The sequence below is a fragment of the Sebastes umbrosus genome, chromosome 15 (genome assembly GCF_015220745.1).
Source record: "Sebastes umbrosus isolate fSebUmb1 chromosome 15, fSebUmb1.pri, whole genome shotgun sequence".
In the NCBI taxonomy this organism is placed as follows: domain Eukaryota; kingdom Metazoa; phylum Chordata; class Actinopteri; order Perciformes; family Sebastidae; genus Sebastes; species Sebastes umbrosus.
In genome coordinates this window covers 8796182-8867699 of record NC_051283.1, presented here as the reverse complement: position 1 = coordinate 8867699, position 71518 = coordinate 8796182, and the positions used below count along the sequence as shown (strand labels likewise).

General features: G+C 39.7%; 5 protein-coding genes across 6 annotated transcripts; 2 read left to right on the top strand and 3 right to left on the bottom strand.

Annotated features, from left to right (window-relative positions):
- Positions 1–18295: 18295 nt before the first annotated feature.
- zdhhc18b (zinc finger DHHC-type palmitoyltransferase 18b) lies at positions 18296–35726 on the bottom strand. 2 transcript variants are annotated; one of them, XM_037795512.1, is made up of 9 exons: positions 35053–35726; positions 32254–32414; positions 29323–29472; positions 28983–29120; positions 28506–28557; positions 28301–28403; positions 27865–27974; positions 27346–27448; positions 18296–21802 (listed from the first exon to the last, which is right to left on the bottom strand). In XM_037795512.1, exons 1-9 carry the CDS (start codon positions 35328–35330, stop codon positions 21440–21442), a joined length of 1458 nt encoding a protein of 485 aa, XP_037651440.1. In that variant the 5' UTR covers positions 35331–35726; the 3' UTR covers positions 18296–21439. The 2 variants fall into 2 exon arrangements, with proteins under 2 accessions (XP_037651440.1, XP_037651441.1); XM_037795513.1 differs by lacking the exon at positions 18296–21802 and adding an exon at positions 24864–24920 and having other exon boundaries at positions 35053–35722.
- Positions 35727–38978: 3252 nt separating this feature from the next.
- Positions 38979–45261, top strand: kdf1b (keratinocyte differentiation factor 1b). The gene is made up of 4 exons (XM_037796013.1): positions 38979–39142; positions 40454–41403; positions 41497–41583; positions 42771–45261. Exons 2-4 carry the CDS (start codon positions 40473–40475, stop codon positions 42836–42838), a joined length of 1086 nt encoding a protein of 361 aa, XP_037651941.1. The 5' UTR covers positions 38979–39142; positions 40454–40472; the 3' UTR covers positions 42839–45261.
- Positions 45262–45453: 192 nt separating this feature from the next.
- On the bottom strand, positions 45454–46597 carry nr0b2b (nuclear receptor subfamily 0, group B, member 2b). Its single transcript, XM_037796014.1, has 2 exons — positions 45857–46597; positions 45454–45769 (listed from the first exon to the last, which is right to left on the bottom strand). The coding sequence occupies exons 1-2, from the start codon at positions 46383–46385 to the stop codon at positions 45528–45530; spliced, it is 771 nt and encodes a 256-aa protein (XP_037651942.1). The 5' UTR covers positions 46386–46597; the 3' UTR covers positions 45454–45527.
- Positions 46598–48478: 1881 nt separating this feature from the next.
- nudc (nudC nuclear distribution protein) lies at positions 48479–54999 on the top strand. The gene is made up of 9 exons (XM_037795612.1): positions 48479–48697; positions 49661–49738; positions 49851–50063; positions 50166–50246; positions 50334–50447; positions 51755–51949; positions 52080–52163; positions 52247–52365; positions 54685–54999. Exons 1-9 carry the CDS (start codon positions 48623–48625, stop codon positions 54734–54736), a joined length of 1011 nt encoding a protein of 336 aa, XP_037651540.1. The 5' UTR covers positions 48479–48622; the 3' UTR covers positions 54737–54999.
- An 11487-nt stretch (positions 55000–66486) lies between these two features.
- On the bottom strand, positions 66487–70836 carry tbxta (T-box transcription factor Ta). The gene is made up of 8 exons (XM_037795263.1): positions 70201–70836; positions 69556–69820; positions 68524–68658; positions 68370–68431; positions 68223–68284; positions 67945–68118; positions 67688–67811; positions 66487–67330 (listed from the first exon to the last, which is right to left on the bottom strand). Exons 1-8 carry the CDS (start codon positions 70392–70394, stop codon positions 67078–67080), a joined length of 1269 nt encoding a protein of 422 aa, XP_037651191.1. The 5' UTR covers positions 70395–70836; the 3' UTR covers positions 66487–67077.
- Between the last annotated feature and the right edge of the window lie 682 nt (positions 70837–71518).

Genomic DNA, 71518 nt, shown 5'->3' with positions numbered 1-71518 from the left:
TGTTTTGTCACTATACCAGTCAAAACAATAGCTAGCTAGAAACATTACATGATTTTCAAAATAGCCATTTAACTAAAGCTACTGGGAAATGCTCTGAAGCCATGAACATGGCATGTTCATATTTATAAGTTATCACATTCATTAATTTGTCCTTGGCCCTCGACACTTTTTTTTTTTACATTATGCGTTGTTCTGGTAGTGCTAGCCAGCTCAGCTCTAGAGCACACATTACAAATGTGTGTGCAAACATTTACCCCCAATAACACCGGCCAGGCTCCTACCTTCATTTGGCCTTTGTGCACCAATGGAACAGAGCACCAAGCCATGCCGTGTATGTAGAGGGAGTGGTGGCACATTTTCTGTAATTTTGTGTTGGCAGGTGGCTGTTCATGTAAACAGGACAAATCTATTCACATGTTTTTATCCGTGAGTGGGTAAGGGCCTTTACATTTAACAATAGATTTCACAGAAGTGAGTTGTTAAGATTATAGGTTGTTGCTGGTTGTATGAGGTGTAATCAAAGTAACCAGTTGATCTGGTGTCCATAATTATGGCCATAATTAATTAACAGCCAAGAGGCATTGTTAGGCTCGACCATAGTGTGTTTATATAATAAAGTGGACATAGTCATTGTGTTGTCACCCATTGGTTTGTGGACTGCCGTTTTGAAACCTTGAGTTCGGCATTTTGTTTTTTTGGAACCAGAAGTGACACGAGAGGGTGGAGCTAAGTACAACAGAACGCTGAATAAGGCAACGAAAATGTTCTAATTAAGCTTCACAAACTGATTTATGGTCTATTTGACTCTAAATGGGACGATAATTTACTAAATGAACATCATGCTGTATTGAAGAAGACTAAACTCATATTTACAATGTTTACTGAGGTAATAAATCAAGTGAGAAGTAGGCTCATTTTCTCATAGACTTCTATATAATTGTCTTCCTTTTGCAACCAGAGGAGTCGCCCCCTGCTGGCTGTTAGAAAGAATGCAAGTTTAAGGCACTTCAGCATTAGCTTCACTTTTCAGACCCGGAGGTTGCTCACAGGGCATGACTCGGACATTGCTCCGGCATCTTCTCTCGCTGTAGTTCGGGCGCCAGTAACAATGCAGGGACGATTCACATTTATACCCCGTCACTGACAAGATTTGTCTTGCCTCTAGGCCATCAGAAAGTTTTTGTACAGTGGTGCTTCTCAAGCAGTGTGTGTTTGAGTATTTTACAACGGGTTCGAATGCGGCTCAGCAAATCATAATCAAGGACCGTAACTATCTGTTTTATGATCATGCTTTGACACTGCCGAAATGCAGGATGTAAATAATAAATAAATAAAAATTGATTTGCAAAATATCTAAATATATTGCAAATAATACTACACAACCACACTTGGTTAAAACAATTGACAAATGTAATTCACATTATTTATTAGGACGTTCTTTACTAAGATTTCTGTGAATCACTTATTTTTGAGAGTTGTCAGATCATCTCTTCCTGCTGACATGCAGCATAACATCTTAAATTGGTGGTTGGAGATGGTGAGTGGTTGAATTTGCAGGCCAAAGATAATCAAACCAGAGCACTCCTGCATTTTCTTCTCCGCTCTGTTGCCCTTTCCACAGTTTTGAAGCTATTCTTACGACCTGGCTCGAGTGGCCACAACAAAAGGGAGATATACAACATATGGACATTTAACAAAAGAAGCTTTATTTACGCAAATTAAGCCAAATTAAAATGTTAACCTTATGGAAATCAGTGGTGTGAGTAGTGTGTGTGATGCATGAGTGGATAATGTGTGGGTGAAGGTGTTGTTAAGGTGCAAAACAAAACATAGAAATATACTAAAGCAAAAAAACTAAACTGAGGGGAGAAGCAGAGAGAGTGACAGAGACAGCTGCAGCCGTGGCTTAATTGAACCAGGCCCAGGTGATCCAGATTACACCAATCAGCCAATCAGCCTGCAGCTGCAGGGCGAGGAGAGAGTTTATTTGTTTTAAAGAAAAAATACATCAAAATGTACAAACATTGCAGACATGTACTCAACATAACATTACAGAGAAACAGGGAAATTAATTTAAAGAAAAAATTAATGATAATTTTAAACATTGAATTGGGATAAATAAACTTCAAAAATATATAATTATAAGAAAGAAAAAAAACATACATTGTTCTTTTAAAGGGACTATTTGTAACTTTCAGAATTGCTTGTTAACAGCGACACCTGTGGCCGTTAAGTCAATGAAAGTCAGCGCCGGGCTCGCGCTTGCTCGCTCTAAATAGACATGAACGAGCATCACTCAAAACAGTGAGGCGACACACGTCAGCTAAAACCACAATATCACTCTATATTTCAGCTGCTTGGCAGTAATGTTTGCTGACCAGACGAAGGTCTCTCCATGAATCAATGCTCATCCTAGTGTTGGCTTTTCCTGTTTCTCCGGGGCTGAAGCAGGAAGAGAAACGTTATCGCCTACCGACCGCAGCCGGAGGGAGACACCGGCACCCGGTCGGAGACGATAACGTTTCTCGTTGCGGAGCCCCGTCACTTCACAAGATACAGAAAACCTCTGTTGGTCTGGAGGAGCTGCAGCATTTATTTCTGCACAAACATCCACTACACATTCACTAGATATTCTCAGAGCTAAACTAACTCTTCTGCAGTGTGTAGTGAGCGCGCATGGACGTGAGGTGGAGCGAGAACACGCGCGTTGTGTTAGTGCAGGCAGGCGGAGGAGCAGTCTAGACAGTGTAGCCACACACAAGCACGCATATGCGAGCGCACCTGGGATCCCGACCCGGTAGATTTATACCTGTAAGAAGTTACAAACAGTCCCTTTAAGAGTTCACTATACATTTTGACAGTTTTTTCGCTTTTCTTATAAGTTTGAGAGTTTTGATATATGCTTTAAAGTCACATAAAACTCCAGTAGGAGAGACACAGGTTACTAGTAACCGGTCAAACCTCCAGATGACACCATCACAATACACTCGTTATTTACAGACACAACTGTCCAATCTGAAGGGTATGAAGGTGGCTCTTGGTTGGCCTTTATAAACATTTCTAAATGAGAAAATGTGGGAGTCATGTTTTTTGGTTTATAGTCTCAAGTATACCTTCTGTCTCCATTTTGGTGTTGCTCACACATTACCTCGCCAATTAGTAACTGGTACATACAAGATACAAGCTGCTGTATTATTGCGATGCAACAGTGTTTCTGGTAATTGTTGTGGTAACACAGTACAAAGAAAGAGAGAAGAAAACAAGTATATACACACTCAGCCCGGTCTAATCGAACACTGTCATGACAATGTCAATTTGTAAGGCTTTTTACGATCAATAACAACGCCTTTGTTGCTTTTGGTGCATCATTTGGTGCCATGTAGTCTGTACTGACTGCAGTGTAAATGCATCTGTGTGAAATGCTCACAACAAGTGATCAAGAATAAGTGAGAACGACTGCTTATGGTGGACGGGTCCAACAAAGACGGGACTTTCAACCAGGAGGCTGGTGTTCATGTCCCAAAGTGTAGTTATTTTGAGGTTAGTGTTTTTTCGTACTTATGTTACGTTGTTAATGTACATATTTCATTTCTTTTAAGCCCAATCATGATGTTTTTTTCCTAAACTTAAGTGGATTTGTTGCCCAAACACAGTAACGATGTGGCGTTAAAAACACACGAAAAGCTGGTTCACAAGATTACCATACCATGGGACCTAATTTCGGGAGAAATATGAATGGTAGTGAACGGCGAGAGGCAAATTTTTTTTTGATCACGTTTGAATTGCGTCACGGATCACACATATGATGTTTGTCAATTTAAGACAATTTTGCAAGTCAAGAAAGTTGCAGTTTGTGGTAATATTGCTGAAGTATAAGACTGTGAAAATACATAATTAGGATGACTAAACACCATTCGACTTCGCCTCTCTATGTATCCGCCTTCCCATGAGATCAGGTTGAGACACCAGCTTGCTAGCTTAAGAGGCAGGTGATTGGCTGAAAGGTGAGAGGGCAGTGACGACACCACTGTTATGAAAAGTGCCAGGATGAAATGTGACATTATGTAAAAAAAAAACAATCATTGAGAATGAGGGAATTGAAGTTAAAATGCATCTTATGACATAAAAAGGAACTCCTAACAAACTGTTTGTGAAAACGATTGTTTCTTTTACATATTTTACCTAATTTATTCATGTTATCTTTTTCACATTATTCATTTCGGTAACACTTCATTTTACAGGTCCGCAAATTTCATGGCAATTAGGTGATAATTAGCCTATAAGTAACCCATTTGAAATTATAATAAAGTAATTTTCGATCAATTTTGAGCAGCAATTCCAAAGAAATTTCAAACCAGATTACTCGCTAATTATCACCTAACTACCATGAAATTTGCAGACCTGTAAAATGATGTGTTACCTTCATTTATTCAGTGTTGAACACTTTTGGTTCAAAGTTCAAGGTTTGTTATTTGTTATATGTCAATTCCAGCAAAAGCAGTGGCATTGGCAATGAAAATCTTTGGTCTCAGGTTCCTTTAGGGAGTAGAACGCCTGTTTTTTGACATTAAAATCCAAAGTTCAGACAAGTGAAATAAGTCTGGCTAAAGTTTGGGCAACTAAAACAACCAGGCTATTTATGGGCCTCTGCTTAGGCAACTAAAACAAGATTGGCTAAGGTTAGGGAGAGGCTTTGGTTATGGTGAAACAACAAAACCTAAAGGTATGAATTAAAGCTTGACTCACAGTGCATTCTGGGTTAAAAGTCGTGAATTAAAGGCCGATGCATCTGCCCATCCACCACCTCGACCACAACACCCTTACTGTACTTTCTGTCCTTCTATTTCAGTGTTCCTGTGATTTGACCCGACGCCTACACATCGTCCCTTTGTGGAGGGAAGTTATACTTTTCTCATTTTGTGTGAGAATGAATTTGCATTTTCTTATTTTACTCAACAACATTTCTAGAGGTGATTTTTGAAGTTTTGGTTTATTGGGGTTAAATAGTAGAATTTTAGAGGGTTTAATTTGTTCGCACTTGTCTTCAGCTTTCAGCTCGGCTTGAAACAATTCGCCCTTTTCCTGCGGTATATGTTCTAAGCCACTCTCTCCTAATAGTACAGTATTGTGAACGCTGTGTCCCGCAGTTGCTTTATTTTGACTTGGATGGAGTCAAATATGCGTAAGGAGTGGAGAGCCCTTTGATTATATTTCCCCACTGGATTATTTTTACTCGCACATCACGGCTCATTGACAGAATTGCAGTCCTTTGCTCTATTTTAGGCCTCTTATTTTCTGGTTCTTGGTTGTAGCCTTCATGGACAGCAGCAACAACCTCCCCAGGTCAAAAACAAGCTCAGCAGTGTGTCCCTCTTTCTTCATAGCACATTCAAAAACACTTCTTTTATTTTTCAGCAGTTCACACGACATGTTGTTGATTATCTTCATAAGATGTCAGAGGTGCATACAGAGGTGAATAATGTACAAAATGTCAACAGAACATTAAAAATATATTAAGTAAAGCAATTAAAACAATCCATAAAAGGAAGGAAGAACATTTACGTGCACATTAATATTCCACTATTATTCTGAATAGGACAATATTCAGAATTTGATACGGGTCATGTAAACAGCACAATATGTTTGGATATTCTGAATTAGGTTTTACTCTGTGAAATAATCACGAAATCAATTCGTATGTAATCCACGTAATTGTGAACCGGGAAGTATAAAGAGTGGCGAATGCCATGTGTGGAGGAGGTCGTGGTGGATTGGTGGGACAAAAAACACCCAGGAGACCGATGTTCGTGTCCCGTGTGAAACCAGAAGTCAAAGTTGATTTATTTGTCACGTAACTTCCGTACTAAAGTTACGGCACTTCCGGTGTTATTTTAACTCAAACCGCGATATTTTCCTAGACCTAACTAAGTAGCTTTGTTGCCTAAGCCTAACCAAGTCTATCTTTTCCTAAACCTAACCAAGTAGTTTTATTTTGTAAAGACTGTAGCGGAAATTGACACGTACTTGTTGGACATTCGTAGGAAAAAGCACGAAAAAATACGTTGTTGAACGTCATGCGGAGCGTCACGAAAAAAAAAAGGAATTTCGTGTCTATGTACACGAATCAAATAGATTACATTTTGTCACTATTTCACAAACTGCCGTGAGACTGTTGGATCTTGCGAGAATCCAGCTGCTGTGCAAGGTAACAGAATTACATCCCTTAAGTAGAATTAGTCGTAGTGATAGTAATGTTTTACTATACGTCTAAATTAATTCCAGATTCAAATACTGAACTGCTTTCAACAGAAGACAGCTGGTGATCTTGTGCTGAAAGCTTTTTTTTTTTTTTTTGTGGTTCCGGGAAACTGCAAGCAAATCTCGCCTGTAAAGCAAAATCAATTAATTTGCAGCACGAGTCAAGCGGCTCCATGCGATTTCTCGCCCCGGCTTCATTCAGCAGGGTTTCCCGCTGGCGGACCCCACACAGCGTTAGAGGCTGAGCAGTTGGTGGTGAGGAGGGTGAGGCAACGCCAACCCACACTGTAAAACTGCCCACAGTTTATACTAATTGTACCACAGAAAACCTGACATAGTGATTCTGTCACAGCGTATGGGAGGAGGCGGGGATCAGAAAAAGGAAAGTAAGGTTATCTAGTAGCACCTGGATCTGAAATTCAAATTGAGAAAGCAATTCTTTTTTTTTTCTTTCTCATCTTTTATAGCAGTCTCAGGTTCTTTTCAGCTCCTATGCAGTCAACACATGGCCTCCAGGTGCTCCATCACAATTTCCATCTGCCAGCTGTCAGACAGCCGGCCTCTGAATATCAACCAGTGCAGAAAAAATAAGACTGCAAGACCCAACACTTTTTGGATTCACAGATTGAAGAGAGACAAAAGTCAGTGTGTCGTAGAATTGAGTCAGCAGTGGATTTGTGAACTGAAATCTTCTGAACGCAGTTGAATGTCTCCAGCATCTGTGTTGATGCTTTGGACTTGTGACAAATCAACCATTTCCTTCTGAGAAAGACGGTGTTGACTGGGGGAATTTCAGAATTTGACTCCACCTGTCTGACTCACACACTCTAGTAAATACATACAGCCAGATATCAAGGACAGAAGCACCTGCTGGAGGTGTTGACTGAAAGACGCACTAATCAGTTGTGTCATATATGCTTGAATGAAATGATTACAATTTAAACACCTGACCAAACAGGTGCAACTGGCTCTGCTGGGGTTTAACACAGAGCAGATATGAACATAACAAGCCCAGTCGCCAGAAAAAATGTTAGCAGTGTACATTTCTGTAAACCACAGGATAAGTTGAATGACCACGTTTCTGAACCAAATTTGCGTTTCATAAATGCGTTTCATAGGGGCCTCGTATCACGCTTGCAGAAACGTACAATTCCACATGATTACCGTTGTGGAGCGATTGGTTAGGTTTACGCAACAAAAGTAAAGGTTAGAAAAAATATCATGGTTTGTATAGCAACGTAACAATGCAACGTGACAACGCAACACAACAACACAACCCTCACAGGTACTGCATTTAGCATAAAAAATATGCTCAAGTCATAACATGGCAAACTGCAGCCCAACAGGCAACAACACCTGTCAGTGTGTCAGTTTGCTGACTTGACTATGACTTGCCCCAAACTGCATGTGATTATCATAAAGCGGGCATGTCTGTAAAGGAGAGCCTCGTGGGTACCCATAGAACCCATTTTCATTCACATATCTTGAGGTCAGAGGTCAAGGGACCCCTTTGAAAATGGCCATGACAGTTTTTCTTCACCAACATTTTGCGTTAATTTTGAGTATTATTTAGCCTCCCCCTCGACAAGCTAGTATGACATGGTTGGTACCAACGGATTCCTCAGGTTGATGCCAGTATTTTAGCTCTAAAACTGAGCCTGCTACAAACTAAAAATCACAAGTAGCGTTAATGTATTAAAGAAATTAGTGGTGTTGAAATTAATTTGCGTTAATGCGTTATTATGGCGTTAACTTTGACATCCCTAGTTTCTACTAGAACGTTTACATGCTTTAATGTTCAACAAAACACATTATTTTTCTCATACTCTCTGTTTGAATATACCTGTATTCACCCTCTGTCCGAAAGTCTCCGTTTTAGCGCATGTCTCTTTAAAAAAAACCTCCTGAAAAAGCCCAGTCTGCTCTGATTGGCTTACCAGAAAAATATGGTGCACCTTTGCAAAGGTATAGTTCTCAAGCTGTGGGCGATATATTCTAATGAGCCTGCATGTGACATAGGAAGGGGAGCCAAATCTGAATGGCTTGTTGGATCACATGGGCCCAATCTCAATGTCCCCCAAAAGGCCTTAAACCCTGAACCCTCAGGGACTTGACTGACATCAACTGATAAATGGTTGAGTGTGAAAGGCTGCAAATGGTAATGGTTATGGCTTGAAATGGTATGGGACAGCACTTTGCAGCGACATATTTACCTTGATGACGCCAATAGTGAGTTTTTATTCTATGTTTTTTACTGCCTGATGTGAATGTTGTCCAGTCTCTTGCCTTACGAGAGAAAAGGTAACCTTATTGTGTAAATTCAATATGCCATGTTGAGCACCCATGTGTCGTCCTCTTTGTTTACCTTTTTTATTTTAACGCCTGCGGGCTTCCCCTGGAAATCCTGTGTTTAACGTCACAAAGCTATGATTTGTGAGTAATTCCCCAGAAATGCTGATTTATGGAAAGTGTGCATAAAGGGCTCAAAATGTCTGCGAGAGAGCCCTCAAGCACTTTGATGATTTGACAGCCCTAAATCCTCGCAGACTTTGCTGGAACGTGCCTCAAAGTCTGCGACTGTGGACATTGGGATTAGGCCATGTGATCTAGGCAGTCCACAAAAAACTGACTGAGTTGTCTTATTTTACAGTTTGTAGGTTGGGTAGGCACCCCAGATACCCAAATGTATGTGAAGAAGCACTGCAAAAGTGAGTTTTTTCCTCTTTGAATAAGAATATGCACCATATGAGCACAGTATACATTTAAACAATGAAGGTATGAAAACTAGCTTTTAGGTTTACGACCCTAATTTCAATTTTAGTGGTGCAAATTCTCAAACAAATTTCTAATTCATTAAATAACCTGGAGTTTCTGGAGGGCCTGAGGGTGTAAGGGTCCCTGGAAGTTTCTGAATTTACCTGGTTGGTAATCCAGTCTGGCCCCGAGTCAGTTAGCTACAGTATATCAACAATCTGCATTTTCATTCAGTCAAGTCAGCGTCAGTTGGAGTTGAAGACTACAAATTTGAAAATGAAAAATAATCTGGGGGGATGGAGTTAGAAAGAAGTGAGTTTACCAAATCTCTGTAGCTCTGTAGCATGTCTGCTGCAGGCTAGCAGCCCGAGAAGAGGAATGTGTGGAATATAAAAGAGGACATTTCCGTCTTACTCCAACAAGGGTGGAGTTCAGTGCTTAATCTAATACCATCAGGAATGTGTTTAATATGCTCGTATGTCAAAACAAACAGAAGGAAGTTTGGTTCTTGTGAACTGCCACAGTACAAAAGTGGGCGGCTGTGGCTCAGAGGGTAGAACAGGGGAGACTCGTGGGTACCCATAGAACCCTTTTTCATTCACATATCTTGAGGTCAGAGGACAAGGGACCCCTTTGAAAATGGCCGTGTTAGTTTTTCCTCGCCAAACTTTAGCGTAAGTTTGGAGCGTTATTTAACCTCCTTCATGACAAGCTAGTATAGTATCAATTGATTCCTTAGGTTTTCTTGTTTCATATGATACCAGTATCCCCTCTCTAGCTTTAAAACTAAGCCCACTACAAACTAGAAATCACAAGTTGTGTTAATGCGTTAAAGAAATTGGTGGCGTTAAAACGCGTTATCATGTTAACCTTAACAGCCCTAGGAAAAATACTACTTGTAAGCATTACAGGCTTATTATGATACACAACATTTCCTAATAATAGTGAAATAAAGCTCTAAATGTGTTTTCCCCGCTAATTTCAAGATCTTTTTTTATCTTGAAAGACCTAAAAATGACATCTTCAAGAAATCTTACCAAGCGAATTTTCACTTTTTCCACTGGCATACTTTTTTTACTTAAAAACACCTTGTATATACTGTTTTTTCCAGTGTTGTCCAGTAATAGCGGTCCTTATAGCGGACTTTGTTATATAAAGTTACATTACAAGCGTAAAGTCACACAGGACACAAAAAGCGGTCTCCTGAGTGAGAGTCCTGTGTTTGTTTGACCCATCCACCACCCCTGCCGCCCGCCCGTAGAGGACTTTCTCGCTCGTTATACTCGTCATTATAGCACGTAACTTTCGATAACAGAATGCTATGTAAAAACGTAGAAGTTCAACGTATCCGTGGTTTGCAGAAACGTACACTGTCAACATTTTTCTTGGTGACTGACTGGCTAACAAAGACAGGAAGGGTCCTGCTAACACCAGCTACCTCAAAACCATTTCATATTCCAGTGAACATCTGGGGACCTTGGGTCCAATTGCCTCTCCAATTATATCTTTTGGCTTTTGGGCACCCTATCTTAAAGACATTCATTTCATTATGACTCTCTAAGCTCCTCTTTCAATTCATCTCTTCTGATTGAAATAAGAAAATATGACAGATTGAAATCTGGCTGACTACGAATCACAATACAATAATTTGGCTAAACAAAGTAGCTCAGCTGGCCCGCTCCCTGCCTCTTCTTCCAGCTCTTCCTGAAGCCAGATGGGATGTATAACCCCTGAAACGTGTTCTGGCTCTGCATGGGGTACTCCTTCCAGATGGATGTGTCCAAACTACCTCTACAAGGAGGCATCCAGTTGGCATCCTAATAATCAGATTCTTGAACAACCTGAATTGGCTTCTTTCCACACGAAGGAGCAGCAGGCTCTTCACCTTCACCCCAGGGTGAGCCTTGGCACCCTGAGAAGGAAATTCATTCCAAGCTGCTTGCATCCACCGTCTCGTTCTTTTGGTCACGTCCTAAACCTCTACCGAAACCTGATTGTAGAAATGCAGTTGAGTTCCACAGACAGCATTACTGATGAATGTAGTCAGAAGTGTACTATTTTGCACCTGTGACCACACCCACAGTGATGTCCCAGTGTACCATACTTGCCAACCTTGAGACCTCAAAATTAGGGACAATTTCAAAACCAAAGCGTGAGGTCTGAGGTTCCTCCCCCAGAAAAATTTGAGTTTCAGAGACTTTGTTTCCTGCATTCTGGTGACTTTTAAAGAATGGAAATAGCAAAATATTAAGTCCCCTGCAACAGCATTTTTATGTTACTGTAAATACTTTTAATCTACTTTTAATAGTACAGTACTACCTTTTAAGTCTTACTTTTAATTCTCAGGAAAGAATACGGAATAATTTGCCCCACTAGCATGAACATGTGTGAATCTCTGGCATAAACTAATAATATTCATCAGTTTTTATTCATTCCTTTTTTCTTTCTCTTAGTACTCTCCATTTCTGTCTCCGTCTCTCACTCACTGAAGGTCCTTTCAGACACAACGCGACAACGGCCCCACTGAGCTCTGAAACCCATTATTTCCAAAGGCATGCGCCACGCCACGACAGCTTTTCGCTGCATCGAGAACAGCCCAACTTCGGGCGCTGGGTGCTGCGCGCTGTGATGTGCGCTGAACCCAGCTGCCACAGATCAGACCACGTTGTGTCGCAAGCAGCTGTCTTCCTCCAGGAAACGACATTTGGTGTAGCTCTATTGTTGTCCGTTTAGAAACAGTAGGGCTTACGCATGCTGCACAGTGCCAGAAACAGGTTGAGATGACGAAAAAAGTAAAAAAGGTGTGATAAATTGTAATAAATACGGGAGAATTGAATTGGAAACCGGGAGAGGGCGATGAAAAACAGGAAAATCAAGAGGGTTGGCAAGTATGCAGTGTACTGACACATCCCGGTGAACACTTCAATACCTCACTGCAGCAAGGTGAGAAGTTAAACCCCTCGAGGTCAGAGCATTTTAGATGTTCTTATCTTGCTCTTCAAGCAACTTATACACCCTGAAAGATATATTCGGGTGAAAGCATTAGATATAAGATTTAAGCATAAATCAAGCAAATTGGCCTTCAACAGTCAGCCTTTAAAAACCACTTTAGTTGAACTTCGGCTGAACGAGAAATAATAACATAATAAAGTTCTGGAAATGTTCCCATTCCTGCCTTTAATCTGTTGCAGAAGACATATATTTCTAAATGAGGGTTAGTCACGACGTCTGATGAGATAATTATCGGTGCCATGAAGTGAATGCATAGTGAGGGTGATGAAAATGTTTAACTTGAAGCCTGAGGCGCAGACAAAGACCCCACTCATTAAGCAGAGAGGGGAATCTCCTTGGCAACAGCGCTGTGTTTTCATGACACAGTCGTACACGGCAGACAAGGAAGGGGGGAGATCAGTGGTGTGAAGCGTCGGTTCTCCATAAACGTTTATTTGTTCTTCCGAGGAACTCGTTAAACATGGCCGACTCTTTTGGCCCGGAGCGACCTAATTTGTCCTGGCATTCCTGAGAGCGCATGGCGAGAGGGGAGCCCCGCTTCCCTCGTAAGCTGCTCACATGCAAGACAAACAGGTAAACTACATGTTACACAGCTGGAAAAAAAAAAGTTATACTGCGGATGTGCAGCGTTTCATACGGTTTGGCCAAGACTTTCCAGATTCTTGGCTTCTTTACAGTAATCTCAAATGTTTTAGTCATAGGCTGTTTAGACAAACAAAAGTCATAACACATGACTTCATATGAGGTCAGTGTTTTAAGCTGCAATGCACCATGTCCGCCTAAAGTGTTTTAATAATGAGGGATTATAAGCAGTGTGGTTTACAGTAGAGCCTCCGTAATGATTAAAACACATGTTGCGTTTCATATTAATGACTAAATGATTTAAAATGTTCAGACACAGCAACCCCATCTGCTACAAAAGTACATTCCCATAGAACTAAACTGAATTTTCTATGACGTTTCGAGGGAATTTATTTTCTCCCGGATTACAGTTGCAATTCTGAACAAGTGGTTAACGTAGTGAAATGAAACAAAACAAAAAAAACGCAACAAAACCATTTAGGTTTAGTAAAACCATCATGATTTAGTTTAAAGATTGTTACATTATTTAAGTTATGGACTTAAATTAAACACTGTCTTTTGGTTGCACACAGGACATCAACAGCGGCCTCCAGGGTGAAAGTCCGGTGTTTGTTTAACCCATCCATCACCCCAACCTCATCCCTACATGGACTTCCGCGGACTATCGTTACAAACCTATTTGTGATACTTCAAAAACAAACTAAATCTGCAGCAAAATATGTTTCGCTGGTTGTGAATTGAAACAAAACAAAAACGCAACAAAACTACTTGGTTATGTTGAGAACAAAATGATGGTTTGGCTTAAAATAAGTACGTTTGTTGCGTTAAGTCAACATTGACTTTACTAACATAGGGGATAATGTACAGCGAGCCGGTCATTGTTGTGAAAGAATCCCTGACAGGGCGATGCTCTGAACAACAATGACCGGCTCGCTGTACATTTTCCCACTTACTACACGGCTACTTAAGAAATCAATATTTTTACACAAAAACGGTCCGCCAGAGTCCAAAATCAGAGCTGTGCCCATAGCAATGGTCTGCTATACATAGCAACGGTCTGTTATAAAGAAATTACAGACAATGCCATGATTGACCAATCAGAATCGAGTATTCAACACAGCCGTTTGCCCTTAGCGGACTTTCTTATGTAACTTTAAGAAACAAGCGTAAAGTCAGTGTTTACAATGTTCACAAGGATAACGAACAGCGATCTCCTGGGTGAAAGTCCCGTGTTGTTTGACCCACCCAAGATTAGAAACGTATTTGTGATACGTCAAAAACAAACATAATCCGGGAGAAAATATGTTTCTCTCGAAATGCAATTGGCGATGCAGTTTCGCTGTATGGGAATGTACATTTAAGGAGACAGGGCTGGACACAGACATTACCATTTATTTATTTATTTTCAGTGACAAAACACACCACTTTATATGTGCCAGTGTTCATCGAAATAGTTAAGTTGCAGGCCGGCAAACGAAAGAGGCTAAAAAGCTCAGTATAGTCTAGAGCTGAGGAGAACTGTAGAGTTGGGTGATAATTCTTTGTGGGTTCGTTCCGACGAGCGACCCCTGTTCATGTGTTATTTGATCCATTGTTAATATAAAATATGGTTAAAAGTGCAGCTTTAAAAATGAGGAACATAACATCCCATTGGAGTTGTGTTTCTGTCCACCTGATGAATGGGATTCTGAAATATCTGGCTCTTAAGCAGCATAATGTTTTATTTTGGGGAGGGTGGTGCTCGGCAGTCAATTTATCAGACGTTTTTTCGGGGCCAGAAACCCAAAACAATGAGCTAAAAGAAGTTAAAAACCTGCATAGAGATGAGGTGAACTGCAGAGTTAGGTGGAGATCATGACTACAGGCTTTCTCATTAATAGGCATCGATCCATTGCTTATATAAACATATCGTGCAAGTGTAGCTTTAAAGCCATGCGGAAGAGCTTTCTATTTTGCACAGAGAGCGAGAAGTAAACTGCTATACTAACAAACTTAATTCTGGGAACAATGTGTCTTTATGAAAGTTCTGTTGTTTCAAGCTGTGGCATTGAATTAATGACGGCGACGCCTTTTAGCCTATGTGACGACAACTGGGACAAAGTTTGTTTACCAATGAAGCCGAAACATTTTCTTCTCATGAAGTGAATAGCAGACACTGCCCAGAAAAAAAACATTTGTATCAACAACAAGCCAGCCGGGTGACCTTAAAGGATTGCGAGGTGATTTAATCTGGTTGTTCCACATTGTTTCTGAATGGTTAATTAAAATGCAAAGGGACAGATGATGTCTGATTATGCAAGTATAAGACGCTCTTAACACGCAACATCAAACGGTTACAAACACCAATACAACATACTGTAGGCTATCAGGCAATCATAATTAATTATTGACAGGATGCGTGCTGTCAACACCCGGGCTTTAAGGACATTTCATGAACTCACAGTGACCCTGTAGACACGAGTTCAAGTTCACATTGACGTTTAAGTTCATATGTTAAAGCTGCAGTAGGCGAGATTGGAGCAAATATGATTAAAAAAAGTTATTTTTTATAAATCGGTCACTATATCGTGACAGTAGTGCATGAGACTGAGAAAAAAATCATGTTCCTCCAGTGCTTCTATTGGCATCTGCAAGATCTCACAGACCTGAGGAAAACAACCAATCAGAGCCGAGCTGGAGTCTTGCCATCTATGAGCAGCTGTCAATCACTCGCAAACTCCGACCAAAGGGTCAAACTGATCAGCGCTGATCAAATGTGAATCAATATTCTGTTACTGTAATGCCTATTTCTTGCCTCAAATGTTTTCAGAAACATCTTGTAGTGTACTGTTTAGCTGTAAAATGAGAAAGTTTGTAACCCGGCAGCCATGTTGAGATCAGTTGAGGAAATACCAAGCAACACTCACATTGCCGGAGTACAGCCAATAGGAACGCTCTCTCTCTGAAATGACCTGGGATTTGCCAAAGTCTCCTGTCACGGGCTAGATTTTCTAAAGCCTGAAAACAGAGCCATGAGGAGGAGCAGAAATCTAGTTATCACTCAGAGCACTTGAATTACAATATGCTGAAAGGTTATTATGTAATTTTTTGCACAATGATGCCAAAAACATTTCTGCCTACTGAAGCTTTAATAGGTCATAGAACATAAACTGGTTTTATCCCTTCTAATTTGAAGTTTGAAGGCTACAAACACAATCATTCCTGCACTTACTTTGTTGCATGCGCTGCAACTGTTTGACATGTCGTTTGTTTGAATTAATTTGACTTAACTTGGGTCAAGAATTGGCGATTGCAGTGTCTCCGTTGCCTCATCTACCGTGCTGTTAGTGACAAGCTAATGTTACTGTAGGTAATATTTTTTATTTAGTTCAGCTTAGGCGGTAACCTCCGGGTCTGTTAAGTAAAGCCAATGTAGAAGTGCCATAAACTTGCATTCTTTCTAATAGCCAGCAGACTCCTCTGGTTGCAAAAAGAAGTCTGATTGTATAGAAGTCTATGAGAAAATGATCCTACATCTCACTTGATTTATTACCTCAGTAAACATTGTAAACATGAGTTTATGGTCTCAGTCGCTAGTTTCAAGTCTTCTTCAATACAGCATGATGTTCATTTAGAAAATTATGGTCCCATTTAGAGTCAAATAGACCATAAAGCAGGGGATGCTTTAGGGCTTGGCTACTTTGTGATTGACAGGACGCTACCACGGCGTTGTCCGTTCTGGGAGTTGTCCACGTTTTCATCTTACAACTTTAACCCTTTCACAGTGTGTTTTTAGTTCATGAAAGTTAACCTTTCTAGTTGCCTAAAAATATCTTATTCAGCGTTCGGTTGTACTTAGCTCCACCCTCTCGTGTCACTTCTGGTTGCAAAAAAACAAGAATGTGAATTTTTAATTCATGAGTTTTTCATACATACGTCAAACTTTCCCAGAGACTAGACATGGGATTTTAAAGTCCATGAAGTCATCCCAATGTAAGGTCTATGAGCTCAGCGGCCAGTAGGAGAAACACTAATGAGCATTGCATGTGCAGTGTGACGCACAACACGGAAATAACATTGGAAGCTATAAAGCTGTATTTCCATCAAGTTGTGACCCAATTCGTAGAACACATCAATGAAGTACTGAAGTGCAAGGCATCGCCTGTTATACATGAATTTGGGATTCAAACAGATCACCACAGATCAAATAGTACATATTTCCCCACATTCAAATTGTGACAGCCCTATGTTTAATTGGAAACTGTGATGGGCTGCCAACCTGTCCTTGGTGTTCCCTGCCTTCCATCCAGTGTGTACAAACTGGACTGAACCCTGCAGAGGATAAGCAGGTATATAAACTAGAGACCATCTTGATGGTATCACACCAGCCGTGATGCCAAATCGGGCCGGGGGCGTACTCCTATCCCCACTACTTCCGGCACCATTGCTCTGACTTCATTTTGACCTCAGCTACACACTGATAAAGTTTCATGACAGCCTCTGGCACGATTGTGATGCTATCATGTTGATAAAAATATGTCCCCAGACATAGAAAACACCTGACAAAGTATTCCAAACCGCTTGTGTGGCAGTTCTCATGATGACTCACATGGAGATTCACGAGGTGAAAACAATAGCAGCCGCACACATCAATGATTAACTGATCATTTTATTATTACTTTTAATTAATGTGTTTATGTCCATTGTTGATGGTTGCTGGGTTTCCTTATGTTACCAGGGAGACAACATAGTCAACCAAATCTAAACCACACCAACAGAGTTTTAATGAAGATTAGCAGGGTGTTTGAGAATTACCTTTAAACCTGCAGTGGGCAGAATATTTTTGGCATCATTGGGCAAAAATGCCATAATAACCTTTCAGCATATTGTAATTCAAGTGTTCTGAGAGAAAAATAGACTTCTGCTCCTCCTCATGGCTCTGTTTTCAGGCTTTAGAAAATCTAGCCTGTGAATGGACACTTTGACCAATCACAGGTCATTTCAAAGACAGAGAGCGTTCCTATTGGCTGTGCTCCGACTGGAGGGCGGTGCTTGGTATTTCCTCAACAGATTTCAACATGGCTGCCGGGTCACACATTTTCAGAAATAGGCATTACAGTAACAGAATATTGATTCATATTTGATCAGCGCTGCCTAGTTTGACCGTTTAATCGGAGTTCGCGAGTGATTGACAGCTGCTCAGAGACGGCAAAGCTCCAGCTCGGCTCTGACTGCTTGTTTTCCTCCGGTCTGTGAAATCTTGCAGATGCCATTAGGAGCACCGCAGGACACAGAGGCGCATGTTTTTTTTTTATCACATTTGCTCCATTTCTACCCACTGCTGCTTTAATACATACACGTCAAAGGATTTTTTCTTGCTTATTGACTCATGATTCATGACTGTCTAGTATTATAGAAAATACCTTTGATTTCAAACTGTTATTTTAGGGGCTTTAACAATAGAAACCACCCACACAACTACTGAATCATCTTATTTAACATGAAGTAATTACAAAGGAGGAGAGACAAAGTGGAGCACGGCTGCGTGAGAAGGGAAAAGTGAAAAAAAAGAAATGCCTGCAACTCAATATGTACACAGTATTTAGGACACTGGTTGACTGTGAGGGATTATCTGCAGCAGCTCCATGTTTATAGGTCATCAGTGACACCTAGTGGTCGACTGCAGAACTCCAGCGGCATAAAAACAAACTTTATTTCACTGAACTTTATTTTCCTTTTCCTCTACTTTGACAGGAGCATTGCCTTAAATAACCTTTGTACAAATATAGTACAATGTTTTCTCCTCAGAAATTGCATTACAGCCAGAGGGATGACTTTTGACACAGCGAATGCACACAAAGTGATGCTGCTCTACTCAGTGTTAACACTCTTTAGGTGAACTACAGATGGACAGTGTGTGTGTTTGCATGGGGATGATGTTCGGATCATTGCATTTTTGTGCAGCTATTGCCATCAGGTTACAACGTGGATCAACATGATATATGTCACATAGAACTTGCATATTAAATACCTACCACCCTCTGCAGATTTCCACCTGAGAACAAACCACCGTTCACATTCTTAGATTTGTCAAAGCGCACAAAGTAAAACAATCTTAAGGAAGAGTGAGAACAGGTATTGCTGTTGCAGATACAAAGTGTGAGCAGGAAGTGGAAGCTTTAAATCATCATGTGATATTAATGGTGACACAAGCAGGAGGTGGTGCAGCACACTGGCTTCTGGTTCACGACTATGTTCAGGAGTCACAGCTTTCCTACGAAACGTGGTTCAGGACCTCTCAGGTGTAAAAAGTGATGTTTGAATGGATATAAATAAACCAAAAATAAAATACTGTACGTCTTTAGTCATTATCATGCAGTTGCATTCACTGCCATTTACACAGCACAAACATCTGAACACCAATAAAACTGATACACACTGTGCAAAGTTAAAGGGAAAATCCACACCAAATCAGAATTCATGTGCAGTTTAAACATAATTATGTCATCTCATGACCATAATTGGTGTTGGTCCATTGAGGCTGAATAACCTACTGAACTCAACATACCTTTGTTTGAGATATTACAGATGGGCGACAAAGGAAATCCTGAATAAATGTGTGGAGAAACATAATGCAGAGGCTTGAAAGTGATGTGAATCCAACCCAGTCGCCACAAAAAAATGTTGGCAGTGTACGTTTCTGCAAACCCCGGGATAAGTTGACTGTCAACTTTTCTGAACCAAAAAAAACGTTTCAGAAATATGTTTCATATCAGCCTCATATCACGCTTGCAGAAACCAAGTGGCAACCTCCAGCGTGAGCAGTGAAGCCAACGCGGAACTGTCAAACACTGCAGTTCATCGAATGGCCACTTGAGGCTGGCTCCAAAAGCGAGTCAATCCCCATAGACCCCCATGTTAAAATGCACAACTTTACAACAGAAATAAACATGTTTACAGCCTGGTACTAAACACGGTTTGGTCTCTATAGCTAATTTCTCCATTCACGACAACTGTACGGGGGGTGAATGTTTATATAACTCACCCGTTTCATTTATATTAATGCTTAAAGTTCCGAATAATTCAGGGCGTGGCCGCTTTGAGTGACAGATGTGTGCAGGTCGCTAACTGCTAGCTGCTAGGTGTCTACTCTGCTGCGTCTCTCAGCTCCACCGACGATCCACCTCTTTACCCTTTTTTGAATTAGCTCTTAAGAAACCTATTTGTGACATCACGGAGACTACATCCATATTGTATACAGTCTATGGCAGAAATGCACAATGCCACGTGATTAACCCTGTGAAACGATTGGTTAGGTTTAGGCAACAAAACTATTATGGTAAAGATTAAAAAAATAATAACGTAACAACGTAATGTAAATAAATAACAACCGCCCTTAGCAGACATTCTTACGTAACGATAAAAAAAAGCATGAAGTCAACGTTTACTTTTGGTTTCACACAGGACACGAACACTGGTCTCCTGGGTGAAAGTCCTGTGTTTGTTTGACCCATCCACCACCCATCTCACCTGCCCGCCTTTTGTGGACTTTGTTGCTTGTTATTACCTCCGCCGAGGCCAAAGGCCTAGCAAGGAGGTTATGTTTTCACCGGTTTTGTTGGTTTGTTGGTTTGTTTGTTGGTTTGTCCGTTTGGAGGATTACTCCAAAAGTCTGAGATGGATTTGAATTACATTTTTTGGAGGGGTGAGGTGTGGCGCAATGAACAATCCATTCGATTTTGGTGGCAATCGTACTCGGGCAGCTTGGCGGAGGTCTGCGCTCTCCGAATGCCATTCTAGTATTCATTATTATACCACGTAACTTTCATAGGTTGTGTCTAGATGGTAACTCACAAATTGGGAAAACGTGCAAAAACTCTTGCAAGACTCGCTGCCCGACGACCTTTACTAACCATAACCATATCGCGAGGATTTTGCAACTTGTGGGTTACCTTCTAGACACAACCACTTTCATACCATGCAATTTTCAATGACGGTCGTTCGATATTCTACGTCACTTGCTCCGACCGGATGCAAAAACATCCACCTTCAATGTACCCGTATGCCAACATTATTTCCTGACGACTGGGCTGGTGAATCTTATGCTACGGTGTTCACAGTCTCTAGATCTCACCCCAACTCAACACAGTGCTCTCCATCCAGGGCCGGATTAACCTGCTAAATGGGCCCGAGGCAAAAATGAGCTATATGAGCTTTAATTTGTCACCCATCTGTACATCAAAAGGAGTTTGGAGCTTTCCGATATGAACGGCAAAATGTCCTCATATCCTTGAAAAACGCTCCGCGGCTGCTTTGAGAGTCTCATGACTCGTTCAATAATTCACTGACTACATGTCTCAAGATTAATTCATCAGTACAAACTGCCTCTTTAGCTACAGGAGAAACTGGCTCACGTTCACACAATAAACTGAGCTGCACAACGTTATAGAGATTACATAATGTGGATTCTATATTTGGGATGGACTTTCCCTTTAAAACCATACAAAGTTTTTGTCCACCCGATACACCAAAGCCACTATTTCACAATATTTGACGGATCTGACATGCTGGTAAAATTCATGTTTTACATGAGAATCATCAGAAAGGCATATGGCTCTATCAGTACACCATCTTTTCATGTGCTTGTCAATCTATACAAAAGGCTACGTTGCATCCTTTACAGCCAGGATACATCCAATCTGCTCATAGTGTTCCTATTTCCACTACACACAAATACTTTGTGATTGTCATCCTCATACACAGACCCACAGCTTTCAGAGAACCAACAAATAATAAAGATTTCTGAATCACTTGTGTCTGACTGTGTTACAGCATGCAAAAGCCGTCATTTCAGTCAGTGCAAAGAGGCGAAGCTGACACTTTTGTGGCCCCTGGATTTGGAGCTGGGGCCCGCTGCGTCCGGAGAAGTCGGGGAAACGGGGACATCGAAGGAAGGGTTGGGAATATGTAAAGCCGCTCGTTTACTTTTCTTCGTCCGAGTCTTGGTGTGACGTGGTGGAGAAGCATCGCCGTGGTTGCCAGCGGTATGTCGGGCCCCGCAGCCCGTGGAGAGCTCCGGTGAGTGGTCAGAGTTCACCGCGGGGGGGCTGTTGTCTGGGCAGGTATAAGCTGTGTGAGGTTTCCCCTGAGGACATGAGGAAGACAGGAGCGGAGGGAGAGTGGCCGACTCCAGCAGACCTTTAGTTCCCTGTGTGCACTGGGGAGAAAGAAGACAAGTAGTGATGAGATGAGATGAGCCAGTGAAGTTAACAGGGTGAACAGCAGGGTGTTAGATCACTTCAGTGAACGCAGCAACAGCTGTGCAAGATGATTCACAGACGAGCTGGGAGAGCAAGCAGGAGCGGGACACAGGAGCGGGACACACGACCGGTCCGATGCGGAAGCTCGCTAATGTTACATCTCATAGATCTGCACGAGGATGCACATTAGACCGAGGGAATCATATTTGATAGATGTTTAGCTCAAGGAACATCTAAGAGCAGCTCCATAGAAATTGGTACAAAATTGCAGAGGAGGGATGAAGTCGCAAGTAAGTCTTTGCACTCATGTCCCAAGTCCTAAATTTTGAGTTTCAAGTCCTAAACAAGTCATAATGCGCTCTTCACCAAATGTAATGCCATTTGGGTCTCTGACCCGCATGTTTTGCATACTGCAATCATTTTTTTATTGGCCCTCAGTAACGTAACGTTAGTTCTTCATGGTCTTCTCCTGCAACCTGATTGGATGCTGCCGGTTTAAACAAAGTGCAGGAGCCATTTGGTGTCCACTTGTGGTAATTCCTTTTTTGCACAGTAGGTAGTATGTGGAGTAGCCTACAGTAAAATTACAAATAGGTGCATCAGTAACAGTGCAGGTGTGTTGTTTACCAGAAGAGGCACACAGCTTTTTTACTTTTCTAGTGGCTTGACTTGACCAAAAACAAGAAACCTGCAAAAGCCACTGAGGGGCTGCTATACCAGAACTTGCCTATTTGACGCTACACCTTAGTAGACAGTACAGCTACACTCAGGTGTATTTATTTGGAGCTACACCATCAGGTCCATCCAGTATTGACGGCAATTCACACGCACTTCTATCAATTAATAACTTACATGCAAACAAACAAATATGTCTCAATGGGATGCAAAACATGACGGCTACACGTGACTGTCAAAAACTGTGTTCCTCTTCCAGTAAACGACACACCTGCTCTGTGATTACTGACGCACCTATTTGTACTTTCCCCGTACTCCACATACCACCTAACAAAAGAGGAATTAGCACAAGCGGACACATGCTACTTCATATGCAGACACATTATCATGAACACAATACAAAAATGGTTCCAAAGTGGATCTGGAGATTAAGGAGGTGTTGATTTGCTGGGAATGAATAGTGTTAATGTTAGTTGATTCCGGAAATGTGGGCTTGGCTTGGGTGGGAAGGTATTTCCAAGTCGAAAGGCTCAAGTCCAAGAGAAGTTATGAATCATAGGTGTCTTTTTTGATTTTGTCAAGTCGAGTCTAAAGTCATCAAATTTGTGACTCGAGTACGAGTCATGTGACTTGAGTCCACACCTCTGCAAAATTGTATAAAAGACTACTCCAGTAAGTTAGTAATGTAGTAAAGTAAAGTAAAGTTTGGGGGTTTGCCAGAGACAGATTTAAAAAACGAATTGGTCAAAGTTGAAGCAGCAGTGGTAGAGATATCCTGACATTTAGTCTCTGTAGTATCAGTCAAGATCTAAAAAAACACTGGATCCTACACTTTCCCATGATTTCAACTCAGCTGTTTATGTTGTTATAAGCAACCTGCCCACATCTTTTAAACTCTACTTCAACAACAAGATGATTCGAAGTGCTTTACATTAGACATAAAGGCATTAAGACAAGACATAAAAGAAGAACAGGACTATATAAAAAGGCAGTTATACAAGAAATGGTACTATTTTCATTATTCGTATTATTATTTATGTTACTATAGTTATTGTTTTTATTATATATATAATTCCATATTAATTTATTTTCCTTGTTTTAATTATTCATTTATTTATATATTTATTTATTTATTTATTTTGATTTTGAAGAGTCTTCTTGTGTCTGAATAAATAGTCTTAAATTTAAGTTCATATAAACAAACAGTAAAGTCTTAAGCCCCTTTAACCTTTTAGCTTTGTTTTGGTATTTAACAGCAAATGCTCCACTATGTTCACTAGCTGGTCGCTTACTTTGTTTGGGCAGGTAGTGTACAGTAAAGGTTCACCAGAGCTTTTTCACTGAAAACAGCTGCCTGCAGCTGGAAACAAAGCTGATGTGAGAGCAGCGAGTGAACTAAAACAGAAAAGTTTTGGTCCATAAAACCAAAAACAGTGAGCTGAAAGAAGCTAAAGTTCTCCATAGAGCTGCCGAGTTGGTGATAACTCTCTGTGGGTTTGTCACTATGAGCGATCTCTTTCACATTACACATAGAAATGCTAACATAAAAGTATAGATTAGTGCAGCTTTAAATAGTGCTTTTCATCCGATTTAAAATGTCCTCAGCCTTGAATGTATAATGCACTCAAAGTGTGAATAATGGATGACCTTCAAGAGCATAAAGCCTCGGGGGTCGTTTTTATTCAAATTTAAAACATTAACTGTTAATCGAAGTTCAAAACCTGCCAGTTCGCTATAACGTCTCAATTTAAACGGCAGAGATGCTTTAATTCCAGGTCAATCCAGCCTGCTGTCAGCACTTTCTCATTTATTTCCCCCTATATGGAGCTGCTCGCCCTAAACACAAAAAAATAATGCATCTATCAGATATTAATAAGTACTGGTTTATTCCTCACAGTTCCACATCATGCACCTCTGAACGAGCTTCCTCCTACAGTTAATATATAATTTTCATGTCCAACTAGGAAAAAAACTGTATAATGCATCTAACGCACCTTTAAGGATGCTATCACAAATATGTTCCTACCTTGACATGAACAACTTGGGAGTAAAACTGAATTCTGGCAAATCTATAGTCGCTTTTTAAAGATAAAACCAACACAGTGCAGTGGAATTATTTCAGCCATATCTACATGTCTGTATGAATTATACATACTGTATTGTGTTAAATTATGCACTCTGAAATGTATTCATCATGGCAGTGTATGATAGAAGCCATGCAGGAGGAGGACAGCAGCCAACCAGCCAACATGCAGACACAGCGGTGGGCTACGGAGACTCTGCACTCGCTTTCCCTTTTCTCTAAACGGGCTTACCGAACTCAAGCATCTCTTTTTTTCCTGCACTAACAGCGGCTAATCAGCCGGTGCAGACCACAGCAAAGTCCAGACATTTCTCTTCCTTGTGTTGGTGGCAGGACACAGAGACAGACCACACACACAGAACAGGGAGTCAGGACTCGGTGAATAGACACAAATAACACCATGACAGGTTGTTAGGAGCTTCTCTTCCCTTGGAAAATACTTTTATACTCTAATTATACGCAAATTGGGAGGGTGGGCAATGACAAATGAGTACGCACAGATGATGAATTGCATGGACAAAAATGCATGTTTTTATTATTATTTTACATTTTAGACAAAATAGAAATATGTATAAAAAACAAACATGTAATAACGGCATGAAGGGAAACAAGGTTGATTGGCTTGATGGGTGACAAATAATTTGGCACTTCATACGCAGACAAATATGAACATGAGACAGGAGAAAGTGAACCAACACAGAGTAATAAAAACGAACTTTCCTCAGCTTCATCAGTGTAACAACTGAATTCTATTTTTTACACCAAACCCAACAACTAAATCAATTTCAGACTAGAAACAGCCTCAACTGGCTTTCAGTTCATTCTGAACACACAAATTAAAAAAAAAAAAGGTTTTATAGCCGTCTTATTTTGGTGTAAACAAAAGAGAAATGCCAAATAGCAGCTACTCTACCACTTGATATGAGAGTACCGTGGCTCAGACTGCAACTCTCTCTGAACCGCAGTTAGCGTCTTGTAAACAAAAGTTGCTGTACAACTTCCTTTTATATCCCTTACTGTCAGAGAGAACAACAAGCGACGAGGACGACGAGCCGGAAAACAGCATCTGAGTCTTCACTTTTTACAACTCCTGCTCGCCTCCTCCCTTAGAAAACACCCTGAGTAGACATACTGCTCATGACAAAACACTGAAACGATATATAACGATATAAAAAAAACATAGAATGAGTAGTGTCCCTGTTGCTAACTTCAAAAGAAAAGCAACCGTAAACCTGATATGGAGGTAAACATGGGCCGAACTGTTCAGAAGCATGAACTGCCCAGAGCAGGTGTCTAAACTCATCAGACCAACGAGGCCAACGGCCAACAACACGTTACTAAATCACAATTTAAAAGTATAGTTCAACTTTCTGTAAAACGGGCTTATTTGCTTTTTTCTTCCCAGAGTGAGATGAAAGGATTGATACCACTCTCATGTCTGTACGCTAAATACGAAGCTACTAGCAAGCAGCCGGTTAGCTTAGCTTAACACAAAGACTGGAAACAGGGGGAGACTAGCTAGCATGTCCAAAAACATAGACTGTATATAGGAAGTGGACGTAGTCACCGTGACGTCACCCGTTGGTTTGTGGACTGCCGTTTTGAAGCCTGAAGTTCGATGTGGCCGTCGCCATTTTGGTTTTCTTGCAACCAGAGAGGGTGGAGCTAAGTGCAACCGAACGTTGAATAAGACATTTTTAGGCGAAAACTTTCATGAACTGAAAACACACTTTGAAAGGGACAATGTCGTGGTAGCGACCTGTCAATCACAAGGTAGCCACGCCCTAAAGCATCCCCTGCTTTATGGTCTATTTCACTCTAAATGGGACCATAATTTACTAAATGAATATCATACTGTATTGAAGAAGACTTGAAACTAGAGATTGAGACCATAAACTCATGTTTACAATGTTTACTGAGGTAATAAATCAAGTGAGAAGTAGGCTCATTTTCTCATAGACTTCTATACAATCAGACTTCTTTTTGCAACCAGAGGAGTCGCCCCCTGCTGGCTGTTAGAAAGAATGCAAGTTTAAGGCACTTCAGCATTGGCTTCACTTTCCAGGTTGCTCACTGGTCCAAAAGGAAAATAGTACACGGCAACTTTTGGAAGAAGAAATAATATAATCTCCCTCTCAAAAATAAGTAGAAATCAGCACACTTAGGGGTTTTACTGCTAGAGCCTTACTTAGTCTGGTAAAAACCAGTAGCTTGGGGTGACTAATGTTAGCTAATGTTAGTAAACCTAAAGGGATATCGCTGCATAACTGACATTACTGAGTCATTTTACAGTTTACATGTTTTAGCATTTACCATTACTGCAAATTACCACTTGTGGGCCCGGTGGTTGTTGTTCAGCAAAAGCTAATAGGCAATTTTTAACACACAGACATGAGATTAATATTAATCTCATTTATCTGAAAAGAAAGCTAAATTCCCCAAAAGTTATTCCTAATTCAAATTATGCCAGCCTACACCAAGTTGTCAACCTATTTTAATGCTTTTAAAAGTCTTGTTTGCACTGAGAAAAAAGTAATAAATACTGAATCTCTGACAGTATATGTAGGGATTAACCCATACACAACAGTCAACAACAGGCAGCAGACAGATGCTGGGTTGGAGCTACAGCAGGCAACAAGGCGTCTGTCAGGCAGAGGAAGAGTTTTGGTGGGAGTTGGGGGGTGCAGGCACAGGAGAGGGGGATTCCTGCAAGCCAAAAGCCAGCAGGGAACTTCCTCCTACCACGTTTATCTCGTTTTTAGTGGCCAGAGTTGGCAGCTCGATGTCCGCTCCGGCTGTCTGGACGGATTCATCTGCGGGCAGGAAACCTCGTCTGTCAATCAAGCTGAAAAAGACAGAAAAAAAGGAAGATTTAAGTCATTAGGTAGCTGTGCATGTTCCACTCCTTAGTGATGGATGCACACTGAACATCATGCTAACAGACTCCAAAGGTAAGAGAAACTGCAAACTACAAACATACATTTTCCTGCACATCCCACAGGCAAGCACATGCATCTTTCAAAATAAGACAGCATACTATGGTTGAGGAACAAACTAATTGTAATATGTATTGTTCATTTCAGAGAATTTAAATTAATGAGTCAATAAACAATTCTAAAAAAACAATTCATCATCAAATACACTAAGAAAATGGTTGCATCACAGTAACAACAGCTGGTGACTTAATGGGCCTCAATGGGCCTCATGCAGGAAGCGATATTCCTTTAGTAATTCAAACAGTGTGTGAGATTTCGGACTAACCTGGGTGGCATGGGTCCACAGAGCACAGAGCAACAGTTGATAAAGATGTTTTTATGACTGTATGGGTTGGTGACACATTCTCCACTCTTCCCTGACCAGGAGCCTTTAATCTAACAGACAAGATATAAAACATCTCACTGTTTTTATCCATTTAAATCGACTTCTGATTGAGAATCTCTGCAAGATGATCTGATTTGCAAGTATTCATTAACTCCACAAGATGTTACAAAATCCAAGTGAATACTTGCAAAGAGATGCTTTCCTCTGCAATTATCCATTAGTATTATTTTACAGATTTCTCATGTGCATTTCTATTATGCAATGTAATTGATATAATATTCTAATAATATATTTATAAAATAATATAATTGTCTTAATACTGTACCACAAGCCACCAAAAAATATTGTAAGAAATTAAACTGAAGGCAGTACTCACATCTTCATTAGTGGTCAGGTTGGAAGCAACCAGATATGTATGGAAGCCCGAGAGGCCCAAGATGGACCAGACTGAGAAGAAACATATCACCAGCTCCACAGCAGTGAACGGCTGAGTCAAGGAGAGCATCAGTATATTTAAGGAGGGAGAAATAATAACAAAAACATGCTCACAGACAGAAAACACATTTGTGATGAAAGGATATCTGCCTGGACTCTCCTGCAGAGCAAACACCAGCCCTTTCCCACCTTGAGCCCCTGAAAGAGAGGAAATAACAACACTGACACAAGGACACTAAAGAGAAAAAATGTGCACTTCCCAAAACCAACATTTGCCGTATAGTTTCTTGATGTTGGAGCTGTGATACCAGAGTCAAGCTCTAACATGCTAAATTGATTCTAACCCTTTAGTGAGCACGGCTTTTGGGTGAAATAACATTTACTCTGGCGAGTCACCAAATTGGCCAGCCTAACAAAAAAAACATTCTGTATATTTTCTTATCACACACCCCACCAGCTCGGATGTGGTTAACCTCGCCCGTCTGGCGGCCCAAGCGAGACAAAACAAACACTAACTGGCAGGTGTTGTTTGAGTCAGGTGTGTTGGCAGTTATTATCAGTAAGATCCTGACTGTTTTTTCAACCATGAAACACCTGTGAACCAGAGGGAAACAAACACATACTCAGTGCTAGATGTGTGGTCACACAGCCGAAGATGAACGCCGTCAGGAAGGAGAGCGACACGATGAAGGTGTAGAAGAAACGGTAGTTGCGTTTTCCCACACAGTTCCCCACCCAGGGGCAGTGATGGTCGAATCGCTCTGAAAGAGAAAGGAGAATTTGTCATTTTGATTTCAATTTAATGGTAGGAATACTTCAACAGTTTGGGAAGTACGCCGACATGTCAAGTCAGTCCAGCCTTAACTAGAGTAAAGGGATGATGTTCACTGTGGCCATCTGAGACCTCTATTTATTATTTATCAGGTGTAAATGTCAGAGCGTCGGTGTGTGTCCACAGCTCACCCACACAGTTGTCACACAGGCTGCAGTGGGAGGTGCGCGGAGGCCGGAACATCTTGCAGGTGAAGCAGTACTTGAGCTTCACCACCTGCTGGTTGATGAGGACTTCCTTGGTGCGCGGTGGAGGCCGATAGCTGGTGTTTCCAGTGTTGTCTGCACAGGAGAGGACAGTACAGAGAAACAACAGCACAAAATGAAATCGGATTCACTCATCAGTTGATCTTGGCTTTATCAATAATGTTTTTTACATTACATTGCCTGTACCAGTGATACAATCTGCCTTAGAATAAATTTTATGGAGCATGTTTTTGAGAGTCAAAGTGTGCGTGAACATCAGTTTCTGACGGGGGATTTCCGGCGGGTCAGGTGGAGAGAAAAAGTCACCGAACACATCAAAAATCCACAGTGCCTGGTGCACATTGGACAACACCTACATGCTAGCTGTTAAAACTAAATAAAAGTAAAGAAAACTGTCTTTATTTATTTAAATTTATTAACCAGAGCAATCACAGTGTGTGTGTGTGAAATATAAATATATAAATAGTAATATAAATATATATTACTATTATATATATATGATAATATATGGTTAGAATTCAACATGGCTTGTGGGATTTAATCTGCTCAGTTAAAGCACAGGTGTAACCAATAACATTAACAATGCCACAGTAAGTGTGCAGTGTGCAGAAATGACAGAAACTGACACATGTCAATCAAACTGAACAGAACAAACAGAATAGGCTAAATTAAGTTCACAAAAATAATGACGTTTATGTCATTGGGGGATAAATTGGAGGGGAAGGGATTCGTGCGCACAGTAGATCAGTGCCGAGTCAAAATGAAACACTTCGACAGCAATATATCAAAATACACAATTCCCTGCATAGAAGTGGCAGCACTCAAGACGAAAAAGTAAAAAAAAAAAAAAAAAAGTAGAAAAATTAATTTGCTCCTTCGTACACACCCCTTATTGAATTGTTTATTTGGTTTGCTTTAATTTGTGCAATTTGTCTGTGAAACCGAACCAGACTAAATAGAAAACGAATCAAAAGTATCAGTTTCACTCTGATTCACACTAGCCAAACAGACTATTTACTACTTGTGAAAGCACCCTCAGACATCAGAGTTTGAACACTATAAACAGGATTCAGGTTTACTCTTTGGTGTGCACAACAATGGAGGCCGATTTTGGAGAGAGAGTTAGATGACTGTAATTACAATATCCTGTGTTTTGTTTACAGTACAATATGTAAATGTCATCTTCAGTTTAAAGTCATCTGATACTGTTATTAAAGCCTCTGAACACCCACACAGGTGTTTTCAGTTAATCTGGCTAATTTGACCTCTTCTCAGGGCGTGTACAGACTAAACTTGAGCGTGACATCTTCCTGAGTCTCCTGTTAGCTTTGTTGAACCTGTTAGGGCGGGACAAATTACACCTTTATCATTCTCATTGGTAGATGAAGATTTGGGATTTAATAAATTCCCATCAAAGCTGCGGCCCACCTTCCTTCAACCTGAGCAGCCAGAATAACTGTGTGGGTGTTCAGAGGCTTTAAGAGTATTGAGAATAAACAAATGTGTTTGTTTCCCCCATTGCATTTGTGTCTATATTTACAGCATACTACAAATGAAAATGCCCAAGACTCTAGATAATAGTGTTTTATACTTAGCACATCAGAGTGCAGTTGGCATGTGGAAAGAGCTATTTATTTGGTGTTTGTGTGTAAAGTTGTGATGCAAAAATAAAAAATGTTGAAGAGTTTATATAGTTTTGAATGAAGTGTTTGCTTTTGCAAGAGATGTAAGATACTTTGTATATATGTTTTTGGTATTTGTGTGTAGAGTTTTGACAAAGAGGACCTTAGTTTCAGAAATTGTGTTTTAGCAATTGCAAGAAACTGCAATGACCTATTTGAGTACACTTTATTTTGTCACTTTTTCCAGTGTGAACAGACTACATATGTACTCAAAACCTGCTCAGAATTAGTATGAAATTGGGACACAGCTCTAGTTTGTGCTTGAATTTCCACAATTTCCACATGCTGTGCCTTTTAAATGAACTTTTAATTGGATCAGTAATTCAATTTAGCCTAATGAATACTGAGTCAAACAAGATGTCCAAATCCTTTCCTTAATGATAGGGTGGTAGGTAAATATTCAATACTTATATCAGAGTCTCTGTTTCAAAAATAACTGTAACAGCAGAAGTTGGGTTATATGAACATCTTACATCATCACTGCCTAAACTTTGGTCATGAGTAGGAGTTAACAAGGTGCACATGAGCCAACTTTAGACACGTAGGTCATTATATTGAGGCATGCAAAATATGAAAAGGAAAGATGCTGTTGGCAAGACTTAAAACTGACAGTGAATATAACTTTGAACAGAACTATGGTGAAAGAAGGACAGATTGAGGAATAGCTAAGTCAACAGGACACATTTCTGCCACAAAAATTGCCCTATTGGCTGCTAACATGACACTCATCACTCCGAGTCATGGCAAATGAGTTTTGTTTTAATTCTACTTTAATGTGTCAACGGATTCATCATCATTAAAATAACCGGTGCCTGTTCATTATAATTTACCTTATGTTTCAGTTTCAGAGTAAAATAGCCGACGCTAGCAGAACAATGCCTTTCGATCACAACTGTGAATTGTGCTCTGAAGCAAAATAAACCGTGCGAAAGCTCTTGTGACAGTGACAAAAATAGTATGTCCTTAAAGTTTGACATGATTGAATGCCGCTGAGTTTAGAGAAATGAGCTGAGCTTGAGCAGTTTGAGTTTAGGGATCACATTAAAATATATAGGACACAAAGGGAGTTCTAGAGGCAATAGTGGTCTAAATTCAGTGCTATAAACTGGCAGGAATACCACTCTGGGGGAAAACAATGCACACTAAAGAACTGTAAACTTGAGTTAGCCCTTACCGATCTGTTTTTCAATGTCTGCAGCCTCATCTGGCGTTGCTCTGGGCAGGATGCCGGGGTCAGTGAGGCTGGTCTGAAGCAAGGTGATGACCACAAACACAAACAGGCCTCCTCCAATAACAGGTATGCAACTGGTCAGGTGTTTGACCAGGAAGGGACAGCTGTCAGACAGAAAGAGAGAGGATGAATTACTGAATAAGACATGCAGACAAAACCAAAGGCTGAGAAAGGATAGAGACAAAGCCGTGTCTCGTATAACTGAGCCTACTTTATTCACCCACCAGGGAATCTAGCTTTAATTAACATTCAGAGCCTTTAATCAACATGTGAAATCCATGGAGACAGAACACACTTTTCACTACGCGGTGATAGAAATAATGGCATTTTCATATTCAAGCACTATTCCTTATCATAGCACATCCCTTACTAACAGCTGCAATGATTTTATATGTACAACCAAAACAGATATTTACACATTGTAAGGCCAAATGTAAATGTAAAACCTTGCCAGACTACATTATGAAAGCTGATATTTTAAAGTTGATTTGCCTATTAGTAAATAAATGACTATTGTGGAACATGACTAAGGACCTTTTTATGGATCAGTAGCACCTGCTCTACAGTTCGGCATAGATATAATACATCATACAGAAGTCAATTCATTAAAATGTTGATTTATGGAGCCTCATATTGCTATACTGTTGTGGAAGCTGAGATGTATTGAATGCACTTTTTGCTACACTGTGATAGAAATAATACCATTTTCATATTCAAGCACTATTCCTTATTAACATCTTATTCATATTTTATGTACAACCAAAACAGATAATATCCACACATTGTAAGGCTAAATGTAAAACGTTGCCAGACTACATTATTAAAGCTGATATTTTAAGTTGATTTGCCTATTAGTAAATCAATTGCTATTGTGAAACATGACTAAGAACTCTTTATGAATCAATAGCACCTGCTCTACAGTTCGGCGTAGATCTAATACATCATACAGTAGTCAATTCAATATTTTTTTTATTTATAGAGCTAGTTTACTCTCATATTACTATACAGATGTGCTGCTATTTCGCCCATTACATTCACCAAGACACATGGTAAGGCCAAATGTAAATATAAAACGTTGCCAGACTACATTATGAAAGCTGACATTTTAAAGTTGATTTGCTTATTAGTAAATAAATTACTATTGTGAAACATGAATAAGGAACTCTTTATGAATCAGTAGCACCTGCTCTACAGTTCGGCGTAACTCCAATACATCATACGGTAGTCAATTAAATAAATTATTCATTTATAGAGCTAGTTTACTCTCATATTACTATACTGTTGTGGAAGCTGAGATGTATTGAATGCACTTTTCGCTACACTGTGATATAAATAATACTATTTTCATATTCAAGCACTATTCCTTATCATAGTACATGTGTTATTAACATCTTATTCATATTTTATGTACAACTAAGACAGATAATATCCACACATTGGAAGGCTAAATGTAAAATGTTGCCAGACTACATTATGATAGCTGATATTTTAAGTTGATTTGCCTATTAGTAAATAAATTGCTATTGTGAAAAATGACTAAGAACTCTTTATGAATCAGTAGCACCTGCTCTGCAGTTCGGTGTAAATCTAATACATCATACAGTAGTCAATTCAATACAATGTTGATTTATGGAGCTAGTTTCCCTCATATTGCTATACTGTTGTGGAAGCTGAGATGTATTGAATGCACTGATAGAAATAATACTATTTTCATATTCAAGCAATATTCCTTATCATAGTACATGTGTTATTAACATCGTATTCATATTTTATGTACAACCAAAACAGATAATATCCACACATTGTAAGGCTAAATGTACAATGTTGCCAGACTACATTATGATGGCTGATATTTTAAGTTGATTTGCCTATTAGTCATGTTTCACAATAGCAATTTATTTACTAAGAACTATTAATGAATCAGTAGCACCTGCTCTACAGTTCGGCATTGATTTAATACATCAGACAGTAGTCAATTCAATATTTTTTTTATTTATAGAGCTAGTTTACTCTCATATTACTATACTGTTGTGGAAGCTGAGATGTATTGAATGCACTTTTTGCTACACTGTGATATAAATAATACTATTTTCATATTCAAGCACTACTCCTTATCATAGTACATGTGTTATTAACATCTTATTCATATTTTATGTACAACTAAGACAGATAATATCCACACATTGGAAGGCTAAATGTAAAATTGTGCCAGACTACATTATCAAAGTTGCCATTTTAAAGTTGATTTGCCTATTAGTAAATAAATTACTATTGTGGAACCTGTATGAGGACCTTTTTATGAATCAGTAGCACCTGCTCTACAGTTCGGCGTAGATATAATACATCATACAGTAGTCAATTCAATATTTTTTGTATTTATAGAGCTAGTTTACCTCATATTACTATACTGTTGTGGAAACTGAGATGCACTTTTCGCTACACTGTGATAGAAAAAATACTGTTTTCATATTCAAGCACTATTCCTTATAATAGTACATGTGTTATTAACATCTTATTCATCTTTTATGTAGATCTAATACATCATACAGTAGTCAATTCAATAAAATGTTGATTTATAGAGCCTCATATTGCTATACTGTTCTGTTTTGTATTTAAAGAGCTAGTTTACTCTCATATTGCTATACAGATGTGTTGCTATTCCGCCCGTTACATTCCCCAGGACAACGCCTGAACTCGCAGGTGATGTGACAGAATCGTGGACCATCTAAATATGAAACTCACTCAAAGATAAAGAATAATCCACTAGTGATGAGGATCAGGCCCAGGGTGAGAGGCAGGACTCCGCTCTGCCGGGCCACTATGATCCGTCCATCGCAGTAGAAGCGGTTCTTTCCGGGGAAGACTCTCCACTTCCTCCTCCTCCTCCTCGGTGTCTCCGGCTGCTCTCTCCGGTCACTGACTGTCTCTCCATGCTGAAGCGGTGGAGGAGGAGGAGGAAGGGTCTGGGTTGTCGTCGGGAGTGCCTGAGGGTCGATTTGTTGATACTCGCAGTTCTTCATGGTTTATAATGAAGTTTTGGGTCCCAATCCGGAGAACCGGGTCGTTTGGACGGCATCACATCACCGAGCGCCGTGTTGTTGTTTGCAGCAGCTGGACGGAGCAGATGTCGTCATTTCCCACAGATAGAAAACACAGCTTATCCTACACGTTTACTATGTGGATCCAGTTGTGAATAGCATGTTAGCTCGCTCGTCTTGCACATTATTATTAGCAAACCTGTTCTGCTAATCTCTCATACACGTTAATTAAAAGAAGCATTCGTATTTTTGTTGCTGAATATTGCTCTGCTACAGATAGTGGCTACCCATTGGAGACTAGTGCTGGTTACTAAGCAGTCTGGTTGGTTAGCTACCGCTGTCATAACAACCAGTCGTCCGGTCGAACTAGCTGTTGTTATACTTCACACGAAGAAGAGGTGTATTTCCGGTTTCTTTCAAAATAAAATATCCTTATAAAGCATTAACTACATGATGATGGCGATGACTGCCACATAATGTGTTGAAATACTTATTTCATTATTATATTTTCTCCATACATTTTTTTTTTATTTATTTATTTGCACATATATAAAACTGCACAAAATCCAGTCAATGAAAAAAAAAAACAAGAAATGTGTCAGGAGAGGTCAAGAAGCCACAGGCTTATATAAAGAGCACCTAGCTCCCCCCAACCCCAGGAGAAAAAAAAACAATAAAAAAGGAAGAAGGATCTAAACTAACATAATTTTAAAAATACAACAAAAGTTAAACAACAATGTGCAGAAAAACCTAACCAAACAGGTTCAAAATAAATATCCTAATAAAGCATTACATGATGATGACGATGACTGCCACATCATGTATTGAAATACACTTTTGAAATTATTGTCATACTCTCGTGTGGTCATTTTTTTATTATTATTTATTTTTTTATTAATTTTTTTATTGTGTTTTTTCTTTTAATCTTATGTTGGTTTTTGTTTCATTTCTGTTGTCCTTTTATGTTTGGCACAGATCTTTGTTTATGTTTTCGCTATGCTTCTTTTGTATGTAAATGTTTTTAATGTTTTCTGCTGTTACTATTTATACTGTAATTTTGAAATAATAAAAGCAAAAAAAAAATACTTATCGCACTTTCATTATTATATTTTCTCCATAAATGTCAATTGTTATTATTTTTTTATTTTTTTATTTGCACATATATAAAACTGCACAAAATCCAGTCAATGAAAACAAAAACAAGAAATGTGTCAGGAGAGGTCAAGAAGCCACAGGCTTATACAAAGGACCCAACCAGCACTGCTCCCAGTAGACCACTTACACTTACACACCAAAAAAACTGACAATAACCTCATATTTTCAGGTGGAATTTCATTCATTCATCAATTCATTCATTCTCACTGTGCAATATCATTTTCCACTTGTGCAATTTTGTTAATAGTCTGTTTATTGTCAATACTGTATATACTGTTCCTATTTTTATACTTCCTTCTATTTAAATGGTTAATATTTTGTTACACTTTGTTTAGTTCTGTTTTACTGTGTTAGCTGATGCATCTTGTTTTTTGCACTATCTCCTTTGCTGCTGTGCACTGCAAATTTCCCCACTGCGGGACTAATAAAGGAATATCTTATCTTATCTTATCTTACATATATAAAACTATACAAAGGACCTCCATTGCAGTATAGTTTGCCAATAGTTTCCCTGCCCACGCCTCATTCACATATGCAACTAGAAGTGCACTCGGAAAGCGCAGACCTCCGCCAAGGCAGGTTTCATGTTTGTCACTGAAGACCAACTGGGTCGAGTAAAAAGATTGACTGGGTCAAGTATAAAGACCAACTGGGTCGAGTATAGTGGCCCACTGGGTTGAGTATAGTGGCCCACTGGGTCGAGTATAGCAGCCGACTGGGTCGAGTATAAAGACCAACTGGGTCGAGTATAAAGACCAACTGGGTCGAGTATAAAGACCGACTGGGTTGACTATAGTGGCCCACTGGGTTGAGTATAGTTGCCCACTGGGTTGAGTATAGTGGCCCACTGGGTTGAGTATAGCAGCCGACTGGGTCGAGTATAAAGACCGACTGGGTCGAGTATAGTGGCCCACTGGGTTGAGTATAGTGGCCCACTGGGTCGAGTATAAAGACCAACTGGGTCGAGTATAAAGATCAACTGGGTGAAGTATAGTGGCCCACTGGGATGAGTATAGTGGCCCACTAGGTCGAGTATAGCAGCCGACTGGGTCGAGTATAAAGATTGACTGGGTCGAGTGAGCGACTCACTGGGCCAAGTGTCCGAGTGTATAGATAGATTGGCTAGATGTTTAGATAAAATGTTTGCCTAATTAACAGTATGACACACTATCAGGGGTAGGGGCACTCTGTCAGTCATTTTGAAGGAGACAGAGACGAAGCAGACATAGATGTCCTCATGTGCTCTGTCTATTTTTGTTTTACACAATATGCAAATAAACTGTAACCTTCCTAAAATGATAATAATCTATTTGGTTTTTCTTCAGATGACAGTAATTTTACATAACTAATAATGTTTTGAGAAGACATAAGTTAACATTGTGCTATGATGGTAGTTTATTCTTGCTAATTATTCTATTGTTAAATAGGTTGGTAGGATCATGAGGGTTAAACAGTAAGCCTACTTTGCCTTGTAAATCATTACACTGTCAATGGTAGCTTTTGCTTTTGCCATGCGCGCTCCCGCGAGGGGTATGCTAGTTCACGGCAGGCAGACAGAACTTGGCACCGGAAATCATGTCAAAATAAAAGTGTATAAATGTTGACTTGTGGTTTTGGAGGGTGAAGGGGGTTATTATTATGTTGTTAACATGTTGTATATGATGGTGAGCTTTTCGGCTGGTTGCTATGTGATTTAAATACCTTTTACAGTGTGTTATTATTATTACAATTGGAAAATGTAAAATACATAAGGTAAAATTGTGGACAATCATCTCAGTGCTTTAAGACTAATGAAAGGACAACATGCAAAGTCTCTCCTCAGAGAGTATGAAGAACTGAATATATATGATGATGACCCCTAGAGCTACTATGGAAGACTGCAGTCTTATTATTATTTATTTATTTATGCATTTCTTTTTTTGCTCCTTGAATTATTTTCTACCCCCTCTTTTATTTTTGTTATTATATTATTTTTTTTATAATTTAAGTAATCTTTCCTATCCAATTGTGCCTTGCATGTTAGAAGTATTGAGCAACCTTCTCAGTCTGTGGAACAAACTGCCTCTCCACATCAGATCTGCTCCCTCTACAGAGTCTTTCAAAGCACAGCTCAAGACCCACCTCTTTTCTTTGGCTTTTGAATGTTCTTGAATTGTGATTACTAATTGGCCTTTTACTTGTGGATTTTATCTTGGTCTCTGTCTGTGGATGTGTGTGAGATTTTGTTGTCTGCTCTGTTGACCTGTTTTTAATCTGCCTATGTCTGTAAAGCACTTTGGTCAGCTCATGTTGTTTTAAATGTGGTATAGAAATACATTTGACTTGACTTGACTTGGTTAGATTACAATGCCTTAATGTTTGTAAATGAATTTTCTTCAATACAAATTAATAAAATAAATAAATTTAACTTGGGCTTTATTTTTTAAGTCCTAACCGGAAGTCCCGCCTCCTGCTGCAGCTACCTGGTGTTGTTCCTCCACCTGGACGCTCAGGTGACGGGATCTGGTGGAAAACTTTACTGAAACTGACTTTTTCGAACCGGAGTTGATAAATCGGACATCCGAAATGGATTACAAACGTAAATGTTTAATGTAAAGAGGCGAAGACAGCATTGATTGTGAAGTCGCACCGTGTATACTGTGAGTAAACTAATGTTTAGTTAGTAAAGTCCTCTAATGGAGGAAACAGACGCGATGACAAGTCGCCATGAAAGTGAAAATATATATTTTTAAATAGGAAAGAGCTCCTGACTTAATGTGTGTCAAACGGTAACTTGTTGCAAAAAGTAATAATAAATGTGTAAAAAACAGTAAAATATCATTTTTATTTCACTTATTTGTTCATTAGCTAATAACTACATGGTATAAACTACTGTAAACATTCGTCCCAACTCATTGTCGTCATGTCACGGAACGCCAGACACTATTTGAAAATATGTCAATTTAAAGCTCATTATGTTTTCAATGAATATGTATACCCGATAAAACAAAACCGAAGGTAACTTCAGGTTCAATAAAAACTGTTCTTGAATTCGGCATGCAACCTACAAGCAGGTGCTCTTACTCTAATAAAGAAAAAATGCGTTTTTGTATAGGTTTGCTTCAAAAGTGACTGTCATCAAGCAAGCAAGGGTGGCATTAAATTCCAAGATTTATAAATTGAGTTTGGTGTAATTGGTGTGTTGATTCAGTGAGTTGCTTGTGGATGAATGGAATTGTTTTTTAACCTTTTCACATAATATGTGTAAAAAACAGTAAAATATAATTTTCATTTCACTTGTTCGTTCATTAGCTAATAACTACATGGTAAAAACTACTGTAAACATTCACGCCAAACACTATTTGAAAATATGGCAATTTAAAGCTCATTGTGTTATCAATGAATATGTATATCCGATAAAACAAAACCGAAGGTAACTTCAGATTCAATGAGACCTATTCTTGAATTCGGCATGCAACCTACAAGCAGGTGCTCTTACTCTAATAAAGAAAAAATGCGTTTTTGTATAGGTTTTGCTTTAAAAGTGACTGTCATCAAGCAAGCAAGGGTGGCATTAAATTCCAAGATTTTTAAATTGAGTTTGGTGTAATTGGTGTGTTGATTCAGCGAGTTGCTTGTGGATGAATGGAACTATTTTTTAACCTTTTTCACATAATATTTTTGTCTTTATTTAACAGTTTCAATGAAAGTAACATTTTAGAAATCCCCATGACATCATGTAGTGAATAGTCTTTATGCTCCCTCATCCTCCAGAGAACCAGTTGGGTTACTTTACCTGCCACCTGGGGATAGTGGTTTCTCATTTGTTTTGAAGAGAGATGCCCTCAGGTGGCTTCAAGTGATTTTCGGTTTTGCAAGCTTTGATTATCTTGTTTAGTGATGCTACTTCCACACTGTCTTAGCATTCAGTTACACCTCAATTGACCTCATTTTCTCTCATGCTTGTCCAGATCTTGGAGGCAGTGAGTCATGTCCGTCGGCAGCACTGGCAGCCTGAGACACAGCTCAGGGCCTGGCAGCTACAGGCATGGACCTAGCCGGAGCAACAGCCAGAGGTCGTCCTATGAGGAGCGCTGTGTGGACCCAGTGGAAGACAGGCTCCCGATCCCAGAGCCAAAGACGGTCCACAAAGCTCACCTGAAAGACGCTAATGGAAAGGAGTCTGAGACCATCGGCTTCATTCCTGGCTCGGCTGATCCTCCCTCTGCCACACAAACCTGCAATCCCTGCGCTCCTCCAAGCAGCTGTAGGACCTTTGTGTGCAGCGTTCTCACCTGCGGCCTGTATAGGGTCTGCCAGCGCTCCAACCTCGCTCCGTGCCTGGCGCCAAACGAGAGCTCCCCAGACGAACCGGAGAAGGTGAGCCTCCGATCTGTGACCCCAGGAGATAACAAAGAAGAGGACGGCACAGACTGGCTAGAGGACCTCCGCTTCGGTGGAGTCAAAGTTGACTGTCCAAGAGAGTATTTAGACGCTGAAATCAAATATCCATCGTATGTGCCTCCGCCTGGTGGTCCAACACAGCCCAGCCACCCGTCCCTGCATGAGTCTATGAGGTTCGATGACTGGGAGGATGGCGAGGAGGACGTGGACTCTCTGATCAACAAGAAGCTGCTGGAGCTCTACTCTGAATATCAGATCGAAGAGTTGGCCAGGTGCACCTCGGACTCTGTGTTCCTGAAGAAGAGCAAGGCCATCAACCAGCTCATCAACTCACTGGCAGAGGAGCACAAAATGGACGAGCAGGAGGCCGAGTGTCGGCTGGTGCGCGGCATCATCCGCATCAGCACTCGGAGGAGCACGAAGAAGAGGCCGCACACCTCCAGGATGGAGAGGACGCTGTCGGACAGCGGGAATGAGACGATGAGGGAGAGCGGTTCCTTTTCATTCAGCAACAACAGTAAGTTTTAGTTTTTCACATCAAAATATCTGAAATGCCATAGAATTTATTTTCTTCAAGTAAATTAACTCTCTTTTTCTCTGTTTCCTCAAGATGATTACAAATCAAGTCCAAACATCCAAATATCAGAACTGACCTCCTCTGACAAGTGTGCCAGAGAGATGTGGAAGACCGATGGAGGTGAGAAAACCTGTGTGTTATTACATACGCACTATACTGTTACATTCATACTTCATACTCCTGTTTTTAATGTAAATGGGATGTGGGTTTAATAGTGTGTCATTCACTTATTTTATTCCCTGGTTCTGTCTGTTAGTGGCGTTGACTCATGTGCTTGTCTTGTTTTCCATTTGGCTGTTATAACAGGGGAAGTCCATCATGCATTTATGTGCCAACAGTGGCTGCTCTTGTTTTCATCCGCAATAGATTTGACTTCCCGATAAAATCTGTTCCAACATCCACTTTCATTTCTGACGAGACAAAGAGTCTGAATTTAAAGAGATATATTTATTATTTCTTTTGCCAGATTAAAAAAAAATATTTTTATAAAACGGTCACTATATCCTGACAGCAGTGCATGAGACAGATAATCTGAAAAAAAAAAAAAAATTTATGCCTCTGTGTCCTCCTAATGGCATCTGCAAGATTTCACAGACTGGAGGAAAACAACCAATCAGAGCCGAGCTGGAGCCTCGTCGTCTGTGAGCAGCTGTCAATCACTTGCGAACTCCGATCAAACGGTCAAACTAGGCAGCGTTGATCAAATATGAATCCATATTCTCTTACTATGATTCCTATTTTTCTCACCTCAAGTGTTTTCAAAAACATCATGTAGTGTACTGTTTAGCTATAAAATGAGAAAGTTTGCTCTGTCTGGAGGGCGGTGCTTTGTATTTCCTCAACTGATCTCAACACAACATGGCGGCCAGGTCACAAACTTTCTCATTTTCCAGCTAAACAGTACACAACAAGCTGTTTCTAAAAACATTTGAGGCGAGAAATAGGCATTACAGTAACAGAATATTGATTCATATTTGATCAGCGCTCCCTAGTTTGACCGTTTGATCGGAGTTTGCGAGTGATTGACAGCTACCTCCGTTGAATGAACAACCAATAGAAACTCTCATGGCTCTCTCTCTGAAATAACCTGTGATTGGCCAAAGTCTCCCGTCACAGGCTAGATTTTTTAAAGCCTGAAAACAGAGCAATGAGGAGGTGCAGAAGTCTAGTTTTCTCTCAGAGCACTTGAATTACAATATGCTGAAAGGTTATTATGGAATTTTTGCCCAATGATGCCAAAAACATTTCTGCCTACTGCAGCTTTAATGCTGAGGAATCACCATGTTGTTTGTGTCTTTTTTTTATAGGTCATACTTCTCACACAGAGACTAATTCTTCAGGTGTCCCTCTAATTCGCACCTCTGTGAGAACATGATTCCCGCTCCGCAGGCTGGCGATCTATGCTTGAATTGTTTGTCATGCCGTGTCCACAAGGTCACAATACGGGACGCTGAAAGGCGACACTACTTGCACGGGAGTCTCTGGCTGAGCCGAGCTGTTTGTAGAGACCACGGCTTTGCTATGGAAAAAAGAAAATGTGAAATATTCACATTGTTTGAAGGACTTCAGTGAACTCAGGGCTCAGTGTGTAGATATTTATGCTTGATAAATATTATGTGTTTGAAGGATTGCTTGATTGGGAGCTTGCCCTGCAGGCAGATATCACCAGCAGCTCTTATTGTATCACGATTAACCGTCCCCTCGTCCTTGAAGGATTATGTTTATAAAACCTGACTCATTTTGGCCGGTCAGATTAGTCTGCTGTTGTTAAGCAAAGGACGTTTGGATTTACTTCTGTAAAGCTGTATTTCTGGAGGGTTTTTGGGCACATTTCATCATCTTGTCATAATCATATTCAATGCTTTTAATTCAGTGGTTATGTATAACATATTTACAGCCAGTGATTCCAGATGATCAGAAATTATGTTCTAATAGTTTTGCCATATTTCTATAAGATGCATAGTGGCAACGGTGTGACAGGATGAAGTAACAATATTTGGCAGTAAGAAAAAGGCAGTTTTATATTATGGCTCAAATCCTGTAATTCTAATATTGAGCGGAATTTTGTTATAAGTGCCTGGTAGTACACTAGAAATAAGAATGGACATTTTTGGGAAATTTGCTTATTTGCTTTCTTGCAGAGAGTTACACGCTACAGCTTAGCATAAAGATGGAAACATGGAGGAAAAGCTAGCCTGGTTCTGTCCGAAGGAAACAAAATCTGCCTAGCAACACGTCTGACACTTACTAATTATTAACACATTTATATTTTGTTTATTCTATACAGAAACCAAATAGGGCTGAATGATTTTTAAAAAATATGTAATTGCAATTATTTGACTGATATTGCAATAATTTTTACATCACTATATACTCATTTTCATTGAAAAAACGATTATGGTGTGATTATTTTTTTGCGGGGATCTGTACCAAACATTGACGCAGGGTGTGGAATTAGCACCTGTTACCTGCCAAATGCGGATAAATTGTTGGCAGTGGCGGGTAAGATCGTCAGACCATCCACCACTTTGGCGAACAGAGAAAACGCACAACAGAAAGACTCAAATGTGCTGATAGGAGTATTTTGTTACAGAGCAAGACTAGCTGTTTCCCACAGTTGTTTTTTTTTGTCAATATTTTTATTGAACTTTAACATAACACAAATAAAGACACAATCTTTGACCAGGTAATAATAATAATTAATACTTAAAAAATGTAAAAACAAAATAAAAAATAATAATATACTGTATATTCCCACAGTTTCAGTCTTAATGCTAAGCTAAGCTCATGAAAGTAGTATTCTCTAGTCAAAAAAGTACGTAAATAACATCTTGATTTCCTCCCTGAAGAAAGACAAGTTAAAAGCTACGGGAAAAGTTTTGTCAAAAAATGTTGTGTTTTTTTTCTATTGTGACGTTTATGATGTTAATATAATGTGGAGAGTGATTGTATTTTCTTCAAAGCACATTAATATTAGTGTAATAACATGAAGCAAATAACCGTTTAATGCATTATTGAGGCAGTTTGTGGCCGTCCTATCTCACATTGTGAGATGTAATGAAAGTGGGTGTGAACCGCTGCTTGTTTTTAGTTAATATCATGTAATATATAACTATTAACTTATTAGTGGCATTATCTGCAAGCTGGCTCGTGAAGTGAATGTCCGTTTTCTTGCCCCAGCCGCGCTGGCTGTGTTTGCTCCTGGGTGCTGATGGGAATTTGGCCAGCTGACTCAGTGGAATTTATTCAGCTCCTTCTTATCAGCATTATGGCCCCTATTGTAGTGCCTTCAGTTAACACACCTGGGCAGCTAATCTAATGGTTTAAACTGTCCAGGTTACACTCTCGTGATCTATATCCTCTTGTGCCCCATTTATTATTATTATAAAGAATAATTTAGTGACGGATAATTTAACACAACATTGTATTTTTAGTGTGTCAGGAATTTGGCTGCAGCACCCGGGTGGTTTTAATGAAATGGTGAGAAACCGGTTGCTCTAGTTTCAACCAAGAAGCAGAAAATCCATCAATACTGACGAAGTGATTGAATGTGTCTTGTGTCATATAAACTGTAACTATCCTAACAAACTTGTTATTGTACTAAACTGGTTGAAAGCTTGGCATTTTGTTTTCATTCGCACAGAATGTTTCCTAAATTCAAAAGTATAAAATACTTTGGCCTCTCACAAAGGTGTTGCACTTTGTGTTTTCAGCAAATATGCGTTCCTATATCGACAGTAACCATCCATAACTGATGTCTCATTGTAAAAACAATAAAGTAAATGAAGTGAAACAAAAGGAGGAAACTGTTTGCTTGTCATTTGCCACATATGGCCACATGAGGGAGTCAAAGTGTGCATTTCTTTTTTTAAAGGTCAGGACATGCTGCTTTTAAATTCTCCCTTAGAACAATAGGATAATTTCTTCGCAAGTGTTGATTTATATGCTTTTACAGAAACCATCCCAAAACCATAACTTCATCACGCTGAAGAAGGTATTAAAAGGTTTATTTGATAATCTTTTCAACCATCACTGTATAAAAGTCCATATTACAACACTTATTATCATTGCACAAACAACATCTCTGTTAATAAATGTAACATATTTGTGTTGCCAATAACTGGCTTGAAGAAGAGCTCTGTGACCAGGCCGTGGCTGATGGTCTGAACGGTGGCGGCTGCTCTGAGGACGTGGCCGAAGCGAGGGGCGTCGTTGGGGTGCAGGAGGTGGATGACTTCTTGGAGAGCTCTCTGAGCTTCCTGTTGGAGGCCTTCAACGAACAACGAGGCGCTCAATCCCTGAATAGCTGGAGCAGATAGAGAAGTTTCTGTTTAAGCTCATATCCGACAAATTAATTAGCATGAAACACAACTAATACAAATACAAGTTTTACCTGGGTTAAACAACAAAGCACCCTTTAGGTAAGCATACTCCTTTGGACTGAGATCCAGATCCCACAGCTGATGCAAGCAAGATCTCAATTTGTGGACTCCAGCAAGAGTTGGCTGCTCTGACTCCTTTCCAGGGAGTCCTGGTCCGAGAAGAATCTGTCTGAGGATGCTTGAATTTGGCACATCAGTCACCTCAAAGACTATCTTTTCTCGGGCAAGCCCCAGAACAAATAAAGGAACCCAGCAGTGTCTTAACAGTGATGACTGATCTCCTGATGGAAGCTGACTGAATGACGGTAAACTTCTCACGAAGCAGATGGTTTTGACCAGAACGCTGGAGGCCACCTGGCAGGTGGAGTCTGGGTCCTTTAGGCAAACTGTCCTCCTCTGTTCACAGCGGCAGTTTGTGGCGTTACGCTTCTTCAGTTTGTTGTTGAGGTAGCCGCTCTCGCTCCCGCTCAAGATGTTATAAAGGATAGTGTGAGGATCCCGGTAACTGGAGCAAGTGCTAATCTCTTCCAGAGGAAACATTATGAAGGAAAAAGTATCCGCAGAATGCCAGTAAGCTCCAGAAATCGTGTCACTCCAGTGAACTCCACAAGCTCAGACCCTACTGTATTTATCCAGGATGTCACCTGCTCGCAGCCTTGACCCTCCTTTTTAAGACCGTGCAGCATTCAATGGGGGAAAAAAAGAGAAGTGACCCTGGACTTCCCATGCAGAGGGATCTAGGTCCCCTCCACGTGGCGTTGATAAGGCTAGTTAAACTCTGCAGCTGCACAGGGAAGGGAAATACCGAAGCTGGTGGGGTGAATGACATTTATCATGTTTACCTCAGTCATTAACTCTGCCTGTACCAGTCTATCAAGGACTGACGGGGTCAACGCACAGGATGCCACCTGACCTGTGCCCCAGTTACACCTTGGAACTGCATGAAAGGATTTGTTTTATAGGTCTTGAGGATTACGACTGTGCTTCCAGTTTCAGAAATGACTTGATTTGTAATTGGTGATGTAATTCACTGGCACAAATTCTGCCATCATTAGGTTTCCTTGACTTTGATTTTCTGTTTTGAGCATTTTGTACATATCAAGATACAGGCAACTTAATTAAAAAAAAGGTCTTGGAAGACAGGAAACTGGTTGGTCTGTGTATTTCATTCTCCAGAAAAATGGAGGAAGGGTAGTGTTTTGTGAACTTGAAGGTTTTTTTCTTATTAATTGCCTGCAGAGGACACTTAGTGATAAACCTAATGAAATGGTTTGTTTTTCCTTTTTGTGGCCGGTGATAATAAATTTAGTTTTTCGAGAAAATCAACGCCTGCATGTTGATCCATTCCTCCCACTCACGCTACCAACCATCCTCAAGTACAAAAATTCAATTTAATGAAATACACTGTAAAACTTCAGTTGTAATTTCATTCAATTTTATTCCACTAAACTAGCCACCTTCCAACTATTAGTCTAATAATAATTACTACTTAAACAAATGTAAAGGAAATAAAATCATATTTATTTATTTATTTATTTATTTATTTATTTATTTATTTATTTATTTATTTATTTATTTATTTTCATTTTAAGCTGTTTTTCTGAAAAATGCCTCTGAATATTTATTTTTCTGCTGATGTAATAATATTTTTACTGCATTGTGGCTATGAAATCACAAGGGCAAAAATAAATTAATAAAGTAATTTAAACAATTTTTTCTTTATTGCGTTTGAAATGATAACAGTGGTTTCAAGCTTTAAAACTTCAGTTGTAATTTCATAGTTTTATTCCACTGATATAGCCACCTTTCACCTATTAGTTTAATAATAATTACTACTTAAATAAATGTAAAGAAAATAAAATTATATTTATTTATTTAATTTCATTTTAAGCTGTTTTTCTGAAAAATGCCTCTGAATATTTTTTTTTCTGAGATATATATTATTATATATTATACATTATTATATTATTATTAGTAGTAGTAGTAGTATTATTATTATTATTATTATTATTATTATTATTATTATTTTCTACTGCATTGTGGCTGTGAACTCACGAGGGCAAACATAAATAAATAAAGCAATTTACACTATTTTTTTATTGCGTTTGAAATGATAACATAATGGTTTCAAACTTTAAAACTTCAGTTGTAATTTCATAATTTTATTCCACTGACCTAGCCACCTTCCACCTACTAGTTTAATAATAATTACTACTTAAATAAATGTAAAGAAAATAAAATGATATTTATTTATTTCATTTCATTTTAAGCTGTTTTTCTGAAAAATGCCTCTGAATATATTTTTTTTCTGAGATATATATTATTATATATTATATATTATCATTATATTATTATTATTATTATCATTATTATTATTATTATTATTATATATAGATAATATTATTTTCTACTGCTTTGTGGCTGGGAACTAACGAGGGCAAAAATAAATTAATAAAGCAATTTACACTATTTTTTTATTGCGTTTGAAATGATAACATAGTGGTTTCAAAAATAATATATTTATAATAAAATCTTAATTTTCTAAGTTTCTTCTCTAGAAGATTCTTCCCTGAAACCAATGCTCTCACTTCATTGGATATTCCGGCTGTCATTTAAAATCCATTCTTCCTATTGGTCAAATCTGACGTGGGCGGGGCTTGTTTCCAGGAAGTGAGTCTTGTGGCCCTCACGTTGTTGTCGCTAACTCAACTTTCTGCTGGTCATTCTTCTCTTACAGCAAATAAACATCTGATTCAACCGGCTCCTAATCCACCAACATGGGAGACGATGAAGAGAAGTATGACGGCATGTTGCTGGTGATGGCGCAACAGCATGAAGGAGGAATACAAGAGGTGAGTTAATGTTTAACGCTAACATGTTGAAGCTAACACAGTTAGCCTGTGAGCTAGCAGCTACTCCTCGCCTGTTAACATGCTTATTCAGACAGAGCAAAGGTCCTCTACTGTTTTACAGGTTTTAACTAACGTTGTTATTATTATCAGTGACTCTCCTGCTGGACAGACCATAATGTTATATCTTTAATCAATGAGGTGTTGTGTTCAATTCGGCACACATGTGACTCAACAAAGCAGCATGAAATATCAGTCAAATCTAATTTTAGTTCTCTTTAAGCTCATTTTCTGAAGGCTCTGTTGTCCTGGAAGATGCTATGAATATTCCTAATACAATTATGTTTATGTAGCACTGAGATGATGGTCCTTGTGTGGGTGGAAGAATCAGACTTTTCCTTCTAGCTACACACATTTCTAATAATAAAGGATTATAATTGAGAGGAATAACACAGTTTATTATCTAAGTGGAAGGATGAAGATTGTCTAGTGCAGTACTTTAATATATAATATTTAATGCAAGGATTTGCAGATTAAACAATAAATAACAGGAGGTTATGGCCCTTTATGGTCATTGTGTAGTACAACGAAATTAGATTGTGACAATCCCATAGGTGCTAATGTAAAGATAATACAATCAAATAAAACAAGAGATAGTGCAATATAAATATAAAAGATAATACAATATAAATACAATATGTATATTGATGAGATGACAGTTTTGCCAGATTATTGCACAAAGTTTCCGTCAGATAATTATATAATTATTGCACAGAGTGATTAGCATGTTATTGCACATATCATCACATTATGGACGATGGAAGAAGAGTTTGAGAATTTAATGTTGATATGCAAACAAGCCATGAGCTGCTAAATAAAGAGGTACTATCACACAGTCCAGTCGTGCCAAAAATGCTCAAGTACATATTAATCTGGGATGGAATTTGTGTTTTTTTCTCTCAACAGTTAGTAAACACATTTTTCAGCTTTCTCCGCCGCAAAACTGATTTCTTCACCGGTGGTGATCCAGGTGCTGCAGAGAAGGTGAGCAACGTTACTGTATCTGCAGCTAATGTGACATTTCAGACTGTACTATGTCATGACAGAGGCATACCTCCACTTATATACTTCGCTTCTGGCCATCTCTTTCTTTCAGTTAGTCAAAGACTCTCTCACACACCACAGTCAGCTAGCGCTGAAGTTCCACAAAGAGAAGCAGATGAAACAGGAGAAGGAAAAGAAAGTGAAAGCTGAAAGAGCTGCTAAGCTAGCAGAGGAGGAGGAGAAGAAAAAGACAAATGACGACGGTCCCAAAATTCAGGAGCTGACTGATGAAGAAGCAGAGAAACTTCAGTCTGAACTTGACAAGGTGAAATCTTGGAGCCTTGATGCTCTGTCACATGCGAATCACTGCTGTTCTACTGAAAAGATGAATTATTTATTTATTTATTTGTGTTTGTATATATTTTAGAAAAAGAATGAAGAGGAGAAAAAGAAGAATGCAACAACAAACGCAGAAAAGCCATCTGACGAAGTAGAAAAACCGAAGGGGGTGAGTGAAAGTGAAATGACGGTTAAAGAGTTTGTTGAGTAAAATTTGTTACTGCTGACGTACTCATCTTACTTTCCATTTCCTCAGTCTGACTCAGAAGGAGAGGAGGATGAGAAGGACAAAGATAAACTGAAGCCCAACCAAGGAAACGGAGCTGACCTGCCAAACTACAAGTGGACACAATCCCTGTCTGAAGTTGATGTGAGTGCCTTTTGACATCAGGATCATTTCACAAACTTGTGATTCCCAAGCCTCTCAGAGTTGTCTTTTTTGTATCTTTTGTCTGTTCAAGCAGCCAGACTTTTACCAAAAACCCATGATAAAGAACGTATATGCCAAGAAGTGAAAGTCAGTTGTTAGTTCCATTGCAACGTCAGCGCCCAGCAGCAAAGCTACCATTCTGCCATTTCGGACTGAAAGCGACTACCGGACGCCAGTAAAACGTTCGCCTAAAAAGTACCATACAAAAGTAAAACAAAATGATTCTACTGAAATGGCCTGTGTTGAACAATAAAATATTATAAATATAATAAGTGTTTTCAGTCCAAAATGGCGGCAGCGACTGTTGTTAAAGAAAAACACCGGAGATTCATCTCTTTGCTTCTTTGCCCATGATGGTGACTGTTTTGCTGTAATAGCAGACCCCGGGTTTACTGGCCTGGACCTCGGTTGTGATGAGCGAGGGCTTGCTAGGAAAGGGCATTTCAAGCAAAAATACTTTTCGATAATCACTGGGAACTATTCCATCATTCTTTGAAGATTGCTGTCCCCCGCCTTCGTGCAGCTACTCCGTGGGGAGAGAAAGAAATAAAGGAAAAACATCAAGTAGAGCCGGCACGTTTTCAGATCTAACTCAATGAATTAAGGGTTTATTTCAACCAAATCGTTGGAACAGTGGAAACTAAGACAATTTTGTTAAGTTTTATTTTGTTTCTGTCGTGCTTGAATGAAGCGTGTTTTACAATGCTCTGCCACTCGACCAGCTGATCTCCCAGCTGATCTCCCAGCTGAAACCAGGGGGGGCCGTGGCGCTGCACACCCAGGCAACGCACATATACACACATGCCAATGGAAAAAAGCCGAACTGAATATGCCATACACGTTTTACCGGCGCCTGATAGTAACGTTACTACCAGGCGGCACCTACAACGGTAAAAAAACAAGGTATAATATATTTTTAAGACAAGAGGATAATCACATAAACTATTAGTTTGTATTATTTAATGGCCATTCGTAAATCGTGACCCGTCCCAAATGCTCGCCCCTGCACCACTTACCTGACTCATCTGAAATCATGTCAACTCGTGGGGAAACTGTTGATGTTCATCTACCCTCGAGGAAAGCAGCATTTTTTTTAAATCGTATCACTCCACAGATAAGATGTATCTTGTTATGTCTCCTGTCTGTTTATCATGCCCACTGTGTGTTTTTCTTTGTTATAGTAGCTTTGATAGCCGTGAACAAATCTGAATCTAACAAGCAATATACACTTTAACATCCTTCTACAGCTGGTCGTGCCTTTCGATGTGAAGTTCCGCATTAAGAGCAGAGACGTAGTGGTGGACATCCAGCGACGCACCATCAAGGTCGGCCTGAAGGGACACCCTCCTGTTCTTGAAGGCCAGCTGTACAACGAGGTGAAGGTAGAAGAAAGCTCCTGGCTCATCGACGACGGCAAGGTTGTTACAGTCCACTTTGAAAAGGTAAGAACGGAGTTCGTGTGGGTCGCTGTAGAATAAGCCTGAACCGAATGTCTTTTTTTTTTTTCATTCCAAGCTTCTATTGAAGTTTTTAAATGTCTGTTGTCATAATTAAGTGATTCTTTAATTTCAGATTAATAAAATGGAGTGGTGGAGCAAGATTGTTACCACAGATCCAGAAATCAACACCAAGAAAGTCAGTCCAGAGAACTCAAAGGTAAAGGATGTATTCCATCTCCTGTAAATCTGCAATAACAACGTCTTGCCTCGTCCTAACTGTGTGTTTTTCCTGCTGAGCAGCTGTCAGACCTAGACGGAGAGACGCGTGGTATGGTGGAGAAGATGATGTACGACCAAAGGCAGAAATCAATGGGCCTGCCTACATCTGAAGAGCAGAAGAAACAAGACATTCTTAAAAAGTGAGTTTCCAGTGTTGCATCACTGTCAGAGATAATAACACCTGTTCAGTTTAGCTCAGTTTCTGTTATCATGAAGATCTTTTTATTCTGTCAGCTGACGTCTTTGGTGTTTTTTTTACTGGCTAACTCTCCAAAGCCGACACTGTATTCAGGGTCAGTTTTAACAGAAACTTTATGATGTATAAAGATTTTATAAGAAGAGTGAAAGCTGCCTTTCTAGTTTTGCCCTCGGGGGTTACCGATTTGTGCTCAAGGCCAGGCTCATCTGCTGTAACTGCAGGTAGTAAAAGATAGTGTGATGTTTTTACCAACTTCTACCACACAGACATAACCTGGTTCAAGGAGACGTATTGATCTGACCACACATTATGTGTAAACTTTTACTCTGCACCATTTGTGTTACTGCCTCACCACAACCTGACTTATTATCTTTTTGATAGTTTTTTGAATTCCCATTTATGATGGTGGTACGTGGTAACTCAAGTAAAATACATATACTCACAAGGTAGCCACGCCCTAAAGCCAGCGTTTACGCTAGACTTTTTATTTTGACAGCCAATATGGCCGTTAATATTCCAGAACTCCAGCCAGATAGAACAACTACCGGACACGTGTTTTAAGTAAAGGATAATGTACAGCGAGCCGGTCATTGTTATGATGACATTATCCCACTTTTAACAAGACTACTTAATTAAGAAATCAATAATTTGACACAAAAACGGTCCTCTAGAGTCTGATATAAGAACTGCGCCCATAGCAACGGTCTGTTATACATAGCAACGGTCTGCTATAAAGAAATAACAGACCGCAGAATGTCGTGGTTGACCAATCAGAATCAAGTATTCAACAAAGCCGTGTAATAAATAGCCGTATAATAGCCTACATTTGACCTAACTTGAAAATAAGTTAAATTAAGAAGCGGTCTAAAAAATAAAATAATAGGCTGGTCGGTCCGATTTCAGCATTTATCAAATTCAAACTAGTGTTGCGAGGCTCGTAGGGCTGTAGCCCACCGAATAGTTTGAAGCCTCCTTCATAACGTTGACATTTGAATTATTATTAATGCCTTACCGAAACATTGCGTGCAGTCCACCTTCTCTTCCCCTCAGTCCGTCTCTCTCAAACACGCACGCACTCACAGCGAGCGCAGCACTGCGCTCCACGTCTCTGTAATTGTCTTCATCCAAAGTACAAAAGTCAAAATGTATTGAAGAAACATGGATGTAATCATTATTTATATCATCATTATAGTGGCTTTGTCCGAGCCACTTTGTTTGTTTCGCATTTACACAGTCAGCTGGCTGTGAAGACAGTCTTTTTTCACACACAGAACAGACAGCCAGCGGACCGTGGTTGGATTAGAAGCACAGCAGAGACATTTTAACTTTTGTATAATATAAGTTTATATTATAGTTGTCTTGGCTACATATCTTATAATATTAGATATGCTAATTAATTCATTTTTTAACCTGTTTTTTCTGCTGTACAGCTATACGTGATGCCGGCTAACGTAAACCCTGCCTAAAGCATATCCTGCTTTATCATATATCTGACTCTAAATGGGACCATCATTTACTAAATGAACATCATGCTGTATTGAAGAAGACTTGAAACTAGCGATTGAGACCATAAACTCATGTTTACAATGTTTACTGAGGTAATAAATCAAGTGAGAAGTAGGCTCATTTTCTCATAGACTTCTATACAATCAGACTTCTTTTTGCAACCAGAGGAGTCGCCCCCTGCTGGCTGTTAGAAAGAATGCAGGTTTAAGGCACTTCAGCATTGGCTTTACTTTTCAAACCCGGATGTTACCGCCTGGCTCTGAGAGTGATGGTCAATAATTTTAGGAACAGTAGCCTCTCCCCTCCACTGAGTCGTTAGTCCACCCATGTCAAATATTACACGGAGCATTAGTTAACTAAGATAAGACCTGGACGTGGGCCAACGTCAGAGCTGATGTGAAGGACGCTCTCTTATCACTGCTGGCAGTAAATGACCTCCTCTTTCTCCTCTGCTGCTCTCAGTGCAGACCACAGGAGATGAGTCTGTCGTTACGTTGACCTCCACTTCCTCTTTAAGCTTGTTAAAGCTGCCTCTAAAGATCTTGTTTAGTTTTATAAGAGTTAAACAATACCACTGAGGTGACTGTAGTCAGGGTAGCTGCTCTCACAGTTGTTTTATTGACACAAAGTTCACATTGTGTCTTTCCAATCAAATGCGGTGTCATCTCAGAGGCAACGTGTATCTTTTCCCTGTTCATGCATTTAAAAAAAAATCCCTCCATGGCTTGTTTTTTGACATCTTCTGTGTCTGCAGGTTCATGGCTCAGCACCCAGAGATGGATTTCTCTAAAGCCAAATTCAGCTGAGACTCGCTGTAGGATCCACATCATGATTCATCATATCAGAGCCGACGTCAGGCACCAACCAACCAACCAACCAACTCCCCCTGCATCTGTTCTCTTCATACCGGACATGGTTTTGTTGACTTAACATGTCTTATATAGGTTCATGTTTTTGTTGTCATTATAACAAGGTTGATGGCTGAAATGCCCTCATTCTCTCTTTGCATGTCGTCCCAATATTTAAAGATGTGACTGGATTTTTTTTAAATAAATGAATTTAAAATCAATGTGACGCATGAGTGGTTATATTCAACGCATCCTCATCCCAACTCGTCAGTCACATACTGACGCTTCGTCAGGCCCCTCGGCGTCACTCTTTTCGGTCGCAGTAAAAACTTGCTTAACGAACTCTGCATCACTTTTCCGATCGCAGTAAACACGTGCTTAATGCTGTGAAGTGAACAAAAACACTTGCTTATGTTCAGGCAATAAAACCATAATATTGATGCATTGTAGTTAATGGAACGCCCGGTGTCTCATAACGGCGCTAAAGAGTGTCTTAAACGTCCGTATCTAACGCCGACGGGCGTGACAAAGCGTCTGTATTTGACGCCCTCGGAATGAGAACGGGCTGTTATATTTTACTGCGCTGTCAGCACAACCTGGTAGTTGAGTATCAAAATAAAAGAACATAATGGGAAATGATTACAAGTAGTCAAGTTTAAATTCTGCTTGCTTTTGTGTTTTACTGGCTATGAATTTGTAAGTTAACAACCTTGAAAGAGTTCAAGGCTAAAACTAGAGATTTTACCAGCCCTCAGAGTCACTGACCTCAGCCATGTGTTGTGTTTGGATCTCATCCAAAGGCTGCCGGCCTATAATGAAAACATGTTTTCCCAGAGTTGTCACTATGCACGTTAAATGCATAATAGTGGAAGTCCTCATGTGGATGGCACAGATTTCTAAACCTTTTTTGGTATGCTTGAAAGATTTTTACATTTTGAACCACAAGAGAGCAGTGTTTTCCTTAAAGTGTGAAAAGTGCCTTTGAGTGTAATCCTGTATAGTTTATATGGAAGTACCCACACTGATAGTATAAATCTGGTGGAAAGTTGTAGAAGACGACCTTCATGAGGAAATTAATGAAATTATCTCAGCTTTAAGTGAATTAATCAAGATCAGGATGACCTTTGAAGTCTTTTTTTGTCTAGTATTTATCCAATTTCTAAAACTACACATGAGAATGCTCCAAAGAGTTTAAAGGATTAGGATGTAAAACAGTTCTAAAAAAATTAAATGGAGATTAGACACATTTATCAAATGATTTTTTACTTACTGTAGAGTGACGTGTAGGAGTAAGAGCAGCTGTCATCCCGTGCACAAGGCAGGTGTTGCCAATTAGATGAATGATTAATCCATTATCTGCCCCATGGGCTATTCTTTAGAACAAGAAATACTTACATTCTCCTGGTGATATGTTGTTCTGCAGAAATATATATGATTTTGATTTTTTTTTTTAAAGTTAATTTTATTTGTGTAAAAGCATTAATATCTCCAATAAACATGTTAAAGGATAACCACAATCTAATGCACACACTGATGAAACATGAATGCTACAATGGGCGGAAAAAACTAGAGCAGAGAGGAAAGTCTGCTGATGGTGGCACCACAATGACAAGTAAATATGCATGGAGGAAAGTCAATACAGAAGCTTTATTGCTAATGCACTCGAGCTAACAGCTTATAAGAAATCGTATTTGGCTTCAGGTTATTACCAATTAATATACTGAGGCATGTGAAGCAGCAGCAGTAGGAAACACTAAACATTGAGGTTGATATCAGTGAGTTAGAAAATATAACTACAACACTGGATTACATGCATGCATCGTGAGTCCGTTGTACAAAGTTTGAATCAAGCGTGTGAATGGCGGACTCCGCCACTATGAAACAATGAAAATATAGAGAGGTAATTACTGAATGTAAATACATTAAATGGGGATTGCTGGAAAAAAATGTTTGACCATAAATAATATCAAAAACAGGGTTTAATTTCATGAAAAACTTAAGGACCATAACTTTATATTTACATTTTTTTTAAGTTAGAAGACATTTTTTATTTTTTATTTACTCTACTGATTTAGCATTGAACTCCAATACCATGGTCAGACTCACACAAAAAAAGATCAAAATTGATGCAGCAGAACCAGAGATGTTTTATTATTCTAAACACAGTGGTGGAAGAAGTACTCTGATATATACTTAAGTAAAAGTAGCAATACTACAGTGTATAAATACAAGTAAAAGTCCTGCATTAAAAATCTTACTCAAGTAAAATTAAAAAAAAGTAATTTACATCAAAATATACTTAAAGTACCAAAAGTAAAGGTAGTCATTATGCAGAATGGCTCAATTCAGAATAATATTATATAACTGGATTATAATCAGTGATGCATTAATGTGTACATCACTTTAATACTGCAGCTGGTAAAGGTGGAGCTCATTTGAACTACTTTATATACTGCTGGGTAGCTTAATCTATAATAATACATCATAATTAATTAGTTGACCTATATATATTTTTTATTATCAATCTGAATCTTCAAAGTAACTACTTACTAAAGCTGTAATAATAATAATAATAATAAATAATAAATGAAGTAAAAAGTACAATATGTTCCTCTGAGATGGAGTAGAAGTATAAAGTAACATAAAATGGAAATACTCAAGTAAAGTACAAGTACCTCAAAATTGTACTTATGTACAATGCTTGTGTAAATGTATTTAGTTACATGCCACCACTGTCCACACATTCTTCTCACTTGTCAAAACTGGGATTCTGCCTTACCCACAATGCAACTCGACTCGATTTGGACAAAGAACGTATATATCGCTAGGAAGCGAAAGTCAATTGTTTGTTCCATTGCAACATCAGCGCCCAGCAGCAGGGCTACGCTTCCGCCAATTTGAACTGAAAGTGACTACCGGAAGCCAGTAAAACGTCCACCTACAAAGTGTCGTACAAAAGTAAAACTAAATTATTTCTATTCTATATTTTCTACAGAAATGGCCTGTGTTGAACAATAAAATATTATATATATATATATAAGTATAATAAACATTTTCAGTCCAAAATGGCGGCAGTGACTGTTGTCAAAAAAACACCGGAGTTTCATCTCTTTGCTTCTATACTCTTTAGCAGGTCCTCTTCACGGAGTCTGCCATGTTGCTCCGTCATGTTTCTGCAGTAGCTCAGAACGGACAAACCAAACACTGGCTCTAGAGAGAGACTTTCACGTTTCTACGTCACCTGGAGGCCACCGTAGTTCTCCGACACGCTTGTGAAACCGCGGTACCACCAGCCGCCGTCTGACCTCCGTTGCTCCTAAAGTAGAGTTATTATTCTTACTTGTCAAAACATGGCACCTGCCTTACCCACAATGCATCTCGACACGTTCAGTTGGAGATTTGGCCGTGTTATGCTCGTAGCTAGTACCAAGCAGAGATGAGGATACTTCACACAGCTCCCTCTGGAGACACAAAAGGTTTTATACAACTTTGTAATAATATTCCCTAACACTCGTATACAGACTTTGATATGTAAAATGTGTGTATTTCCCCTTTAAGTTTGTGACTGGAAGCAAAAAGTCAGGATTTCTACTATTATATTTCATCAAAACCAACAAGTTACCCAGACAGAAATAAGGTAAAGTTCAATGTAATCATGATTCAGACATATTCATACACAGTAATCTACTCTTTTCAGATGGTTCTATATGTGTGAATGCAGTGATTGACACGTCGTGTGAACCCTGCGAGATAATCAGCACGCTGCTACCAATGAGTGAAAGACACGTTTTCTCACTCAGACCACACTGGATATCATGCACCGCTGCTAAATGTTACTTCAGTGAGGACCAGTTTGCTTACAAGTCTTCTCTGCTGGTGTGACCGTCCACAGCTAACTGGACTGGCCTGTCAGGATGGTGAGAGGCTGTCACCATCACTGTGGTGACCGGAGGAAACATACATTAGCTTATGCTGGCTAGCAAGTCCTCCTAATGTGTGAAATTGCTCATGTAGTTCAAAAACAACTCCTCGGACATCTGTCTCATCGGGACAATGGTGTTTTTGCAAAGACTTGCTGGTTACAGAGTGCAGGACGCCATGTTTGATCCTCGATTTTTAGGCCACACATGGCATATTACAGTAGCAAACACAGCTTCATTTACAATATATTCAAGAGCCAGAATGGGAGAGTGTAACGCGGACTCTAATAATCCAGTCTTTCAGTTTTTATTATAAACAAAAGTCAGAAAAAAATAATAATTTTGGATAACCAATATATGTTTTTTCCTTCCTTATTCCTTCAGTCATCTTGTGACCCTTGACATTAATCTTGGAGGGTCCTTATCCGCAGGTTGGAGACACTGATTTAAAAAGACTGTACCAGTTGTTTTTTTTATGTTTCAGCCAATGTTTATACAAATTACATTACTTTCTACTCCTGCGCATTCATTAAATAATGCAGTATTGCCGGCGGTAGCTCAGTGGGATGAGCGAGTCGTCCTATAACCAGAAGGTTGGAGGTTTGATCCCCGGTTTCATACTGTCTGCATGTCGTGGTGTTGTTGACCGAGACACTGAACCCCAAGTTGCTCGCCGGGCGCTTCACAGCAGCCCACTACTCCTAACTGCTTAGGATGGGTTGAATGCAGAGGTCAAATTTCAGTTGTATACTGTACCTGTATGTATATTATAAATGTTTAAATGTAATATTTCTTTTCTTCTGCCACCCGATGATTCCAACCTGTTCTGTTCCCTCCCTCGTTTTATATCCATGGGCTCGTGTGTATGGATTCCTGCTCTTATATATGTCTGAGGTACATCCTAGTTTTTTGATATAGAGACACCTCTATTCCATTCTAACCATGTAAAAAGTATGACAGCCATGGGCTTGATGTGATTCTTATAAGCTATGAGGTGCTTACCGATATTATTGATTGATAAATGTCGGTATATGCATTTTTGTATATATTGTTGTATATTACGTATATATGTGTTTTTCTTAATATACATGCAACATTACCTGTGATCATATATAGGATATTTGGGTCACTGGCGGTGTCATGTAACTGTCATGTGAGCAGAGCGTTTACCTTTTAAGACGGCGTCTCTGTGCAGATTTATTAAGTCTGAAGAAGAGCTTGTGCTCGAAACGTCACTAACTAGGATGTACCAATAAATTGCACCTAAAGGGAGCTACAGTGTGCGGACCTTCCTCTATGTTTATCATTGCTGTCTTCTACTGGTCCAGCACCAGCCTACTACGGTTTTGGATGTGCGCGACCACCTTTCACTGTTTGGAAGTGATGCAGCCACACGTTTGTATTTATATCGTTTTATTATTGATATTTTTTTTAAAGTAGTCGATACAAAATATCAAAGTATCGAAGTATCGCTACCACAGTATTGATCCGCCCATCCCTAATAATCACATTGACAAAAGAAGACATGTTGTCATCCATCAGTTGTAACTGTTTGATCCCATAAATTTTATCAGCGTACTGAAAACTTAGGAATTATGGTGGCAAAAGATACGAAATGCAATGTTTTTTGCCAACAATTGGGGATCACTGCAGCAGCCCCAACATCCAGTAGCTGCATTGACTGCGAGGGAGGTGAAGCCAGAGGCCTGATGGGATTGTGGATGGGTGGGGCGGCTGTATGACTGTGCAGGGGTTGAGGGCACGGAGGAGGCAGAGTCTGCTCAGCTGAGAGCAATGTCTCACCCAGGCACCAGAATTTCTTCATTAACGAAGACACACAGACATCAGAGGGACGGGGTTGGGGTTTTGGGGCGGACGAGGGGGCGGTCTGCAAACACACCTCCCCGCCGCTGCGCTGACTCGCTGTTCCAGACTTGACAACTTGTTTTTTGGCATCGGCCCCTCGTAAATCACCCGCAAGGGCCTTGCACAATGTGACTCACCGTCATAATCGTGGTGTTTGCGGAGGCCGCTTCGCCCTTCTGTCTTCTTCCATCGCTGTCTTATTCCTGGAAGTGGAGGAGGGATACGTGAGGGGACACCAGGACAAAGATGAGACAGGAGACTGGCATCTTCCTCAGCTGACAGATTTAGATTTACCCCATTGGATGAAAACATCAGTCCCTGTCTATGTCAGCAAAACAAATGGAAAATGTAGTTATAGTGTGTTTTACCCTCCACTACAACTCCGCTACGACTAAAACTGCACTCACAATAAGGCAACAGTGACCCGACCCAACATCTGCATCTGTTGTTTAGAGTCCTCCGTCCTCCACACCTGGGTGCTGGGCACACTCTGTAAAGCGTATTTGGAGCACACACTTCCAGGGGTGGAGAGGAGGCCGGTGTGCAAAGTCAAACTCCAATTGTCAATTAGTGAAGGCCAACACAGGCTGCAGGCTGCGGTGTACGGAGCAGATCAGCCATCGTGGAGAACAAAAGGCTTCAGTGAGCTTAGAGTCCTCAGATCAACACACACACACACACACACACACTGTAACGGTGAGATGGCTCTGGGCCCAGCAGGACCTGTTTATCGCTCCAGACTGAGCAAAGAACATCAGCAAACATCCTCCCCACTAAGTCTGGACAACTGCTCATAAACAGGTACACACACACACACAAACACACAAACACAGATGAAACACTAGGGCTCACTGACTCTTTTATTTTTGACTTACTGACTGTAATAAAGTCATTCCACTTTCAATTCTACGAATAGTACATATAATGGAAAGTACCTCAAGCCTACTCCCTTTACTATATCTGGTAGAGATTGTAGACACACCGGTGTAACTTATTAGTAATGGCCCAGTATGATTCACAAATAACCGCTCATATTAAAATAGTGTCAGTTGTTCATTGGTCCAGTGAATCACATATTAAAGATGTGAGAAAATCAAATACTATTATATAAGGGAAACGCATAGTAAGACTTGTTAAATACAAATCAGTTGGATTCGTGTGCATAAACTCAACATTCTATATATATATACATATTGTACATGTACATATGTAACTGTAAAAATGTATAATATTTTCTCTCTCCTCATCATTATAGGATCACAAAAATAAGGCAATATGACTGAATGACTCTGACCTTTGACCTCCCTGCAACAGGATGCTTGTTATAGAGTGCTACAGGAATGACTCTTAAAACCAAGGCCTATGGAAAGGAGGCTGGGTCACGCGTCATCAACGCGTCATATCTTTGGGGGTATAACACATGCGCAGTAAGATCTGGTCTGCACTCGCCGAAATTGAGCCAATCGCAACGCACGACTGCAGCTTCAGTTACACTGCGCATGTGTTATACCCCATACTCCAAGACCCGTGACCCAGCCTCCTTCTATATGCCTTGCTTAAAACCCGGAAATGAGTTAGCACTTTAGCACTTCCAGTTCCCTCGTCTGGAAGTCAATGGGTTTTTAGTTAGACCCCTGAAATAAGGTCTGTGGTTAACACAAGCTGAAGAGATTTTAACGTTTTGTTCTACGAAAATATACATCAATAAATACCCCACCCGTGCATTTTAAAGCTTTTATGTCTTAAAAAAAAGGTGGTTGCTAACAAGTGGCTAAATGAGACTACTAAACGTCATCACGCTGACTTGTCCGCCTTTACAGCCTTGTTGTGTATACTCATGCGGCCGTGGTGTAGTTCGTTTATAACTCAACATTAGATTTTCACTTCTGGCGATCGCATTCACGCTTCAAAAATCACAGAAGTGGTGTTCATTTGTGGAGATTATCTTGCTGACCAAAACATGTAAGTAATCCAAAACCAAATGGAGAAATCAGATTAGCGTTTTGTCGAGGGAACCCGAGTTGGCCAACAAAAATACTTCATCCCTGGACCACTCTATATTAACAGTCGATCAAATGATTGTGAAATATGACGTGAACTGGTGGCAATCCCTTGGACAGTTCCTAACTCCACAGCTCTACCAGGTCTTTCAGCTTGTTTTGTGGGGAGCTCTTGCCACTCAGCAGGCTGGTTGGGTTAATCATCTCTGAGGAGGAGCAGCCGTTGGAGCCCTGATTGTTCCTGATGAGGATCAGGTGTGTGAAGCCTATTTCTACCTCTGGTTTCAGTGTTCAGATGCTGACTACTGTGTCGTTGTGAGAGGTAGTGAGTGCTTCTTCTTTCTGTGTAGAGGTGTGTGTGTATCAGCAGAAGTTACCATGTGAACCTATCTGCATGATTTGCTCACCGTTTGCTGTTTGCTCTTTGAGCTCACTCTGTTAGAGAGGGATGGGTCTGTGTGGCCCGGCTTCTCAGTTTTGACCTGGCATTGCTGCCAGTGTCTTTAGTCGACTTTACTCTGTTTCCCGGAGAGTTTATCCTCTAGTCAGCTGCTCGGCAGCGGTGTTTAACTGGGGCTAAATTTAAGATTACCCCTGGTCCATAATTGCATCCCACTCATTGTTAATCTGACAATCTTTTGGAGCATTGTTTTGTTTCTTTGATTCATAACTCCGTCTCATCAACCTTGTTTCCAGCAGCAGCAGGCAGCTGTTTTTAACAAAGAAACCCTGATGAACCACCTGTACTGTATACACTACCTGCCCAGCACCAGCAGAGAGACAAAGTCAGGGATAAACTAGTGCAGTGATTTTCAAAGTGGTGGCCCAGGCCCCCTTTGGTGTTGCCAGGGGGGCCTCATCAAATTGGAGAGAAGATGAGGGAAAATGAATACAAAGAAGCTATTATTATAATAAAATATAATATATAATAAAATGCCATTTAACATATTGGAATCTTATTTGCCATGCCGATCTTTCTATTTACCTGCCATTCAAAACAACACATCACATCATAAGCCATCAGTGTTGACCTGTAACAGTCTGCGCCTGCTACAAGACTAAAAGACCTGACAAGGAGACACACACACACACAGTGTTGTTGAATGTTGTTCAACTAAGCTGACAAACAATGCTTATAATGGAAAACAGAAGTATCTAATCTAATGGAATGATTAAAGATATGAACTATAAATATCATTATTATTGCATTAATAAAAGTAAAGACATATTTAAGTTAGTTTTATTTTATTTTTCCTATTTTATTTCTAATTTACTTATGATACTACTTTGCTGTATTGTCAATGGCAGGACATCTTGCAAAAGGGGGACCCCGGCCATAAGCTATAATGCTATTTTGGGGGGCCTTGGCATGGAAAATCTTGGGAACCATTTAACTAGTGAACATAATGCATCATTTAGCAGCTAAAGATCCAGATATTTTTCTTGGGAGTTGGTGGAGACCAAAAACAGAGCTAGAAGGAGAGTGAATATCGGACTTATTATTTTTTTAGGTACTTGCACTTTACTTATTTCAATGTCAAGCTACTTTATGCTAAAATATGATGACTATTTTATATGTTAAACTACCCAAGTTGGTAGAATGACCTCTATCTCAACCAACAACAACATCAAAATGCTGCTTAAACATCAATGTACCCATAGGCTAATAATAATAATAAAAAAGCTCGTTATTCGCTTTTTACACGGCTACTTACTTAAGAAATCAATAATTTGACACAATATGATCCACCAGAGTCCAATATCAGAATCACACCCATCACAACGGTCTGTTATAAAGAAATAACAGACGTAGAACGCCATGATTGACCAATCAGAATTGAGTATTCAACAAAGCTGTGTAATAATAAGTAATAATATAACACTTTGCTTAATAAGTAGGCTACTTGTATGTTTAATACAAGTACATTTTGTTCTGTACTTTTACTTCAGTAAGATTTTGAATACAATTATACTGCAAGTAAGAGATTTGTTTGCCACTGCTAAAAAGGACTTCTGCCTTCTTCCATGAGGAGAAAAATATACTCAAAGTTAATTTGCTTATCTGAATGAATATCCATAAGTTTAAGCAGTTTAAACAAAGACAGCTTCTGTATTTTGCTGAAGCTAACGGAGATAAATTCCTAAATTTGGAGTGGCAGTAAAGTGGAGGTTTTCAGAGATGTTGGCGTTTCATGAGTGGACCTTTGCTCCGCTGCTATCGGCCCCGCCAGCTGCAGGTCACATTGCTGCTTCATTACTGTTTGCCCGTGGCCCCGTGACCCTCCAGCCTTCATTTGCACCTCGGTGAGGACCACTCCATCACTGCTCGGAGGCCGGAGCTCTGCGGGTCTGACACACACATCACACCACTGACATCATGAGTGCACGGCCAAGCCACCGGCCTCAGGTATGAGCCAGAGATGGAGCTGGATCAACCAGAAAATACTTTTACTGTACATTTCACATGGTTTTGCCTGGGGGGCGGGGGGTTCTCTTCAATTGAGCTTGGTACTGCAAATGCTGATTTTTTTATTTTTATTTAATATGATGTAGTTTTTTGTTTTGTTTTGGGTTTGTTCCTTCGATAAGGCCAAATGCATTTATTTATGACATTTTAAAATCAGCCCCAACATAATTTTGATGTTACTTTGATTGTATATGTGTACTTTTACCTTAAAAGTGATTTTGTACAAAGTATGTGTATGATAAATATGATGTACTGGATTTCAGACCCCAGCAAGACTAGCTGCTGCCATTGGCATCAGCTAATAGGGATCATTTTGAATAAATAAATAAATAGATAAATGAATAAACAGATAAATGAATAAATAGCTAAATTAATAGATAAATAAATAAATAAAAATGTGTCATTGTAAATTTTGAAAATTACTAAAGATTTGTCAATTTTAACAAATTAAATAGTGTTACATACAACGTTGTGTAAACTATGACTTTGACTCAGTGATGATCAAAATGTGAATAACCACTTGCCATTTTAAACTAAAATCTATTATTTTTGAATGCATAATTTTAAAACCGTATGATTTTTTCCTTGAAAGATTCTTCCTTCATTTAACTTGTACACATTTTTTATTTTTTTTAATCTATTCATAATAATATATAGAATGAATTATGATATTATAACAAAGTGTTTAAAGTTGTGTTTTGCAAATAAAAAAGTTGGTAAATTGAACTGAGTTTGGTTTGTGTCCAATGTGTTCCTGCCAATAACGCAAAGTCGGCTTTAATGTGCATATCTTCGTTTATTATATTCAATCCCAGGTGTTAACGTTCCGGGTCCGTATACCTTTGACTTTCCTCACATGCAGATCTGAATGTGTTAGCCGTACGTCGCACCATAACGCAGATTGTAACAAAAGGGTGCCAGTGATGGAAAAGTACCCCGATGGATTTCTTAAAGTGGACACTTCTCCATCACCTCGTCATTTCAATTACATGTCAGAGAAGCCACATTCACTTAGCGTAGCGGTGCGGACGCTGTTATTTAAAGAAAGCTCATAACGCGGGGCCAAAAGTTTGATGATTGAGGTTTGATGCACGAGGGCAACACCTCGACTCTAAACCGGAGGGTTCAAAATGAGAATATATGAAACCTTATTGATGTTTTTCTGCTTGATTAAACCACAGTGGCCCTTGTTTGCCCTTTGACCTTTCAAGATTATGGGACTTTAGTGTTAATGTACATGGTGTTTTATGCTTTATTTCTTTCTCTGTGTGTATTAACAGCTTTTTGTGAAAGAAAAAAACAACTTATTATAATACTTGAAGTAGAGAAACAATAAATTCCTTGAGTTAAAATCATTTTAAGAGGCGAACCAAACAGACAAAATGACACTCGTATTTGAGAAAACAAACATTTTTAATTTATTATTAAATGACATAAATAAAACTCACAGCGAGTTCAAATACAAATAGATAGTTATGTACACTTGTTTGTGCAGGAGTTGGTCTTGACGAAACCCTGCAGGATGCAGAAGGCACTTGTGTGTCCGATCTTTGAACATTTATTGCAATCAGGAAAAAAAGGCACATTTATATGGAAAACACTGGACGTTAATTTATTCTATTTACACACATATACACATTTATGTTAGCAGAACCATTTTTTCATCTTATATATTTAAGGATAAAAACAAAAACATCAAAGTTTGCTCAGTTGAGTTTGGTTGTGTGGAGCTAAAGGAGTTTAGAAAAGGTGTAATTAACATGTTGGGGAATTATTAAGGATTTCTGAACATGTAAGTCTTATTATTCTAGTGTGATGTTGCCCAACACGGGAAGAGATGATTGTCTTTCAAGTTCTGTCTTTGCACATCAACTGACTCCAGACAAACTTTACACCTTTTTTTTTTTTTAAATAGAGCCTCTGGAATGATTTAATCTTCTAAACTGCGCTTTTTCACAAGCAGGAGCCAGAAGAGATCTTTGCATTTCATCTTCTCCAGGACCTTTTATTTGTGTCTTTAGTCCGGCTCCTGAAGCCTCCAGAGACTCAGTAGCTCTGAGCCACGGGCGCCCAGGACGCGGTCAGCCTGGCGATGGAGCTCTCGAACTGGGCATCCCCGACTTCGCTCAGGCTGGGGTCATACATGGAGGAGGGCGAGGAGACGGGCAGCGAGGAGGTCAGGCCCGTGTAGGAGGAGCCCCTCAGGAACTGGGAGGTCAGACCTCCGGGTATGGAGCCCGAGGCCGAGCCTGAAGGGGTGAGGGTGGTGCCAGCTACTGACCATAGGCTGGGGTACTGGCTGTAGGACGAGAGGGACAACAGGAGGGTTTTAGTTGATAACGTCTACGCAAAAAAATGAGGGTTCAAAGATGGCGACAACATGGAGGGGGGTAAAGAAAAACCAGGAGGCCACTATCATTGACACTAAATCACATGAACTAATAAACACAAAGAGGAAACTAATAAAAAAGTGTTTTGATGCTGATGAAATCCAACTTAAACAACAAATGTCCAGCTCTATCTCTGTGTTTTATTGTGTTGATGCGTCATTGATGTTGTCTTATGTATTCTGTTTTTGTGACCCTGGCTGCAAAACAAATTTCCCCTCATGGTACAATTGAGATAACCTAACCTAACCTATGGTCAAGAAGCTTACCTGGACTGGGATGTGGAGTTAGTGCTGTGGGACAGAGTGCCCATGCCTGTGGAGTTGGGGATCTGAAGAGCGGACCAGCTGTCATGAGTGGGCAGACTCCCTGAAGTGTTGTCCATGTAGTTGTCTGAAAATGAGGCACGGACCACAACTTAATGCAAATTCTCCCATTTGTTTTGATTCCTAACATGATAAATTGAAATTGAATTGACACTGAGGCTGAGGTTGCAGGTATATAGGGGTCAAGTAAGGGGTCTTACTCGTGCTGGAGGTGCGGTGTGGGTAGTGGCTGGGATACGGGGCCGCTCTGTGGTTCCTCAGGCTGGAGTAGCGCTCGCAGTAGGAGCCGGAGGAGTGGCCCGCTGAGCTACTGAACTGAGGAGGGCTGCTGCTGGGGCAGATGGGACTCTGGCCTGGGAGGAACCAACCTCCAACTGTGGAAATAAAATGACCAAAATTAAGTCATATAACACATTCGCAAACCTCTGTTTTACCATTATTTCGTTCATCATTTTCAGAAGAAATGAATGAAACTCACGCTGAGAGTAGCCAGACTGTTGGCTGTCTGCATTGTGATCGGGGAGGTCTTTATGGTCACTCCTGCAATCAAAAAAACAACAACATTAGATGCCATACTGTCAGGTACACTAAGTGGATCATGTGAGGAATTATCTGAGGCTCATACCTTTCTTTTGCATCCAAGAAGGCTTTGGCAAAGGGGTTGTGCTTTATCTTCAGAGCAGTAATCTGAGGAGGAGGAGGACATGACAGCTGTTAGCATTTGAATCAATATTCAAAGAGTGTTATTAAGGTTTTTATGTGCTTCATGCACAACTGACCTCTTCATTCTGGTAAGCAGTGACTGCGATGAACTGTGTTTCGGGGAAAGACTGGCTGCTGATCATCTTCTGGATGCCTCCGACCTTCACGATGTGTATCCTCGGCTCATACTTGTGCAGAGAGTTCAGCATGATCTACAGAAGAAACAAAAAATCCCAATTAGTGTTACTATTTATCATTATAATAAGTCAATTTCGTACTTTTCTCAGATCAGGTGAAGATATGTTCTTAATATATATGTTCTTAATATGCCCTTGTACAAAGTATTTCCTTTTATAATTGTAATATAAATGTAATTGTAATTGTAATATAACTTATTACTCTAATGGAGCTTCCCAGCAAAAAGTATTTCACACGCATGACAATAAACATCTTGAATCTTGAATCTTGAATCTTGATATGGCTGTAAAGGTGACATTAAGTGTCTCTCTCTCTCTCTTTATACTAATTATCCACATTGTTTTGTCATGTTTCTTAATACTGAAGAAATCCAACAGGTCCTAAAATAAGTGAAAGGATTTTGGATAATAATAATTTAATATTAAATAGACTCTTTAAATGAATATATCTTCCTGTTTGTTTTTGTTTTTTTTATCCTGTAGGCCTAATGTGGCACAGCTAAAATAGTATTAAAAAAAGTGTCACCCTATCACCATAATTAATGATCTTCTTCATATATAATCCCAATTAGTGTTACTATTTATCATTATAATAAGTCAATTTTGTACTTTTCTCAGATCAAGTGAAGATATGGCTGTAAAGTGACAGTCTCTCTCTCTTGATACTAATTACCCACATTGTTTTGTCATGTTTCTTAATACTGAAGAAATCCAACAGTTTCCTAAAATAAGTGAAAGGATTTTGGAAACTACCTCTTATTCCAGTGGTAAATAATAATTTAATATTAAATAGCCTCTTTAAATTAATGTTTGTTTTTTTATCCTGTAGGCCTAATGTGGCACAGCTGAAATAGTGTAAAAAAAAGTGTCACCCTATCACCATAATGAATGCTATTCTTCATATCTCCTCACCTGTCCTCCCCCGTTGAGTTTATTGGAGAGTTTGACTTTGCTGAAGGAGACCGGAGCTTTCATCCAGTGCGCTCCGAAGTTGGGTGAGTCCGGGTGGATGTAGACGCAGCTGGGGCTCTGTGGCTCCGGTTTGCCACCGGGAACCCACTCTCCGTTCACGTATTTCCACCGGTTGTTGTCCGCGGCCACGAAATCCAGCAGCACCGAGTACATGGCGTTGGGGTCGAGGCCGCTGACGTTGGCCCTCAGCACCGGGAACATCCTCCTATAGAAAGAAAAAACAACAAGGTGAGTAAGGATTTGTTTAAGGCTTATGTGAAAGTTTTTTAAGCACATTTTATTTTAGCTCAATCAGAAAACCAACTTTCGTTACCATTTTTATTTATTTTATTATTTTATTTCTAAGGCCTCAAAGAGCAGCACTTTTGACAGACCACTTGTGTATGTGAGACCCTGTGTGATATCAAAATATAATTATAATATTATTATAAGTATAATTATAAAATTATAAATAAAATTAAGAACATTTTATAAACGAATCACACTGAAAACCCCCGTGCGTAAAAAGCGCGTAAAAACGTGCCCAAAAAAAAGGGCACCACTTTTTCTTTTTCCACTGGCTGCTGTTTTCATTTGGAAACCTACCTTCCCGTTTTGGTGACAATCATCTCGTTGGTTAACTCTTTGAACTTGTTCCATAGATCTGCATCATCCAGGCTCAGTTTAATATCCCTCTCGGACGCGTCTCCCTTCTCGCTGCCCTTCTGCAGCTCGCTCTCCACGGCGCTGAGCAGATGCTCCAGACGCTGGTCGCTGTTGGTGCTGGAGGAAGAAGTCATTATGTCCAAATGCTAGAGCAAGTGTAGAGATAGATCTAGATCCAAAGACGTGTAGTGTAGAGGCTCAGTGACTCTGAGACAAGGCCCGAGTGATAGTGCTTTGTAAAGCCTGAGGCCTCATCCTTTAAGGGCCCCCAGGGACCTCATGGGGATGTTGGGCGTGGTCTCTGGTCTGTGGTCTGTGCGCACACATCTCAACTCTCTGACCGGCTCTCCAAACACCGCCTCCTCACCAGGCTGAAGCTCTCCACATAATAACACATTTTTATAATAAAAAAATTTAAATCAACTTTTACCTTTAAAAATTTAAATTTGTTTCCCTCAACCAAACTCCACTAAAACTTTTTTTAAAAAAATGCATGGCCCAGTATATAAATACAACATCCCATATAAAATGGCATCTGAATACATGTACAAAAACAAAAGCTCAGAGGATGTAAAACAACAAAAAATCGGTGAGGATTTCTCTATAAGCTATCATCTGAAATTAAACAATTTTGGTCCTGAATCGTAGAGAGAACACAGTTATATATAAAGTTCAACACAGATTTTGAAGTTGAATCCTGAAGTTTGAAAAAATTCCAACAGCTGGTGATTATTTCAGTGTCCTTTTTTAGACATTTTACAGCTTTTATGGAAGGTTAAAATTACTACTTTACTGTAGAAAATGCTGTTGGAGTGAAGTTTGGGATTTATAGGTTTGATACCTACAAATCTATTACAGCCTTTCGCAGTTGATGCCCAGCACATTCAAAGCGTTACAAACAAAAGAAGGGAAGCGAGGCCACGGAGCCATGCCTTTGAACTCAGTTGTATATTTGCAAATAGTTGCTAATCTTTTGTCGTCTCAAATCCACATGGAAGAGGGCTTGTGTTTACTGAGTATGGGCCATTAGGGCAGACTCTGTGTTCCTGTTGTGTCAAAGTGTGGACAGCCCAGAAGTGAGGCCTGGATTTGCATAATGGGCCTGCACGGCTCCCTCTGAGACTCTGATATTAAATATTTCAGCCAGTTGGAGGCTGAGTGCTCGGCAGAGGCCGTTTCTACTAAATTGACTAAACAAAAGCTGTGGAAAAGTGGCGGAACTTCTCTGTTTACTAGCTGCATTTCAGGACAGATCGTG

What these genes read in the sequence shown, in the direction of transcription:
- zdhhc18b (XM_037795512.1), bottom strand. Translation starts at nt 35,330, where the DNA reads ATGAAGAACTGCGAGTATCAACAAATCGACCCTCAGGCACTCCCGACG. An exon ending in CCTGTGTGACAACTGTGTGG is followed by an intron (nt 29,121 to 29,322) that starts GTGAGCTGTGGA and finishes TTTCTCTTTCAG; the next exon opens with AGCGATTCGACCATCACTGC. An exon ending in CTAAAAACGAGATAAACGTG is followed by an intron (nt 21,803 to 27,345) that starts GTAGGAGGAAGT and finishes CTTTCTCCCCAG; the next exon opens with TGCACACAGGGAACTAAAGG.
- kdf1b (XM_037796013.1), top strand. Translation starts at nt 40,473, where the DNA reads ATGTCCGTCGGCAGCACTGGCAGCCTGAGACACAGCTCAGGGCCTGGC. An exon ending in CTTTTCATTCAGCAACAACA is followed by an intron (nt 41,404 to 41,496) that starts GTAAGTTTTAGT and finishes TGTTTCCTCAAG; the next exon opens with ATGATTACAAATCAAGTCCA. An exon ending in GATGTGGAAGACCGATGGAG is followed by an intron (nt 41,584 to 42,770) that starts GTGAGAAAACCT and finishes TTTTTTTTATAG; the next exon opens with GTCATACTTCTCACACAGAG.
- nr0b2b (XM_037796014.1), bottom strand. Translation starts at nt 46,385, where the DNA reads ATGTTTCCTCTGGAAGAGATTAGCACTTGCTCCAGTTACCGGGATCCT. An exon ending in TGCTTTGTTGTTTAACCCAG is followed by an intron (nt 45,770 to 45,856) that starts GTAAAACTTGTA and finishes TATCTGCTCCAG; the next exon opens with CTATTCAGGGATTGAGCGCC.
- nudc (XM_037795612.1), top strand. Translation starts at nt 48,623, where the DNA reads ATGGGAGACGATGAAGAGAAGTATGACGGCATGTTGCTGGTGATGGCG. An exon ending in AAGTAGAAAAACCGAAGGGG is followed by an intron (nt 50,247 to 50,333) that starts GTGAGTGAAAGT and finishes CCATTTCCTCAG; the next exon opens with TCTGACTCAGAAGGAGAGGA. An exon ending in AATCCCTGTCTGAAGTTGAT is followed by an intron (nt 50,448 to 51,754) that starts GTGAGTGCCTTT and finishes ATCCTTCTACAG; the next exon opens with CTGGTCGTGCCTTTCGATGT.
- tbxta (XM_037795263.1), bottom strand. Translation starts at nt 70,394, where the DNA reads ATGACTTCTTCCTCCAGCACCAACAGCGACCAGCGTCTGGAGCATCTG. An exon ending in ATTGTCACCAAAACGGGAAG is followed by an intron (nt 69,821 to 70,200) that starts GTAGGTTTCCAA and finishes TTCTTTCTATAG; the next exon opens with GAGGATGTTCCCGGTGCTGA. An exon ending in ACACCGCACCTCCAGCACGA is followed by an intron (nt 67,812 to 67,944) that starts GTAAGACCCCTT and finishes CCTCATTTTCAG; the next exon opens with ACAACTACATGGACAACACT.